The sequence below is a fragment of the Mobula hypostoma genome, chromosome X2 (genome assembly GCF_963921235.1).
Source record: "Mobula hypostoma chromosome X2, sMobHyp1.1, whole genome shotgun sequence".
Lineage (NCBI taxonomy): Eukaryota > Metazoa > Chordata > Chondrichthyes > Myliobatiformes > Myliobatidae > Mobula > Mobula hypostoma.
In genome coordinates this window covers 14,506,471-14,578,559 of record NC_086129.1, presented here as the reverse complement: position 1 = coordinate 14,578,559, position 72,089 = coordinate 14,506,471, and the positions used below count along the sequence as shown (strand labels likewise).

General features: G+C 44.2%; 1 protein-coding gene across 1 annotated transcript; it reads left to right on the top strand.

Annotated features, from left to right (window-relative positions):
• The first annotated feature begins 35,130 nt into the window (after window positions 1-35,130).
• On the top strand, window positions 35,131-57,125 carry pld6 (phospholipase D family, member 6). The gene is made up of 2 exons (XM_063038411.1): window positions 35,131-35,553; window positions 56,715-57,125. The coding sequence occupies exons 1-2, from the start codon at window positions 35,151-35,153 to the stop codon at window positions 56,942-56,944; spliced, it is 633 nt and encodes a 210-aa protein (XP_062894481.1). The 5' UTR covers window positions 35,131-35,150; the 3' UTR covers window positions 56,945-57,125.
• The last annotated feature ends 14,964 nt before the right edge of the window (window positions 57,126-72,089 follow it).

Here is a 72,089-nt window from a genome sequence, read left to right as displayed (position 1 = left end):
AGCCTCGCCTCGCGTCAAGTCTCTTGGCTCGTACCTTGTCTCAAGTCTGCTGGCTCCAGCCTCGCCTCAAGACTCCTGGCTCCAGCCTCGCCGCACCTCACGACTCCTGGCTCCAGCCTCGCCTCTCCTCTCCTCACGTATCCTGGCTCCAGCCGCGCCTCGCCTCGCCTCACCTCACATCTCCTGGCTCCAGCCTCGCCGCGCCTCGCCTCAAGTCTCCTGGTTCCAACCTCGCCTGGGACCACCTGGAAATCTCTGTGCAGGTGGTCCCAGTTCTGGGGCTGGAGGTTGTATTGTAAGTCTTGCGGAAGAGGATGTGCTGGTCTCCTTGGTGAGCGTTGAGCTCGTGAAGCTGGTCTTTCAACAACTGCCTGTTGCTGTCTTGGAGTTTCTGATCTGTAGGATTCCGTGGTGGTGACACAACCTTCACCTCCAGAATTATCCTCTGAAACTTGAGTATTTTCGCCTGAATTCTCCTGGCTCCAGCCTCGCCGCGCCTCGCCTCAAGTCTACTGGCTACAGGCTCGCCACACCTCGCTTCAAGTCTCCTGGCTCCAGCCTCGCCTCAAGTTTCTTGGCTCTAGCCTCGCCTCATGTCAAGTCTCTTGGCTCGTACCTTGCCTCAAGTCTCCTGGTTCCAGCCTTGCAGTGCCTCGCCTCACGTCTCCTGGCTCCAGCCTTGCCGTGCCTCGCCTCAAGTCTCCTGGCTCCAGACTCGCCTCGCCTCAAGTCTCCTGGCTTCAGCCTCGCCGTGCCTCCACTCAACTCTCCTGGCTTCAGCCTCACCTCAAGTTTCTTGGCTCTAGCCTCGCCTCGTGTCAAGTCTCTTGGCTCGTACCTTGCCTCAAGTCTGCTGGCTCCAGCCTCGCCTCGCCTCGCCTCAAGTCCCCTGGCTCCAGCATTGCCTCACCTCAAGTCTCCTGGCTCCAGCCTCGCCTCGCCTCGCCTCAAGTCCCCTGGCTCCAGCATCGCCTTGCCTCAAGTCTTCTGGCTCCAGCCTTGACGCGCCTCGCCTCAAGTCTCCTGGCACTAGCCTCGCCTCAAGTCTCCTGGTTCCAGCCTCGCAGCGCCTCGCCTCGCCTCGCCTCAAGTCCCCTGGCTCCAGCATCGCCTTGCCTCAAGTCTTCTGGCTCCAGCCTTGACGCGCCTCGCCTCAAGTCTCCTGGTTCCAGCCTCGCAGCGCCTCGCCTCAAGTCTCCTGGTTCCAGCCTCGCAGCGCCTCGCCTCAAGTCTCCTGGCACTAGCCTCGCCTCGCCTCGCGTCACGTCTCCTGGCTCCAGCCTCGCCTTGCCTCGCCTCGCCTCGCCTCAAGTCTCCTGCCTGCAGCCTCGCATCGCCTCAAGTCTCCTGGCTCCAGCCTCGCGTCAAGTCTCTTGGCTCGTACCTTGCCTCAAGTCTGCTGGCTCCAGCCTCGCCTCGCCTCGCTTCAAGTCCCCTGGCTCCAGCCTCGCCGCGCCTCGCCTCAAGTCTCCTGGCTCCAGCCTTGACGCGCCTCGCCTCAAGTCTCCTGGCTCCAGCCTTGACGCGCCTTGCCTCAAGACTCCTGGCTCCAGCCTCGCCGCACCTCATGACTCCTGGCTCCAGCCTCGCCTCTCCTCTCCTCACGTCTCCTGGCTCCAGCCGTGCCTCGCCTCGCCTCACCTCACATCTCCTGGCTCCAGCCTCGCCGCGCCTCGCCTCAAGTCTCCTGGTTCCAACCTCGCCTGGGACCACCTGGAAATCTCTGTGCAGGTGGTCCCAGTTCTGGGGCTGGAGGTTGTATTGTAAGTCTTGTGGAAGAGGATGTGCTGGTCTCCTTAGTGAGTGTCGAGCTCGTGAAGCTGGTCTTTCAACAACTGCCTGTTGCTGTCTTGGAGTTTCTGGTGTGTAGGATTCCGTGGTGGTGACACAACCTTCACCTCCAGAATTATCCTCTGAAACTTGAGTATTTTCGCCTGAATTCTCCTGGCTCCAGCCTCGCCGCGCCTCGCCTCAAGTCTACTGGCTACAGGCTCGCCACACCTCACCTCAAGTCTCCTGGCTCTAGCCTCGCCTGAAGTTTCCTGGCTCCAGACTTGCCGCACCTCTCCTCACGTCTCCTGGCTCCAGCCTTGCCGCGCCTCGCCTGAAGCCTCCTGGCTCCAGCCTCGCAGTGCCTCGCCTCAAGTCTCCTGGCTCCAGCCTCGCCGCACCTCGCCTCAAGTCTCCTGGCACTAGCCTCGCCTCGCCTTGCCTCAAGACTCCTGGCTACAGGCTCGCCGCACCTCGCCTCAAGTCTCCTGGCTTCAGCCTCGCCTTGCCTCGCCTCAAGTTTCCTGGCTCCAGCCTTGCCTCTCCTCGCCTGAAACCACCTGGCTCCAGCCTCGCCGTGCCTCGCCTCAAGTCTCCTGGCTCTAGCCTCGCCTGGCCTTGCCTGAAGACTCCTGGCTGCAGCCTCGCCTCGCTTAGAGTCACCTGGCTCCAGCCTTGCCTAGAGTCAGCTGGCTCCAGCCTTGCCTAGAGTCTCCTGGCTCCAGCCTCGCCGCGCCTCAAGTCTCCTGGCTGCAGCCTCGCCGCGCCTCGCCTCAAGTGTCCTGGCTCCAGCTTCGCCTCAAGTCTCCTGGCTTCAGCCTCGCCTTGCCTCGCCTCAAGTTTCCTGGCTCCAGCCTTGCCTCTCCTCGCCTGAAACCACCTGGCTCCAGCCTCGCCGTGCCTCGCCTCAAGTCTCCTGGCTCTAGCCTCGCCTGGCCTTGCCTGAAGACTCCTGGCTGCAGCCTCGCCTCGCTTAGAGTCACCTGGCTCCAGCCTTGCCTAGAGTCAGCTGGCTCCAGCCTTGCCTAGAGTCTCCTGGCTCCAGCCTCGCCGCGCCTCAAGTCTCCTGGCTGCAGCCTCGCCGCGCCTCGCCTCAAGTATCCTGGCTCCAGCTTCGCCTCAAGTCTCCTGGCTCCAGCCTCGCCGCGCCTCCCCTCAAGTCTCCTGGCTCCAGCCTCGCCTCAAGTCTGCTGGCTCCAGCCTCGCCTCGCCTCAAGTCTCCTGGCTCCAGCCTCGCCTCAAGTCTGCTGGCTCCAGCCTCGCCTCGCCTCAAGTCTCCTGGCTCCAGCCTCACCACGCCTCGCCTCAAGTCTACTGGTTCCAGCCTGGCCTCAAGACTCCTGGCTCCAGCCTTGCCGCGCCTCACGTCTCCTGGCTCCAGCCTCGCCTCTCCTCTCCTGACGTCTCCTGTCTCCAGCCTCGCCTTGCCGCGCCTCTCCTCACGTCTCCTGGCTCCAGCCTTGCCGCGCCTCGCCTGAAGCCTCCTGGCTCCAGCCTCGCAGCGCCTCGCCTCAAGTCTCCTGGCTACAGGCTCGCCTCAAGTCTCCTGGCTCCAGACTTGCTGCGCCTCTCCTCACGTCTTCTGGCTCCAGACTGCCTCAATGGACAAAATGGATAAGAAGCTTCAGAAGATGGAAAGAGCAATGGGGCATATGAATGATAGAGTGGAAAAAACAGAAAATGATTTGCTTGTCTGGAATTCGGAAAGAAACCGACTCTTGGAGAAAGTGGACATGTTGGAAAATTTTAGTGGACGTAATAATATTAAAATTGTTGGTCTTAAAGAAGGTATGGAGGGAGATAAACCAATAGAATTTTTTCAAAGATAGATCCCGGATGTTTTGCAAATGGAAGAGGAGGTTCGATCAATTGAAATTGAGCGGGCACATAGAGCTTTAAGACCAAAACCAAAAGATGACTAATATCCACAATCGATTTTAATAAAATTCTTAAGATTTCAAGACAAGGAAAGGATTCTACAGGCAGCTGCTTGAGCTGCCAAAGATAGAAAAGGGCCATTGATAATTGAAGGGAACAAAGTTTTTTTCTATCCTGATGTAAGTTACGAACTTTTGAAGAGAAGGAAGAAATTTAATCCAGTGAAAAAAAAACCCTATGGGATCATGGTTATCAATTTACACTGCGTTATCCTGCAACCTTGAAGATTTTTTGTCTGGTGGAGAAAAAAGATTTTTTGATGATTACCAGAAAGCAGAGCAGTTTGTGCGAGATTCTCTGAAAATTCACCAGATACAAGAACAAACCCAGGAGAGCGAGATAGATTGAAGATGAAGATTGGGTTAAAGAATGGACTTGATGGATTTTTGAAGCTGGATGAATGTATAAATATATTATTAATTATACGAGGGGGGTAAGAAAGGTTAAAACTGGAGGAATATTAGTTGGGAATTTTGAAATACTAATTTTGTCTATATATATATATATATAATGTTTTTTTGTTGTGGGGGAGCTGGAAGAAGCACTGATCGATTTAGCTTTTTTACAGGAAACGCATCTAATGGAAACGGAACATCAGAAACTAAAGAGAGATTGGGTGGGTAGTGTTGTTGCGGCTTCATTTAATTGAAAAGCGAGGGGAATAGCAATTTTGATCAATAAAACGTTACCAATTAGAATACAAAATGTAATAACTGATTCTGCGGGGAGATATGTGATTATACATTGTCAACTTTTTTTCTGAACTATGGACTTATATGAATATTTATGCACCAAATGAAAATGATGCAAAATTCATACAAGAAGCTTTTCTGAATTTGGCAGATGCGCATGAAAAAATATTAATTGGAGGAGACTTTAATTTTTGCTTAGACCCAGTCTTAGATAGATCAACCAAGGCTGTTATAAAATCGAAGGTAGTAAATTTAACTTTATCATTGATGAAGGATTTAAATCTGATTGATATATGGAGAAGAATCAATCCTAAAGAAAGAGACTATTCGTTCTACTCCCATAGACATAAAACTTTCTCAAGGATAGATTTGTTTCTATTATCAATGCATATTCAACACAGAGTGAAAAATATGGAATATAAAGCAAGAATATTATCAGATCATTCTCCTTTATTAATGACAATAACAATGGCTGATAAGGAAGAAGTGGCTTATAGATGGAGATTTAATTCAACATTATTAAAACGTCAAGATTTTTGTGATTTTATGAAAAAGCAGATTCAATTTTTTTTTGATACAAATTTTCATTCAGTGGATGATAAATTTATATTATGGGATGCGATGAAAGCATATCTTAGGGGCCAGATAATAAGTTATACGTCTAAAATTAAGAAAGAATATATGGCAGAACTAGATCAATTGGAAAAAGAGATTACAAAAATAGAAAAAGAATCTCAAAGATATATGTCAGAAGAAAAACGAAAACAACTTGTCAATAAGAAGTTACAATATAATACCCTTCAGACATATAGAATGGAAAAAGCAATTATAAGAACTAAACAAAGGTATTATGAGTTAGGTGAGAGAGCACATAAAATTCTTGCCTGGCAGTTGAAAACAGAACAAGCTTCTAGAACAATAAATGCAATTAGAACAAGGGCAAATAAAATATCTTATAAACCTCTTGAAATAAACGAAACCTTGAAAAATTTTTACTCTGAATTATATCAATCAGAATCCCAAAATGATGTTAATGAGATAGAAAGGTTTTTAGCACAAATTTCTCTTCCAAAATTGAATTTGGAAGAACAGAAGGGATTAGATATGCCTTTTACATTAAAAGAAGTTGAAGAAGCTTTAGGATCACTCCAAAGTAATAAATCTCCAGGAGAAGATGGTTTCTGACCTGAATTTTATAAAAAATTTAAAGATTTATTATTTCCTCTTTTTATGGAACTAATATGTCAAGCAGAAAAAATACATAAACTTCCAGAATCTTTTTCAACAGCGATTGTAATAGTATTGCCAAAAAAAGACAGAGATCCTATGAAACCAGCATCATACTATTGAAAAAAATTCAAGAAGATCTTGACAAATGGATGATATTACCAATAACATTAGTAGGTAGAGTCAATGTTGTAAAAATGAATATATTTCCTAGATTACAGTTGTGACGAGAATACACATAAAATTAAGATGTTTGATGGCCTGGGTTAGCATCAGTAACATCAGCAAGTGGTCTGCCACCTGCCCTCAGGGGAAGGAGAGATAAGGAACAATGGAGCAGCGTCTGGAGATGTGTAATGAAGGGACGGGGGAGAGAGAGCTGTCTGGAGCGGCTCCCCCCCCCCTTTGAACCTTGAACTGTTTGAAGTGGTGGACAGGCGATGCCCCAGCAGGGGGATAAAAAGGGACAGGTTCGCTAAGGCACACACACGCCACCCGAGGTAATGAGACCCTGGAAGCGGTACGCTTCTCACGAGTCGGTGGGAAGTACCAGACAACGGCCAGGGTGGAAAGGTACGATCAGCGGGAACCCGGTGTGTGTCCGCCCTTGCCTGGGTGCCGGGTTCACTGCAGAGGATCGACCGCATCTGGAGGAGGGGTCACAGTCGGTGACCTCAGGTGACATCACCAAGGACCTGCCCAAAATCGCCGGTCTGTGAGTGAAGCCGTGTCTGAATGATCAGTTGTTCCTGTTCTCTCTCTCTCTCTCTTCCCCCACGTTGTCCATCGCCATGGCAACGATTACTGCGAACTGAACTACTAAACTGGACTGAACTTTGAGTCACTTTGAAATTTGGTCATTTACCCCCTAGACAATGATAGAGCTTGATTGATGCTGTTATCTTAATTCTGTGCACATGTGTGTTTGTAATCGCTGAACTGTTGCATTTATTATCCTTTTGATTACTGTGTTGCTTGTTTCTTTAATAAAACTTTCTTAGTTCTAGTACTCCAGACTCCAACCGAGTGATCCATTTCTGCTGGTTTGGCAACCCAGTTACGGGGTACGTAACATAAGTGGGGTTCTCGTCCGGGATTTTGAACGCTAAATTTGGGACGGAGTAAATTGATTGGGTTAAAATTCCCGAAAGAAAGAAAAGACAAACAGCAGAAATGGAGGCTGAGGAATTTATAAAGGCGCCGACCTTGGAGGCATTAGAGGATGCCAGGAAATCGGAATTGGTAGCTGTGGCCAAACGGTTGAATCTTGCTAAGGTGAAGTCGACAATGAGGAGAGAGGAGATACACAGAGCTATTGTAGAGCACTATGTATCTAAAGGTGTGTTTCCCCAAGGTGAGCTGGGGGTGGTGTCTTTTGAAAAACCTGCTGGAGACGCGGTACAGGTACAGCTTGAAAAACTGAGACTCGAGCACGAGTTCCGGGTACGGCAGTTAGAACACGAAGAGAAGCAGTTAGAAAGGCAGGAGAGAGAGAAAGAGGTGGAAAGGCAAGAGAGAGAAAGACAGTTGGAGAGAGAAGAGAAAGAGAGGCAATGGGAGCGAGAAGAGAGAGGGAAACAGAGGGAAAGGGAATTTGAGCTGGAAAAGTTAAGGATAAGGGCCGAGCAGGGGCTCGTGCCGAACCAAGGTGGAGGGTTCCGGGCGACCCAGGAGGTTAGGCTGGTTCCCCCATTTGACGATACCGACGTGGATCGGTACTTTCTCCACTTCGAAAAAGTGGCTATAAGTCAGGACTGGCCGAGGGATAAGTGGGTTGTTTTACTTCAGAGTGTACTGAAAGGGAAGGCCCAAGAAGCTTACTCCGCTCTGTCCGCGGAAGATGCCCAGAGGTATGAGGTGGTGAAAGAGGCCATCCTCAGGATTTATGAGTTGGTTCCGGAGGCATACCGGCAGAGGTTCCGGAATGCGAGGAAGCGGTGGGACCGCACGTATTTGGAGTTTGCCCGTGAGATGCAGACATATTGTGAGCGTTGGTGCGCCTCAAAGGGGGTAGAGGGGGATTATGACAGACTGCTACAACTGATCCTGATTGAGCAGTTTAAAGGTTGTGTCCCTGAGGGTATGAGACCCTACCTCGATGAGAAAGAGGCAGCCACGTTAGCCGCAACTGCTAAGTTAGCGGATGAGTATGCGTTGACGCAAAAAATGAAGTTTGCCCCGAGTAAAGGCTACCAGAAGGGTAGTCAGGACGGCGGGGAGAGTCCGCCGGAGAAGTCAGAAAGTAAGCCGGGGACTAGTGAAAAGGATAAGGTAGACCGGGAGCAGCCTGGTAGGAAGTCTCCTGGGGTCGTCTGTTATAATTGTGGGAAAGTCGGACACTTTGCGTCCAGGTGCTTTGCCCCAAGGAAGGAGACGGGGAAAGGAAAAGCGGAAATTTTGAATGGCTGTATTGAGCTGTTAAGCGAACCGCTAGGGAAGGACAGGTCTGAAAAAGTCCAGGAAGGGCGCGAGAGGTTTATCTCGGCCGGACTGGTGTCAGTGAAGGAGAGGTTAAAACCAGTTCCAGTGCGGATCTGGAGAGACACGGGAGCGTGTCAGTCACTAATACTGAAGAGTGTATTAGAGTTTAGCTCAGAGACCCAGACTGGGGAGGTAGAGGTCAAAGGTGTTGGGGAAGGGACAGAGTCAGTCCCTTTGCACCAGATACATTTACAGAGCAACCTGGTCTCTGGACTAGTCACGATCGGGGTGAGGTCCGAATTACCGATGAAAGACGTGGAAGTCTTGCTCGGTAATGACATCGCCGGAGGAATCGTGTTCCCAGTCGTGAGATTGACAGGTCAGCCTGCCAGCATTGAGGCCCCGCCCATGGACTCACAGGTTCATCACGGGACCGCGATAGTGAATTTGGCTGAAACGTTTCTTCCAACCTTGTATGAGACGGGGTGTAGTGAGACAAGAGGTAGTGAGGGAGCTGGGACGGACATAGCAGTAGCCAGGAAAGAATTTGTGCAGACGCAGGAGCGAGACGAGGGGATGATGGTTGTGGCAGAGACAGCTCTTTCTGACACAGCTTTAACAAGGGAACTAGTAGACTATTGTGTGGAGAAGGAAGTGCTAAGGAAAAAAGGGAAATCAAGTACAGTATCCGCAGATGAGGAGTGGGGGGTGGTGCAAAAGAGTTATGGGGATGAGGTTTTTAACAGGGCCCACGAGGTACCCCCCGGTGGACATTTTGCGGTGCTGGAGGAAACAGTTGGTGGAATCATGAAAGAGATTTACCGGCTGCCCAGGGGGAAGAATGTTATTGATCATGACCGACGCGAACTGAGACGGTCACCGGCTTTTGATATGCTAACAAACCTAGTCGGTGTTAGCGTGGAAATCAATGAAGCTAGGGGCCCCCTGATAAGAAGAAAAAAACATTTTGAAAAGATTGGTATGGGATCGATCAAATGGGAGAAGGCTATTGTTTTGGCCAGGTCTACTGATAAGGTCTCTCCCTTAATCCCCGAACAAAGCGAATCTTTAGAAGAAGTAATTAAACGATTCGCACCCGTGTGTTTGATTGTCCCGAGGAAATGCAAAGAACTGGGACGTTGGGTGATGTCTGTTACAATAGGGCAGCCTAGTAAAGAACACCGATATATAATGAGTAATTCAGTGACTAAAGGGCTGATGAACACAGAGGTGTGCATTGACAATTTAATACGGCTGTCTGAAGCCAGCTTGATAGTGAACCTTGAAAAAAATGAATTCGGCCACACGAGGGTCACTTACCTGGGAATTGTGGTGACACAGGGGCAGCTGGCAGCGATGCAAGCTACAGTGCAGGCTATCGCTGACCTCCCAACCCCGACAGACAAGAGGGCCCTCAGAAGGCTCTTGGAGAGGGTGGGGTACTGCAGGAAGTTTTGCAATAACTCTGCGGTCAATACCCGTCCCCCTCCTACTAAGCCCTTGCGAGAGAAAACTGAGTCGGAATGGGACGACCCTTGTTATTGTGGTCCGGGACAAAGCCAAATGAGAGGTTACATTGATCGCAATTCATCAGTGTTTTTGGCCACTATGAAGTTTGCTGAGTTGGAGCCTGGTCTAAGGGATTATTAATAACACGTGTAAGAGGAACAGAAAATGCGATGACTGTCAATGTGTTGACAATTTCAAATTCTTTGTATTAGCCAAATAACTGATAAAGATGTATATTTGTGTGTGTATCAAATAATGTAGTCATGTTTGTAATTTTTACCTCCCGGTAAAAATCCTTAAAAGGGGGGAAGTGTGACGAGAATACACATAAAATTAAGATGTTTGCTGGTCTGGGTTAGCATCAGTGGCATCAGCAAGTGGTCTGCCACCTGCCCTCAGGGGAAGGAGAGATAAGGAACAATGGAGCAGCGTCTGGAGATGTGTAATGAAGGGACGGGGGAGAGAGAGCTGTCTGGAGCGGCTCCCCCCCCCCCTTTGAACCTTGAACTGTTTGAAGTGGTGGACAGGCGATGCCCCAGCAGGGGGATAAAAAGGGACAGGTTCGCTAACACACACACACGCCACCCGAGGTAACGAGACCCTGGAAGCGGTGCGCTTCTCACGAGTCGGTGGGGAGTACCAGACAACGGCCAGGGTGGAAAGGTACGATCAGCGGGAACCCGGTGTGTGTCCGCCCTTGCCTGGGTGCCGGGTTCACTGCAGAGGATCGACCGCATCTGGAGGAGGGGTCACAGTCGGTGACCTCAGGTGACATCACCAAGGACCTGCCCAAAATCGCCGGTCTGTGAGTGAAGCCGTGTCTGAATGATCAGTTGTTCCTGTTCTCTCTCTCTCTCTCTTCCCCCACGTTGTCCATCGCCATGGCAACGATTACTGCGAACTGAACTACTAAACTGGACTGAACTTTGAGTCACTTTGAAATTTGGTCATTTACCCCCTAGACAACGATAGAGCTTGATTGATGCTGTTATCTTAATTCTGTGCACATGTGTGTTTGTAATCGCTGAACTGTTGCATTTATTATCCTTTCGATTACTGTGTTGCTTGTTTCTTTAATAAAACTTTCTTAGTTCTAGTACTCCAGACTCCAACTGAGTGATCCATTTCTGCTGGTTTGGCAACCCAGTTACGGGGTACGTAACACAGTATTTGTTTCAAACATTACCAATACAATTGCCACAGAAATTTTTTTCAAGAGTTAAATAAATGTGTGAGAAAATTTCTTTGGAAAGGTAAAATGTCAAGAATATCATTGGAAAAATTGACATGTAAATTTGGGTTAGGAGTGTTACAACTTCCAAACTTTAAAAACTATTATAAAGCAAGTCAACTTAGATTTATTGCATCTTTCTTCGATGATCAAAAACCAGCATGGATTAAAATAGAACTAGACAAGATAGGAGAAAATAGACCTGAAGATTTTATATATAAATGGGAATCTAAATCGATACAGGAAAAGAAAGAATCTCCTATATTAACACATTTGATTGATCTATGGAATAAGATAAATGTTGATAATGAAACACAGAAATCTCTATTAGAAAGGAGACCTTTGTTCCAAAACAGACTTATTCCTTTTACAATGGACAATCAACTTTTATATAATTGGTACCAAAAAGGGATTAAATTTATAGGAGATTGTTTTGAACGAGGTATATTGATGGCATTTGAACAATTAAAGGATAAATATAAAATATCTAATAATACTTTCTTTTGTTACTTTCAGTTAAGGGCTTACTTAAAAGGTAAGCTGGGTCAAACAATGTTTTTGCCAAAACCTAATGAAATTGAAATTTTAATTCAAAAAGGGAAAATTAAAAAATTTATTTCTTGTATGTATAATTTGATTCAAGAACAGACAATTAAACAAGGAACCCATAAGTCAAAGCAAAAATGGGAAACAGATCTGAATATTATTATTGATGAAACAAATTGGTCAAGACTTTGTCTTGACAGTATGACAAATACAATAAATGTTCGACTTAGTACAATATAATTTTTTACACCAATTATATATTACACTGCAAAAAATAAATAGATTAAATTCAAATCTATCTGATAAATGTTTTCGGTGTAATCAAGAAATTGGTACTTTTTTACATTCTACTTGGTCTTGTTTTAAAATTCAACCCTTTTGGATAAATTTAAGAATCTTATTGGAACAAATTACTGCAACTCAACTTCCACATAACCCTGTATTATTTTTATTAGGTGACATTGAAGGGATAAAACCAAAACTTAAATTGAATAAATATCAGAAAGAATTTATAAAAATTGCATTGGCAGTAGCTAAGAAGACTATAGCAGTTACTTGGAAATCGGATTCGTATTTAAGTATGGATCGTTGGAATAATGAAATGGCTAGTTCTATTCCACTCGAAAAAATTACTTATAATTTAAGAGATAAATATGTAACATTTTTGAATATTTGGCGCCCTTATTTACAAAAGATAGGATGTCATATTTAAGTGCTCTGAGAAAGACTTTGGTCACTTGGGGAAAGTAACGAATAATTATACCAAATTTATTTTGAATCCCATGGAGCATGTGGAAACCTTCCAATACCCAGGCGATTCTTTTTTTTCTTCTTCTTTCTTTTAGGTAGGACTATATATGGGGGGGGGGGGAGAGAGGGTTAAGGGGAGGGGGGAGGGTAGATTCTATTTTTTCATGTATTCTTTTTGAAAATTCAATAAAAATTATGTTACAAAAAAAAGTCTCCTGGCTCCAGCCTTGCCGCGCCTCGATTCATGTGTCCTGGCTCCAGCCTCGCTGCACCTCGCTTCATGTCTCCTGGCTCTAGCCTCGCCTCAAGTCTCCTGGTTCCAGCCTCGCCTGGGACCACCTGGAAATTTCTGTGCAGGTGGTCCCAGTTCTGGGGCTGGCGGTTGTATTGTAAGTCTTGACGGAAGAGGATGTGCTGGTCTCCTTGGTGAGCGTCAAGCTCGTGAAACTGGTCTTTCAACAACTGCCTGTTGCTGTCTTGGAGTTTCTGGTGTGTAGGATTCCGTGGTGGTGACACAACTTTTACCTCCAGAATTATCCTCTGAAACTTGAGTACTTTCTTTTGTAGCTTGTTCATCTCTACTAGGATCTGTCCCATCAGCAGCCTCAACATTGCCATCATCATAATTATCTTCTCCCTCAGGACTACCCTCATTACTATCTACACCATCACCATCCTCAATACCAGTATCATCATCATCGTCCTCTTCATTGTCTGGATCTTCATCACTCTCAATAATAATGTATTCACTTGGTGTTTGAGAACTTTGTGAGTACTGAGTACTTAGCTGATGTTCTAACGGTTGAGGGTCTAAATCCAAAGGGTGAGATGCCTCTTCATTATCTTCCATTAGTTGACAGGTGGGTATTCTTCAATAACCACCTGGGTGATAGAGTCCTGTGAAAGCTTTTATAGATATGTAAAAAGGAAAAGACTGATAAAGACAAATGTAGGTCCCCTGCAAACAGAAACAGGTGAATTGATTATGGGGAGCAAGGACATGGCAGACCAATTGAATAATTACTTTGGTTCTGTCTTCACTAAGGAGGACATAAATAATCTTCCAGAAATAGTAAGGGACAGAGGGTCCAGTGAGATGGAGGAACTGAGCGAAATACATGTTAGTAGGGAAGTGGTGTTAGGTAAATTGAAGGGATTGAAGGCAGATAAATCCCCAGGGCCAGATGGTCTGCATCCCAGAGTGCTTAAGGAAGTGGCCCAAGAAATAGTGGATGCATTAGTGATAATTTTTCAAAACTCGTTAGATTCTGGACTAGTTCCTGAGGATTGGAGGGTGGCTAATGTAACCCCACTTTTTAAAAAAGGAGGGAGAGAGAAACCGGGGAATTATAGGCCAGTTAGCCTAACGTCGGTGGTGGGGAAACTGCTGGAGTCAGTTATCAAGGATGTGATAACAGCACATTTGGAAAGCGGTGAAATGATCGGACAAAGTCAGCATGGATTTGTGAAAGGAAAATCATGTCTGACGAATCTCATAGAATTTTTTGAGGATGTAACTAGTAGAGTGGATAGGGGAGAACCAGTGGATGTGGTATATTTGGATTTTCAAAAGGCTTTTGACAAGGTCCCACATAGGAGATTAGTGTGCAAACTTAAAGCACACGGTATTGGGGGTAAGGTGTTGGTGTGGGTGGAGAATTGGTTAGCAGACAGGAAGCAAAGAGTGGGAATAAACGGGACCTTTTCAGAATGGCAGGCGGTGACTAGTGGGGTACCGCAAGGCTCAGTGCTGGGACCCCAGTTGTTTACAATATATATTAATGACTTGGATGAGGGAATTAAATGCAGCATCTCCAAGTTTGCGGATGACACGAAGCTGGGTGGCAGTGTTAGCAGTGAGGAGGATGCTAAGAGGATGCAGGGTGACTTGGATAGGTTGGGTGAGTGGGCAAACTCATGGCAGATGCAATTTAATGTGGATAAATGTGAAGTTATCCACTTTGGTGGCAAAAATAGGAAAACAGATTATTATCTGAATGGTGGCCGATTAGGAAAAGGGGAGGTGCAACGAGACCTGGGTGTCATTATACACCAGTCATTGAAAGTGGGCATGCAGGTACAGCAGGCGGTGAAAAAGGCAAACGGTATGCTGGCATTTATAGCGAGAGGATTCGAGTACAGGAGCAGGGAGGTACTACTGCAGTTGTACAAGGCCTTGGTGAGACCACACCTGGAGTATTGTGTGCAGTTTTGGTCCCCTAATCTGAGGAAAGACATCTTTGCCATAGAGGGAGTACAAAGAAGGTTCACCAGATTGATTCCTGGGATGGCAGGTCTTTCATATGAAGAAAGACTGGATGAACTGGGCTTGTACTCGTTGGAATTTAGAAGATTGAGGGGGGGATCTGATTGAAACGTATAAGATCCTAAAGGGATTGGACAGGCTAGATGCAGGAAGATTGTTCCCGATGTTGGGGAGGTCTAGAACGAGGGGTCACAGTTTGAGGATAGAGGGGAAGCCTTTTAGGACCGAGGTTAGGAAAAACTTCTTCACACAGAGAGTGGTGAATCTGTGGAATTCTCTGCCACAGCAAACTGTTGAGGCCAGTTCATTAGCTATGTTTAAAAGGAAGTTAGATATGGCCCTTGTGGCTACAGGGGTCAGGGGGTATGGAGGGAAGGCTGGGTTCTGAGTTGGATGATCAGCCATGATCATAATAAATGGCGGTGCAGGCTCGAAGGGCCGAATGGCCTACTCCTGCACCTATTTTCTATGTTTCTATGTTTCTATGAATCCGGGTTCTCAGACTGGATCTGCATTTCGTCGTCTGCGTCTGTGTTTTCTTCCATCTCCTGTACATGCTTTGCTGATCGCTGGGTGAGTTTCAATTTCATTGACTGATGTTCTGAAGACTCATCCTGACCATGAGCTGTATTATCAGCACTGGTCTCTTCGTCATCTTCACGTTGACGTTTAGGCATAGGAGTGGAACCTGAAACTGTTCAAATACAGCAGTGGAAGAGGATGGTCGTTCCATTGGGGAGTTCTGCACAACATCAGAAGGTATGAGACGTGAATTAGCTAAGATAGACTGGCAAATGACACTTAAAGGGTTGGCGGTGGATATGCAATGGCAAGCAGTTAAAGATCGCATGGATGAACTACAACAATCGTTCATCCCAGTTTGGCAAAAGAATAAATCAAGGAAGGTAGTGCACCCGTGGCTGACAAGGGAAATTAGGGATAGTATCAATTCCAAAGAAGAAGCATACAAATTAGCCAGAAAAAGTGGCTCACCTGAGGACTGGGAGAAATTCAGAGTTCAGCAGAGGAGGACAAAGGGCTTAATTAGGAAGAGGAAAAAAGATTATGAGAGAAAACTGGCAGGGAACATAAAAACTGACTGTAAAAGCTTTTATAGATATGTGAAAAGAAAAAGATTGGTTAAGACAAATGTAGGTCCCCTACAGACAGAAACAGGTGAATTGATTTTGGGGAGCAAGGACATCGCAGACAAATTGAATAATTACTTTGGTTCTGTCTTCACTAAGGAGGACATAAATAATCTTCCGGAAATAGTAGGGGACAGAGGGTCCAGTGAGATGGAGGAACTGAGGGAAATACATGTTAGTAGGGAAGTGGTGTTGGGTAAATTGAAGGGATTAAAGGCAGATAAATCCCCAGGGCCAGATGGTTTGCATCCCAGAGTGCTTAAGGAAGTAGCCCAAGAAATAGTAGATGCATTAGTGATAATTTTTCAAAACTCGTTAGTTTTTTCATGAGACAGGACAGAACATAGACATAGAGCCGGGACTTATCCTATGACAAGCCGGGACTCAACTTCATCTCCACACCAAGGTGGGACAGGTCTCTCCATCAGGTAACGGCTGAATGGCCGGATTTACCCAACAGAGGCAAACACAAGACAGGTCCCCCCTACAGGGCAACAGCAAAACAGCCTGGCTTACCCCACAAAGGCAAGGACAAGAAGAGACAAACACCAAAGAACAACAGACAGTTCCATCTCTGCTCCGGGGTAGCTCCAAGTCTCAGTTCAGCCAGCAACCTCAGCTGGCTACGGAAACAGCCAGATCCCGACCTAGCTCAGAGTGGCTGGCAGCCACTCAGCTGGCCCAGGAAACAGCCAAATACATACCACAAAGACTACTCCTACAAGTGGGAACCAGGCTCCATGAAGCAGTGGTCCTCCAACCAGGCCTAGAGATCACAAATGGTTTCATCCGCAGGTTGCTCCAAGGGGGACTGACAAGACAAACCAGCATCCCACACTCAATCCCAAGGCTACTTATATTGCAAGCCCAAAGATGGGAATCGGGTGCTACTGATTAACTCAAACAAGGGACAGCTGGAAGACCCGGAGTCCTGAGTCCACGGACCGGACCTTGAACCGGAATGTGGACTTCACAGACTGGACCATGACACCTTCAATAAACACTTCATCACCACCTCCAGATTCAACTGTGCTGGACAGATTGCTCGTGGATGTTGCAACCATAGGAACAGACTGGGAGGCATGCTCAGTTATATCTGTTTGTGGTCCCTCACTGAAAACAGTCACTGGTGCATGAACTTGCAGCGGTGTGGTCAGTACACTGCGGCCTCCAGATTCATCTTCGTGAACAGCAGCAAGATAAATTGGAGTTTCATACATTCCTAAACTCCCTTGTGAGGCCAATTGCCCAAGATCAGACTGACTTGAACCAGTTTGATTCCTATCTTCGGGTGGTCCAAACCTAAATTGAGGAACTCCTGCAACCTGGGGAGAATGAATGGCTTCTGCAAACCCATCTGATCGATGGGGCACAACAAGTGTCGGTGTACTGGGCACCATTCTGTCATCTTCATCAACAAAATGTTGCTGCACACCTCCAATGCCTGGAGTAAGCTGAGTTCCCCCTCGACCTGATGAAGGTCGCCTCGCTGGTGGAAATCTCTGTGCAGGTGGTCCCCGTTCTGGGGCTGGAGGTTGTATTGTAAGTCTTGGCGGAAGAGGATGTGGTGGTCTCCTCGGTGAGTGTTGAGCTCGTGAAGCTGGTCTTTCAACAACTGCCTGTTGCTGTCTTGGAGTTTCTGGTGTGTAGGATTCCGTAGTGGTGACACAGCCTTCACCTCCAGAATTATATTGAGTATTGTGAACAGTTTTGGGCCATCCAAGAAAAGATGTGCTGGCATTGGAGAGGGTCCGGAGGAGGATCACAAGAATGATTCCAGGATTGAAAGGGTTAACATATGAAGAGTGTTTGATGGCTCTGGGACTGTACTCATTGGAGTTTAGAAGAATGGCGGGGGCGGGGTTCTCATTGAAACCTCTCGAATATTGAAGGGTCTAGATATAGTGGATGTGGAGAGGATGTTGAGGGACATCCACTTAGAACAGAGATGAGAAGGAATTAGCCAGAGGGTTGTGTATTTGTGGAATTTGTTGCTGTGGAGGCCAAGTCACTGGGTATATTTAACATGGAGATTGATAGGTTCTTGGTTGGTCAGGGCATTAAAGGACACAGGGAGAAGGCAGGAGAATGGGGTGAGAGAGATAATAAATCAGCCATGATGAAATGGCGAAGCAGACTCAATGGGCCAAATGGCCTAATTCTACTTCTATATCTTCTGGTCTTTATAGAATATGAGCGAATACTGCGCTGTCAGAGATGATGAACTCTATAGTACAAAGAACTACCCCCCCACACACACTCCACAACTCCCCGCAAGTTTAGTGTAAAGGGTTTGAGAGGAAAGCAGATGATTTCCTAAGCAACACCGTAGTGAAGTTAGTGGATCTACTGCCTCCCACTTCCAGTGACCCAGGTTCAATTCTTACCACCAGTACTGTCTGTGTGGAGTTTGCACATCCTCCCTGTGACTGTGAAGGTTTCCCCCCTCATCCCAAGGATATGAAGGCAGGTAGATTAATTAGCCACTGAAAATTGCCCCTTGTGTGAAAGTGAGTGGTTGAATCTAATGGGAGTAGATGGGAATGTTGGGTAAATGAAATGGCATTCATGTGGGATTGGTATAAATGGCAGATGTTTGACATTATGTGGACTTGATGGGCTGAACAGTTTATTTCTGTGCCATATGACTGAGATTTCTTCTTTGAATTTTACCAAATTAAACCAATTGCGCAGTTATCTAACTACAGTTTGCTGCACGGTGAAAAAAGTAATTTGCTGAGATGAACTTCAAGGATACGGAGTCTTGATGCTGTACGGTGCGGGTGCAGATCCCACTGTGTGCCTGCCAGAAGCGAACAGTGTGATCGTAACCAGCGGTGGCCAAGATGACAGGGTCGCTGCCCACAGTGCCTGGACTTGTGTTCATGGTGTCACCCCGTGTAGATAACTCACACCTGTAATAAGAAATGAAATTAGCATGAGAAGGCTGCTGCTGTCACAGTCTTTAAAGAAACAATAAAGATTTGTCACATGCTCATCAAAACATACAGTGAAATGCATTGTTTGCGTCAATGGCCAACACAATCCGAGAATTGTGCTGGGGGCTGCCCACAGGTATCACCATGCTTCTGGCACCAATATAGCATGCCCACAACTCACTAATATTAATCATATGTATTTGGAATGTAAAACACTTGTGCTAATTGCTACGCGCTAACATTGCCAGCTTTAGCCAGTGTGGTAGCACAATGCGAAATACTGGACCACAAATTATGTCCCCATCACTGAAAATAATTAAACTGAACTTACTACCAAATGGATAAGTACAGCTGCTGAATGCTGGGAAAATGCCAATGTGATCATTTAACCATCACAACCGACCAGCCTTTCACTCTGCAGACAGCTCGGTCTCTCTCTCCCCCAATCTCTCCTGTTTCTCTGCCTCCCTCAACTTCCTCCACTGCCACTCACCTCTCCCCCTCCCACCAGCACCCACACACTTTATTTCCATCCCCTATGCTGAACCCTCTCCCACTCCTTTACCCATTTGTTTTTCTCTTCCCTGCTCTATTCATCCCAACTGCCCCTCTCCACTCTCTTTCCAACATCCTCCCTCCCTGGCCCCAATTGCCAACTTACCATTTTCCTTCCTCAAATCTCACTCCCCCCCCCCCGCCCAGCACCTCCAAACCTCCCTAACCCCAACACCCGTCTCCGAATCCCTTCCTGCCTCTCCTTCCCACGCCAATCTTGACTCACTGACTCCCCTTTCCCTCACACGTCCTTATCACCCGCTCCCTTCAACCCCTCCCTCCCCCACCATGCCATCACCCGTCACTACTCACTGCCCCTCCCCACCTCACACCCACATCTCCCCCTCAACACACTCTTCCTTACTCATATGTGTAATATACAAGATATAGGAGCAGAATTAGCCCATCATTTCTGCTCCACCATTTGATCCTGGCTGATTTTATTATCCCTCAACCCCATTCTCCCACCTTCTCCCCATAATCTTTTACTAATCTGATGTAGTGAGAGAGAGACTGCTGCAAAGTGGGACCCATTTGGAAAGAACAAGTCTTATCAGGAGTGAGTTTTATTTGAGCCAACAAAAAGGGAGGTGTAAGCGGAGGCCAGTGCTAGAGAAGGAGGCTTTGGCAAGAATCAGCTTGGGCAAGCACAGGTGGAGGTTCTAAGTATGTTCTAGCAAGTTTTCTTTTCTCTTTCTTTGTCTGTTAGTGCATGGCTATGAGAATGGGTCCAGAGTTAGTGATATATTCTTTGTTTTATGTGAGATGTGGAAACTCTGGGAGACCTCCAGTCTCCCTGATAACTACATCCACATGAAGTGAATTGAGCTGCATCTCCTGAAATACTATATTAAGGAATTGAAACTACAGCTCGCTGACCTTTGGGAAAATGACATGGTAGACAGGAACTACAACCCCAAGTTGCAGGAGGCAGGGATCAGGAGAGAGGAAGGGAATAGGTAGCCTGTGCAGAGTACCACTGTGACCATTCCGATTCCCCTCAATAATAAGATGACGACTTTAGATACTGTTTGGGGACAGTGAGAGGGGGTGCAACCTATCAGGGAGAAGCTGCAGCAAGTAAATCTCTGGCACAGAGAATGGCTCTGTGGCTCAGAAAGGAAGGTGGAGAAAAGGAGTTCAGTTGTGATAGGGGATTCCATAGTTAAATGGGCAGACAGGAGATTCAGTGGACGAGAAAGAGACATCCAAACGGTATTTTGCCTCCCAGATCCAAGGTCTGGGATGTCTCTGTTCAGGTCCAGAGAATTCTAAAGAGGGAGGGTGAATAGCCGTTAGTCCTGGTACATATTGGTACCAACCACATATGTTAGAAAAGGGAGGAAGTCCTGAAAAAAGAATATAGGGAGTTAGGCAGAAAGCTGAAAAGCAAGACATTCAGGTGATAAACTCTAGATTGCTGCCTATGCCACGCACTACAGAGGATGATTTGGCAGATGAATATGTGGCTGAGAAATTGATGCAGAGTTTCAGATTTCTGGATCATTGGGATCTCTTCTAGGAAAGGTATCATCTGTACAAAAACTATGGGTTACACCTGAAATCTGAAAGGGACCAATATCCTCATAGGCAGGTTTGCTGGAGCTGTGGGGGAGGGTTTAAACTAATGTGGCAGGGGGATGGGAACCACAATGAGAAGGATGAGGATGGGGCAGTTGGTATAGTAGATGCAGTGCATAGTGAAACTGTGAGGAAGGACAGGCAGATGATAGGGATGAGTTGAAGTGTAATATGGGGACTAAAATCAAAAAGGTGATGAATACAGGACTAAAGAGGTTGTATTTGAATGCATGCAGTTGCCAAAGAGGATGGAGTGGCTCTGTTGATAAAAACATGAATCTAATCCTTACACAGAAGTGACATAGGATCAGATGATATAAAATCCTTGTGGGTAGAGTTAAGAAACTGCAAGGGTAAAAAGACACTGACGGGTGTTATATACAGGGATCCGAACATTAGCCAAGATTGGGATACAAATTACAATGGGAGATAGAAAAAACATATAATAATGGCAATGTTACAATAATCATAGAGGCTTTTTCAGGTAGATTGGGAAGATCAGGTTGGTGTTGGATCAGAAGATAGGGAATTTGTAGAATGCCCATGAGATGGCTTTTTAGAGCAGTTTCTGGTTGAGCCTGGCAGTGATCATAACATGAGAATCCATCCTGCAATTTAAGAGGGAGAAGCTAAAATCAAATGTATCAGTATTACGGTGGAGTAAAGGGAATTAGAGGCACGAGGGGAGCTGGCCAAAGTTGATTGAAAGGGGACACTAACAGGGATGATGGCAGAACTGCAATGGCTGGAGTTTTTGGGGGAAATTTAGAAGGTGCAGGATAAATACGTCCTAGAGATGAATAAGTATTCTAAAGGGAGGATGCGGCAAATGTGACTGACGAGGGAAGTCAAAGACAGCATAAAAGCAAAAGAGAGGGCATATAGTAAATAGTCATAGTCATACTTTATTAATCCCGGGGGAAATTGGTTTTCATTACAGTTGCTCCATAGATAATAAATAGTAATAGAACCATAAATAGTTAAATAGTAATATGTAAATTATGCCAGTAAATTATGAAATAAGTCCAGGACCAGCCTATTGGCTCAGGGTGTCTGACCCTCCAAGGGAGGAGTTGTAAAGTTTGATGGCCACAGGCAGGAATGACTTCCTATGACGCTTTGTGTTGCATCTCGGTGGAATGAGTCTCTGGCTGAATGTACTCCTGTGCCCACCCAGTACATTATGTAGTGGATGGGAGACATTGTCCAAGATGGCATGCAACTTGGACAGCATCCTCTTTTCAGACACTACCGTCAGAGAGTCCAGTTCCATCCCCACAACATCACTGGCCTTACGAATGAGTTTGTTGATTCTGTTGGTGTCTGTTACCCTCAGCCTGCTACCCCAGCACACAACAGCAAACATGATAGCACTGGCCACCGCAGACTCGTAGAACATCCTCAGCATCGTACGGCAGATGTTAAAGGACCTCAGTCTCCTCAGGAAATAGAGACGGCTCTGACCCTTCTTGTAGACAGCCTCAGTGTTCTTTGACCAGTCCAGTTTATTGTCAATTCGTATCCCCAGATATCTGTAATCCTCCACCATGTCCACACTGACCCCCTGGATGGAAACAGGGGTCACCGGTACCTTAGCTCTCCTCAGGTCTACCACCAGCTCCTTAGTCTTTTTCACAGTAAGCTGCAGATAATTCTGCTCACACCATGTGACAAAGTTTCCAATCGTAGCCCTGTACTCAGCTCATCTCCTTTGCTAATGTATCCAACTATGGCAGAGGGGTTTGGCAAGCTTTTAAAAACCAACATAAGGCAACTTTAAAAAAAAGCCACAAGGAGAGAAAAGATGAAATATGATGGTAAGCTAGTCAATAATATAAACAAGTATACCAAAATTCTGTTCAGAAGTAATGAATATGAGAGAGGGGAAAGTGGCCATCTATAATTTTGCTGATGGTACATTTGTTATTGGCAGAATCTCAAGAAATGAGAGGGTGTACAGGAGCGAGATATACCACCTCGTTGAGTGGTTTGCAGCTACAACCTTGCACTCAATGCCAGTACGACCAAAGAGTTGATTGCTAACTTCATAAAAAGTAGTACGAGGGAACACGACCCAATCTTCACAGAGGGATCAGAAGTGGAGAGAGTGAGCAGTTTCAAGTTCATGAGTGTCATGATCTCTGAGGATCTAACCTGGTCCCAACATATTGATACAGTTATAAAGAAGGCAAGACAGTGGATATATTTCATTACAAGTTTGGGGAGTTTTGGTTTGTCACCTAAAACACTTTGAAAACTTCTACAAATGTTTCAAGAAGAGCATTCTGACAGGCTGCAACACTGTCTGATAAGGACGGAGAAGGGAGTGTGTGTACTGCACAAGATCAAAAGAAGCTACAGAAAGGTATAAAATTAGTCAGCTTCATCACAGGTACTAGCCTCCGTAGTATCCAAAATACCTTCAAGGAGCAGTGCCTCAAAAAGGTGGTGTCTATTATTAAGGGCCCGCATGACCCAGGTCATGCCTCTTCTCAGTGTACGAGACCATCAGCACCCTGAAGATAGTACACCCGGAGGCTGCTTTCATCGCCACCGGGGAATTTATTTCAGCATCGCTGACAAAAGTCTCTCTGAAGTTTTGTCAACACATCCAGGTGAGCACATAGGGAGACGGCATACATGACCACTGCTACTCTGCCTTCCCCAATGCTTACTCTGTCCACCACTTGGAAAATCTGATCATTCCTCCATCCTGCTTCTACCCAGCTACAGGCAGAAGCTGAAACAAAAGGCGGCCATAGTTAAAACCGTCCACTGTTGGTCTGACCAATCAGTCCTCTATGATACAAAACTGCTTTGATGACATCAACTGGAATGACTTTGGTGATGAGAATCTCTCCGAGTTCACAGAAGGGGTCACAAGCTTCATCCGGAAGTGCACCAAGGACGTTGTCCCCCAAAAACTGGTCAGGGTCTATCCAAACCAGAAATCCTGGATCAACAATTCCGTGCACGCTGCACTCACCGCACGAGACTGAGCTTTCGCCACCAGTAACCACCAGGAACTCGAGAAATGCAGCTACAATCTACGCAAAGTAATCAAGGCAGCAAAACAACAATACAGGGACAAGATCCATGAAACAACTCTCCACCAACACACACAGCTTATGGCAAGGTCTGCACATCATTGCAGACTTCAAAGCTGAACGCTGCCTCTCTCCCAGATGAGCTAAACCTTTTTTATGATTGGATTGATGTCGACAACACTGGGCCCCCGAGGAGAGCTGCAGCTTGGTCATCACTGAGGCTGAAGCATGCAGGTGTTTCCAACAGGACCGGACAGACGGCATTCCAGGGCGGGTACTCAGAGTGCGCGGCACCACTGGCTGGTGTGCTTGCAGACATGTTTAATCTCTCCCTCTCCCAGTGTAGAGTGCCCTCCTCCTTCAAAGCATCCATCATTGTCCCTGTACCTGAAAAGACCAAGGTAACATGTCTGAACGACTGGCGTCCTGTCACACTCACCTCAATAATAAGCAAAAACTTTGAGAGGCTGGTCAAGGATTACATCTGCAGCTTGCTACCACCCACATTGGACTCCCTACAATTCACCTACCAACACAACCGATTGACAGATGACACAATAGCCACTGCTCTACATACCAGACTTACACACCTGGAGAGGAGGGATGTTTATGTGAGAATGCTGTTCTTGGACTGCAGCTCAACATTCAACACCGTAATTTCCTTCAGGCTTGACGAAGCTCAGAGACCTCGGCCTTCACCGTGCCTTGTGCAGCTGGATCCTGGGCTTCCTGTCAGATTTCCAGCAGACGGTAAGAGTGGGCTCCCTCATCTCTGCCCCTCAACACAGGAGCCCTCCAAGGCTGTGTCCTAAACCCCCTCCTTTACTCTCTGTACATCCATGACTGTGTTGCCATCCAGACCTCCAACCAGCTAATTAAATTTGCAGATGATACTACATTGATTGGCCTTACCTCAAATAACAACGAGGCAGCCTCCAGAGAAGAAGTCATCACCCTGACACAGTGGTGTCAAGAAAACAACCTCTCCCTCAATGTCGCAAAAACTAAGGAGCTGGTTGTGGACTACAGGAGGAATGGAGACAGGCTAACCCCTATTGACATCAATGGATCTGGGGTTGAGAGGGTGAACAGCTTTAAGTTCCTCGGTATACACATCACCGAGGACCTCACATGGCCTGTACATACCGGCTGTGTGGTGAGAAAAGCACAACAGCGCCTCTTTCACCCCAGACATTGAAGAAGTTTGCGACAAATGCCCAAATCCTAAGGACTTTCTACAGGGGCACAATTGAGAGCATCCTGACTGGCTGCATCACTGCTTGGTATGGGAACTGTACCTCCCTCAGTCGCAGGACTCTGCAGAGAGTGATGCGGACAGCCCAGCACATCTGTGAATGTGAACTTCCCATTATTCAGGATATTCACAGCGACAGGTGTGTAAGAAGGTTCCAGAGGATCATTAGGGATCCAAGTCACCCCAACCACAAACTGTTCCAGCTGCTACCATCCAGGAAACAGTACCGCAGCATTAAAGCCAGGAACAACAGCTTCTTCCACCAGACCGTCAGACTGATTAATTCCCACTAATACAATTGTATTTCTAAGCTATATTGACTGCTCTGTTGTACATCTTACTGTATGTATTATTTATTACAAATTACAATTCGCACATTCAGACGGAGATGTAACGTAAAGATTTTTACTCCTCATGTATGTGAAGGATGCAAGAAATAAAGTCAATTCAAATTCATTTCAAGAGAACTAGAAGAGCAAGGTTGTGATGCTGAGGTTTTATAAAGCATTGGTTAGACCGCACTTAAGAGTTTTGGGCCTTTTATCTAAGAAAATATGTGCTATTGGTTCCAGGGATGAAAAGGTTAATGCATGACGAGCATTTAACAACTCTGGGCCTGTACTCACTGGAGTTTAGAAGAATAAGATCATGAGACATAGGAGGAGAATTAGGCCATTTGGCCCATTGAGTCTGCTCCACCATTTCATCATGGCTGATCCAATTTCAACCCCAATCTCCTGCCTTCTCCCCATATCCCTTCATGTCCTGACCAATCAAGAATCTATCAACCTATGCCTTAAATATACATAAAGACTTGGCCTCCACAGATGCCTGTGGCAAAGAATTCCAGATTCACCACTCTGTGGCTAAATAATTTCCTCATCTCTGTTCCAAATGGACACCCCTCTATTCTGATGCTGTGTGTAAGGGGGAATCTGATTAGAACCTATTGAATATTGGAAGGCCTGGATTTAGTAGAAATGGAGAGGATGTTTTCGATAATGGGCGAGTCTAGGACCAGAGTGCACAGTCACAGAATAGAGGGATATCCATTTAGAACAGAAAGGGGAGGCATTTCTTTAACCAGAGGGTAGTGAATCTGTGGAATTCATTGCCACAGATGACTATGAAGGCCAAGTCACTGCATACAATTTAAAGCGAAGGTTGATACCTGTGGTTCTTGATTAGTCAGGGTGTCAAAGGTTATAGGGTGAAGGCAGGAGAATGGGATTGAGAGCCATGATGGAATGATGGACCAGACTCGATTGGCTGAATGGCCTAATTCTGCTCCTGTGTATTACATGTAATCAATAACCCATTAACCTCAGCTTTAAATATACGAATGACAAGGCATCCACAGTCTGTGACAATGAATTCCACAGAATCACCACACACCTGGCGAAAGAAATTCACCTTCATCTCTATTCGAAAGACAGGTCTTTCTAATTGTCTCCACAATAGGAAACATCCTCTCCTTGTCCACACACTCTTAGCCTTTCAGTAAGCAACGTGTTTCAATGAGAACACCCCTCATTTTTTGAAACTGCAGAAGGTACAGGACCAGAGCATCAAACGTTCCATAATTAACTGTTTCATTACAGTATCATTCTCGTGAACCTCCTTAGACTCTCCAATGCTAGCAGATCCCTTTTCATGTAAGAGGGCTAAAATTGCTCACAAACCTCCAAGTGTGGCCTGACCACTCCTCTTTCCCCTCTACCCTATTAAATCCTACATCCCCCATTTCATTCCCCCTCCTTCCACACTCTCTTCCCTTCACCCTACCTCACTTGCCTTTCCCCTCATTTCCCCACTCCCTCCCCACCCACTCCCCATTACTCCTATTCCCAACCCTTCCCCCAACTTCCTTCCCTCCCGCCTCCCCAACTTGCTTCACCATTCTCTCACGACTCCCCTTCCCTCAGTGTCCTTGGCAATTCTCACAACCATTCTCATTCCCCCTCCACTCTCCTTCACCAACCCCAAGTCTCTCCCCTATTCCCCGGTATGAATTTCCCACCATTCACCCACCAGTGAATCCTGGTCCGTGCTACTAAACCATCCAGCCTGCCACCATGACTGGGAACTATCGGCTGGGCCGGGTCGGGCTGAGCGATGAGCTCCGTTCTCCTCTGCAGTTTCAAGATGCACAGCTATCTTCTCGAGTGCTGTAGGGAGGACACAGAAGACACGGAGAGAAAGCGGGGGAGGGGGAGAAGGGGGGGGGGGAGAAGGGGGGGGAGAAGGAGGGGGGAGAAGGAGGGGGGAGAAGGAGGGGGGGAGAAGGAGGGGGGAGAAGGAGGGGGGGGAAGGAGGGGGGGAGGAAGGGGGGGGGGAAGGGGGGGAGAAGGAGGGGGAGAAGGAGGGGGGGAGAAGGAGGGGGGAGAAGGAGGGGGAGAAGGAGGGGGGGGGAAGGAGGGGGGGGAAGGAGGGGGGAGAGGAGGGGGGGAGAAGGAGGGGGGAGAAGGAGGGGGGATAAGGGGGGGAGAGAGGAGGGGGAGGGTGAGAGGAGAGGGAGGGTGAGAGGAGAGGGAGGGTGAGAGGAGAGGGAGGGTGAGAGGAGAGGGAGGGTGAGAGGAGAGGGAGGGTGAGAGGAGAGGGTGAGGGAGGATGAGAGAGGGGAGGGACTGGGAGGTGGAGAGAGGGGAGGAGGGAGGGCTGGATAATTTTCATTAAGCTCCTCTGGACGCTCTTCAATGCCAACTCATCATTTCTCAGATAAAGGGCCTAAAACTGCTTACAATACTCTAAGTGTGGTCTGATCAATGCCTTATAAAGCCTCAGCATAACATCCTTGTTTTTAAAAAAAAAAGGACCTAGTGCTTTCCCGGCATATATGACGAATAAACAAATCTCAGGTGTCCAGCTGGGTACAGATATCAATTATAACAGACATTTTGATGACATACTCTGCCATCTTCATCAGGGATGAGGCCGGCCACGTCTAGCCTAGTGGTATTTAAACTCCTGTAGTCCGTCCCTTCTGATTGGGTAGACCTCATCCACTCACGTTTCCGCTCTCCCACCTTGTTTACAATCGAATTTAACAAAGACGAAGGTCTCACTCTAAGCAAGAAGTGGAATTCGATTGTAAACAAGGTAGGCGAGCAGAAACCTCATTGGATGAGGTCTACCCAATCAGGAGGGATGGACTACAGGGGTTAAATACCATCGGATAAGCCATGACCTGGCATCATCTCTGATGAAGATGGCAGAATTTGTCATCGAAATGTTGTTTATAATCAGCACCTGTAACTGGTCGGAAGCCCAAGAAGAGTTTATCCTTGTTTTTATAGTCTAGTCCTCTTGAAATGACCATTGCATTTACCTTCTTTACCACCAGCTCAACCTGCAAGACAACCTTTAGGGAATCCTGTATAATGATTCCAAAGTCCCTTTGCACCTCTGATTTTTGAATTTTCTCCCCTTTTAGAAAATAGTCTATGCCCTTATTATGCTTTTGACCAAAGTGCATGACCATACACTTCCCTGCACTATAATCCACCTGCCACTTCTTTGCCCATTTTCCTCATCTGTCTTAGTCTCTCTGCAGACTCCCTGCTTCCTCAACACTACCTACCCCTCCACCTATCTTTGTTTTGGCCACAAAGCCATCAGTTCCATCATCCAAATCATTGACATATAATTTGAAAAGAAGTAGTCCCAAGATCAACCCCAGTGGTTTCAAGTTCCTGGGTCTCTGAAAACCTATCCTGGGCCCAACATTTTGATGCAATAACAAAGAAGGCACCCAAGTTTCCTCAAACTCCTAATGAGGTATAGTCGCTGTTGTGCCTATATCTCATTAGGAGTTTGAGGAAACTTGGTATTATCACCAAAGGCACTCGCAAATTTCTACAGATGTACTCTGGAGGGCACTCGAACTCATTGCATCACTGACAGGTATAGAGCGGCCACCGCACAGAATCAGAAAAAGCTGCAGACAGTTGTGAACTCAGCAAGCTCCATCACGTCTACCCAAAAGACACCTTCAAAAGACAATGCCTCAAAAAGGCAGCATCCATCATTAAGGACCCCAACACCCAAGACGTAAACAACAGGAGTTCTGCAGATGCTGGAAATTCAAGCAACACGCATAAAAGTTGCTGGTGAACTCAGCAGGCCGGGCAGCATCTCTAGGAAGAGGTACAGTCGACGTTTCAGGCCGAGACCCTTCGTCAGGACTAACTGAAGGAAGAGCTAGCAAGAGATTTGAAAGTTGGAGGGGGAGGGGGAGATCCGAAATGATAGGAGAAGACAGGAGGGGGAGGGATGGAGCCAAGAGCTGGACAGGTGATTGGCAAAAGGGATATGAGAGGATCATGGGACAGGAGGCCCAGGGAGAAAGAAAAGGGGGAGAGGGGGAAAACCCAGAGGATGGGCAAGGGGTATAGTCAGAGGGAGAAAAAGGAGAGAGAGAGAAAGAATGTGTGTACAAAAATAAATAAGGGATAGGGTACGAAGGGGAAGAGGGGCATTAACAGAAGTTAGAGAAGTCAATGTTCATGCCATCAGGTTGGAGGCTACCCAGACAGAATATAAGGTGTTGTTCCTCCAACCTGAGTGTAGCTTCTCATTGCTCTTATCAAGTAAGAGATACAGGAGCCTGAAGGCACACACTCAGTGTTTCAGGATCAGCTTCTTCCCCTCTGCCATCAGATTTCTGAACAGACAATGATCACTATCTTAGTGTTTTCTGCTCTCTTTTTGCACTACTTATTTAATCTTATATATACATCTTATTGTAATTTATGGTTTTATTACTATGTATCACAATGCACTGCTGCTTCAAAACAACAAATTTTACAACATATGCTGATGATATTATCCCAATTCTGATTCTGAAGTACCACAAAACCTCACCCTTAATAATGGACTCCAACATATTCTGAGCAACAGAGGTCAGGCTAACTGGCTTAAAATTTCCTTTCTTTTGTGTCCCTCCCTTCTTTAAGAGTGGAGTGATATTTGCAACTTTCTAGTCCTCCAGAACTGTTAGTAATTACACCCCCACAGTCTCTTCGGTTGTCTCTTTTTGCCACCTGGTTCAGGTAAGTTACCTACCTTCAGACCTTTCAGCTTCTCAAGCACTTTCTCCCCAGTGATAGCAACTACACTCACCAATGTCCCTGACAATCTTGAAACCATTACCTCCCCCCCCCAAGTAACTTCAGCACTTTGATGCTCCATATTCTAGTATTCCAGACAATTTAGTCTTGTGTCTCCAAATTTAAGAGATGTTGATGTGGAATCGTAGTCATGAGGACCACCCATCTAGGCTAGGAATTTTTTGGGATGGACTCAACAAATCAATCTGCTTAATCAAGTTCCACAAAATTGTGAAAGGTCTGAACAGGGTGAACTCGAAACACATTTCCCTTTAGAAGATGCAGCAACTTCCACCTATCACCTCTCAGCTTAATATAATTTCCACTCTCCCCTCTCACATTTACTCCTCACCCAGATCTCACTTACCCATTCCTTCCACTTCTTTATAATGGCTATCTTCCCTCTATCTTTCAATCTTAATGAACAATCTCAAGTCGAAATGGGGTAACTGTCTATTTCCCTGCATAGATGCTGCCTGACCCACTGAGTTCCTCCAACGTTTTGTGTTGCTCCAGGTTCCACCACCTGCAGCCTCTTTGTCTCCCCTCCAGCAATAACTGAGGACTGGAATTAAATTCACTGTTGGGCACAGTGGGTAACTGAGGGAAGCTTTTGGCCAAATAGCCGAATCCTGCTCCTATTTATTATGGTCTTTTCAGAAAGCCGGAATAAGGAGAACCAATAATTTACTGTTCAATCAATGCATAATCCATTTTCCACAAGAACTGTGTCAGAGACAAATTTGTTCATTTGTTCCGTCAGAGGGCATGTTGTACGTCAACACGTTTAAACATATGGATGACATCACTGAACAACTTCTTCTGACTTAATGGTGGTTGGCAGTCGAACTTAAAGGTGCATCAGCGTCACCAACTGGACTGGAGTGTGGTGTAGAGAATTGGGAAATAAAACCCCTACTAGTTCTTTATCAAATGAAAACTAAATTACCCCCAAAACCCTATAGATTGTAAATAATGAAAGACAATATTGTGAATTAAATTAAAGTCACTTCCCTAACTTAGTTTTGAACTGAAGACTATCAACCCCCAAAGACAGGAGTGATTTCTTTCAACCTGATGTGCTTCACAATGTAATAGAATGTGTTCAACTGTTTCATGATGGTGACAACACCTACACACCCCAGGATGATGTTTTCCAAGAAACAAGGAATAATTAAGCATACTATACCCAATTCTAAGTTGAGTCAATATAATTCTTTCCCTTCTTGTTTTACCCGCTTCTCCCATCAATCCAACCGTTTGAAGAGCTTCCAGCAGTAAATCTGACCCATTGCTAGAACGACCCGTGTTAAGACGAATCAAAACCAAAAAATATCTGAACAAATTACAACTTTACAAGGACAAATTCCCTCCACCTACTGTAAGCCCACAATGATGGCAACCAATTCAGCTGAATATTCTGATAAATGGTTAGTAAATCATTACTTTATCATTACCTGTAATTCAGACACAAAAACAGCCACACCAGCATTCCCAGTTAAATTATCTTTTGATCCATCAGTAAAAATGGTGAACATATCACAATAATTTTCTGTAACATATTGATGAACCAACACTCTCAGGCATATCTGGATCCTTGGACTTCATTAAATCAATGTAACCTAAAATGAACTAAAGTCACTGGGGGAAAAAGCCAGAAGGGGTTATTGAGAAAGCTACAGTGGGGCATATTGCGTAATCCAGCAAACCCATGTTCTTAGCGTGAGAACAATAGACAATAGGTGCAGGAGTAGGCCATTCGGCCCTTCGAGCCAGCACCGCCATTCACTGTGATCATGGCTGATCATCCACAATCAGTATCCAGTTCCTGCCTTATCCCCATAACCTTTCATTTCACTATCTTTAAGAGCTCTCTCCATCTCTTTTTTGAAAGCGTCCAGAGACTTGGCCTCCACAGCCTTCTGGGGCAGAGCATTCCATATATCCACCACTCTCTGGGTGAAAAAGTTTTTCCTCAACTCCGTTCTAAATGGCCTACCCCTAATTCTTAAACTGTGTCCTCTGGTTCTGCACTCACCCATCAGTGGGAACATGCTTTCTGCTTGCAGCGTGTCCAATCCCTTAATAATCTTATATGTTTCAATAAGATCCCCTCTCAGCCTTCTAAATTCCAGAGTATACAAGCCCAGTCGCTCCAATCTTTCAACATATGACAGTCCCGCCATCCTGGGAATTAACCTTGTGAACCTACGCTGCACTCCCTCAATAGCAAGAATGTCCTTCCTCAAATTTGGAGACCAAAACTGCACACAGTACTCCAGGTGTGGTCTCACCAGGGCCCTGTACAGCTGCAGAAGGACCTCTTTGCTCTTATACTCAATTCCCTTTGTTATGAAGGCCAGCATGCCATTAGCTTTCTTCACTGCCTGCTGTACTTGCATGCTTGTTTTCAGTGACTGATGTACAAGAACACCTAGATCTCGTTGTGCTTCCCCTTTTCCTAACTTGACTCCATTTAGATAATAATCTGCCTTCCCGTTCTTACCACCAAAGTGGATAACCTCATAATTATCCACATTAAACTGCATCTGCCCACTCACCCAGCCTGTCCAAGTCACCCTGCATTCTCATAACATCCTCCTCACATTTCACACTGCCACCCAGCTTTGTGTCATCAGCAAATTTGCTAATGTTACTTTTAATTCCCTCATCTAAATCATTAATATACATTGTAAACAGCTGCGGTCCCAGCACTGAACCCTGCGGTACCCCACTGGTCACCGCCTGCCATTCCGAAAGGGACCCGTTAATCACTACTCTTTGTTTTCTGTCAGCCAGCCAATTTTCAATCCATGTCAGTACACTTCCCCCGATACCATGTGCCCTAATTTTGTCCACTAATCTCCTGTGTGAGACTTTATCAAAGGCTTTCTGAAAGTCCAGGTACACAACATCCACTAGCTCTCCCTTGTCCATTTTCATAGTTACATCCTCAAAAAATTCCAGATTTCCCCTTTGTAAATCCATGCTGACTCGGACCGATCCTGTTACTGCTATCCAGATGTGTCGTAATTTCATCTTTTATAATTGACTCCAGCATCTTTCCCACCACCGACGTCAGGCTAACTGGTCTATAATTCCCTGTTTTCTCTCTTCCTCCCTTCTTGAAGAGAGGGACAACATTAGCCACCCTCCAATCCACAGGAACTGATCCTGAATCTATAGAACATTGGAAAATGATTACCAATGCATCCACGATTTCTAAAGCCACCTCCTTAAGTACCCTGGGATGCAGACCATCGGGTCCCAGGGACTTATCAGCCTTCAGACTCAACAGCCTATCCAATACCATTTCCTGCCTAATATAAATTTCCTTCAATTCATCCATTACCCTAGGTCCTTTGGCCACTATTATATCTGGGAGATTGTTTGTGTCTTCCCCAGTGAAGACAGATACAAAGTACCTGTTCAATTCATCTGCCATTTCCTTGTTCCCCATAATAAATTCACCCGCTTCCGTCTTCAAGGGCCCAATTTTGGTCTTAACTATTTTTTTCCTTTTCACATACCTAAAGAAGCTTTTACTATCCTCCTTTATATTCTTGGCTAGTTTACCTTCGTACCTCATTTTTTCTCTGCGTATTGCCTTTTTAGTTACCTTCTGTTGCTCTTTAAAAGTTTCCCAATCCTCCGGCTTCCCACTCGTCTTTGCTATGTTATACTTCTTCTCTTTTATTTTTATACTGTCCATTACTTCCCTTGTCAGCCACGGCTTCCCCTTACTCCCCTTAGGATCTTTCTTCCTCTTTGGAATGAAATGATCCTGCACCTTCCGCATTATTCCCAGAAACACTTGCCATTGCTGTTCCACTGTCATCCCTGCTAGGGTATTGTTCCATTGAACTTTGGCCAGCTCCTCCCTCATAGCACCATAGAACCTAGCCACCCAAAATTAAAAACACTCTCCATGTGATTTTCCCAAAAGTCTTCCAACACACTTTTGACAGGGTAATCATTTCTCTGCACCCTCAAATTAATCCATTATGTTAACACCAGCTTCAACTGCACTGCTCCAAAGAGCGATATATGAAGCCATTCTTACCCTCGGCTATTAGGCTCTATGAGTCAATCTATAGCAGGGCAAGTGATGACCCTCCCTCCTGTTAGAATGTTTGTGGTAAATTATTTTGTATTCTTCCTACTTCTCTTCTAATATTTATATCTGTGCACTTGTAATGCAACTGTGACACTGTCATTTTATTTGGGATCAATAAAGTATTTACCTATCTCGCTAACCTCTGCTACTGTAAGGGTATTTGTCCCATTTCAACCAGTAAAGCTGAAACAGGAAACAACCTTACTGCATCACAACACAAACTTAAAGCCTGTGCTTGTATCACATCCAAACATTTGAAATGTGAAGATGAAGCCGACCCATAAGCCACACAGCCTGAATCAAGAACAGATCAAATTAAACAAATATAAATGGTCAACAAAGATTTTAGTGTAGCACCTGAAAAAAAAACCCACATAGATGCCCAAGGATATTTAATGCTCCTTTTCATTTATCAGTTGTTTTACTGTTATGGCGCTTCCCTATCAGCTAATTATCCAGCCACATGCTGAGAAATCTTAGCACTACATTTCTTCAAGAGTTTGACCATATACTGTACTTTCAAATCAATTGCAGGTCTATTGCTCTTCTTCGTAACACATAACTTGTGTTTTAGCTCCTGAAAGCTTAAAACCCATCTACTTGCCCTCTCTTCGACCTTATTATTAACTGCCTTGTGGGGTCCCGTTCTCTATCTCATAGAACCCCGAATATAGCTTATTTACCCTGACCTGTATAGAACATCTAAATAAAAAAAAACAGTAAAAATTATAGCCTTCCTCTCGCTCCTAATTTCTCTAATTTAAGTAAAAAACCTCCTCTCCATAACACATGATATGCTTTTTCAATATCAAAAATGCTGCTATTACAGCTTTAGTTATCCATATTTTCCTAATATCATCTTCCAAACATAAAACTGAATCCAAAGTCATTCCACACTTCCGAAATCTGCTCTGATTAAACACTGTATCGCCTCTATTTTCTAAAATATAATTCAACCGCCGTATTAGCACCAGTTCCATCAGGTTACACAAAGCTCGCAGCCCCACGTGCGGCACGTGCTGCGCTCGGTTGGGAGAAGCCATTGCGAGGATGTGCTGGAGCGTGTTGACATGGCGGAGCCTGGCGGTGTTTACCGGCGCTCTGTTGACAGCCGAAGGATTCTATTGCCTGCTCCGTTACGTGAGGAAGTGTCGTGAGCAAAAGCCCAAGGTGCTGTTTTTCCCGGCACCGCTCACCTGCGTGCGGCCGCTGCTGTGGAGCCCCAGACGCTGTGATTGCAGGCTGCCGCACGGGGAAAGCGCGCTGAGTAGCCTGGCCCGCCTGCTGCTGGGCGCAGGCCGCTCGCTCGACGTCTGTGTGTTCAGCATCTCCAGCTTCGACCTGGGCAGCGTGGTACTCGCCGTGTACAGCCGCGGGGTGCGGGTCCGTGTTGTCACCGACTCCGACTACATGGCAATGGCTGGCTCCCAGGTGGGCAAATTCCGGAAGGCAGGTGAGTGATAATGGCCGTGCTCAACACCCGAAATGGCCAGTCAGCGTCACTGTCTCCATATGCAACTCCCCAGCCCATATCCTGCAACACCCCACTCTCTGCACTCCAACCTCGACGTGGTTTGCCTGCTCCACCTGCACGCAGCGAATGCTTGGCCTAACCTTAATCTGCTTCGCTGGCAGCTAAACCACGTTGCGAGGTATTCAATGTATTAAAACAAACAGACGGCACGAAAATGGAAGTACAAAAGACTGCAGATGGAACTGAGCTAATGGTCTGGCATATCTGAAGCCCCGTGATACAGGCTCTTCACTTGAAATGTCGACAATTCCTTCCACCCCACTGAGCGCGCCAACACCGCCCTGTTCTCACCCGCTCTGTTCTTCCAGCAGTTTGCTGTTCTTTGCTTTAATGCTAATACAATGTGATTGAACAGTACAGGAGTTTTAAAAAAACTGGTAGATCCTTCTAGCAAATTAGAATTCAATTGAGTGGTGCCAAGAATCAGCAGAAGATAGAAAACATTTGCAGAATTATTCATGGGTCTCATTACGTATTTGAAATGTGCTTGGTATAAATAAGCACGTTAATGGTATGTTTATTGGGGAGACTTTAAAGGTTTGGGGTTTGTTGGCTGGAAGCTATGCTACAGCAACACACACAAAAAATGCTGGTGAACGCAGCAGGCCAGGCAGCATCTCTAGGAAGAGGTACAGTCGAATGTTTCAGGCCGAGACCCTTCGTCAGGACTAACTGAGAGAAGAGCTAGTAAGAGATTTGAAAGGGGGAGGGGGAGGGGGAGATCCAAAATGATAGGAGAAGACAGGAGGGGGACCAAGAGCCGGACAGGTGATTGGCAAAAGGGATATGAGAGGGTCGTGGGACAGGAGGCCTAGGGAGCTATGTGAGAGGGTGTGTTGATGGCTAGCATTTAAAGAAATACAGAATTCACAGCAAGTAAGTTCCTTAGGTACAGAGACATAACTGGAAAAGTGGTGCAGCCGTGGATTACAAGAGAAATTGCAGTTGGTACCAAATATTAAGGAAAAGACATGCACAGTTGCCATAAAAATGCAAGTATGATTTATTTAGCGATACAGGGTGGATGGAGTAGGCCCTTCCAGACATGCTGCCACAGCAACCACACAACCCTAACTCCAACCTAATCACAGGACAATTTTTACAGTGGCCAGTTAACCTAGCCTGGGAGGAAACCGGGGAAAGCCCACACATGCCATGAGGAGGACGTACTGACTCCTTGCCAGAATAGAACTCCAAATTCTGTATGGCCCCAAGTTGTCAAAGTGCCCCGCTAACCGTGCCAGGAAAAGTGTGCAATTTGGTAAAAGGTGTCAAGGGTATTGAGAAGGAAAACTAAGACAAAATGAGAGTAAACTATTGAGAAGCATAAAAGCTGAATTTCTATACTTAAGAAGAGAAATAGCTAGCAGGAGCAACTGGGGTCTACTAAAATTTAGAGCCACTAAAATAATCAGGATAAAAGATCCCAATCCATTTCCGCTTGCCATTTCTGGTAACTTTGTTTGCCTTTTCCTTTGATTTAACTATTTTCTTCTCTTGTATGTTTGTGCTTTTTTGTGCCTTAAAGGAATTTTTTACAAGTAATGTGTTATTTCTGTAAAAGTCCTAATTTACTATAACCACCTGGCCTTCATAGTTTTGCAGTATTCTTGGTTAGATTTAAAATCCTATATTCACCGACTCTTTAGAGCACTGCTGTGCCAGACGGCTCATGGGAACTGCATGAGAGAGGTCTAGGATACCTTTCTCGGGGGTGAAGGGAGTTCAGAGAGGTGTGACTAGAAGTGTCCCACTCAGGTTGAAGAGACCATCCCTGCAATTCCAGCTTGACTCACTGTAGGAGGCACACTCACTTCCTTCTGAATATCCACATTCAGCTTCCTGTTCTACAACCCACAACTTCACCTATGTTATCCCTTCCTACTTTTCACCTTTCTCATGTTCCTTTTGCTGACCCCACCTCACTTCCTACAACTCATTGGTGACTCAACTCCTGTCCCTGCACTCTTGCCCTGTCAGTGGCCCTCTCCTCAATCCTTGTCCACTTTGAGTGTACTTTACCATCCAGACTGCCGGTCCCCTAGTCTCCCTCTCAGGAGCTCTGATTGGGTACCAAAGACTGGCTGTCTAGCTCACAGCTCTATATTTATTGTGCTCATTAACTTAAGTGTCTCCATACAAAAAAAAACTGACTGCATTTGGAAATGCTTGCCCCTTCTGAAGCATTCTTTATTAGTTGTTTAATGGTCTACAATATTAATAAAATAACTAAAACACTATGTAACTATGGGCATCAATGTGCAACCATCAATTCTGCAAATATTTTACTGATGCAAATGAGGCAATTTTCATTCCATAAGGACCAGTACGTTCTTCATCCTTTTTTGCCAAGAAACCCTTTGGCATGTGAAGTAGCAAAGGTCCATACTTAAGTGGAGGTAAATTAATGTGCAAAATCATTTAACTTATTTGATATTTAAAAATATTTGGCAATTTAAACATAACTGCACAGTGCATCATACCTTTCTTGGGAGCCTACAGAGAGGCTGTGAAGAGAATTTGAAATCATAAGTGATATAATTTAACTTGAAATCAGGGCTATATATCAGATTATAGGAAAATCACTGAAGTATGAGTTGACTCTGCTAGATAGGGAAATTGCATTAAAAGTTACGACAGTAAATTATCAGTAGCTAATTTATAAATTGTTAATGCCCGTTTTCGGAACAGTCAGATGAAACAATTGATCTAGCTGTCGCTGTCAAGACAGCTATCAAAAATTTTAGACTGGAGGAATTACTGTATTTTCTCCTACATCTCAAATGAAATATGTAGATTGGTAAGTTATTGTCCCTACTTTATAAATGTGCAGTATAATTTGTAGGGGGGAAAGGTAGGAGAATGGGGAGGGAAGAGGAAAATAAAAATGGGTTGGAATAGAATTGTGTTGAAATGGGTGCTTGAGGATTACCAGTAGCTGAAGACCCTGTTTCAATGCTGTGTTTCTCTGACCTTATGATGAGGCCAGAACCATCAATGTCACACAGTAGCAAGACTAATTTGGTAAATTGGGACCAATGTATCTATAAAGAAACGGAAAACAGAGTGTGAGCAATGAAATAAGGCAAAAAAAACTTCAGTTGATGTATAAGAAGGAAATATTACCAAAAGTTAAAATGTTGGCAAAGACTAATATACTTTGAGGAATAAGAAAGTGAAATTGAACAAATTTCCTCCATCTTCATGGAAAAGGATAGATAAAACCTAGGAACATTGGGGTACCATGGCAGTGCAGTGGTTAGCATGACGATATTACAGCTCAGGGCTTCAGAGTTTGGAGTTAAATCTGTAATGGATTTTTATCTTCTCCCTGTGGAACATGAGGGTTTTGCCCGGGGGCCCCAGTTTTCTCCCACATTCCAAAGACTTACTGGTTAATAGGTTAATTAGTCATTGTAAATTGTCCTATGACTAGGCTAGGACAATTTCCTACGACTAGGCTTATACTCACTGGAATTTAGAAGATTGAGGGAGGATCTGATTGAAACGTATAAAATCCTAAAGGGATTGGACAGGCTAGATGCAGGAAGATTGTTCCCGATGTTTGGGAAGTCCAGAACGAGGGGTCACAGTTTGAGGATAAAGGGGAAGCCTTTTAGGACCGAGATTAGGAAAAACTTCTTCACACAGAGAGTGGTGAATCTGTGGAATTCTCTGCCACAGGAAACAGTTGAGGCCAGTTCATTGGCTATATTTAAGAGGGAGTTAGATATGGCCCTTGTGGCTAAAGGGATCAGGGGGTATGGAGAGAAGGCTGGTACAGGGTTCTGAGTTGGATGATCAGCCATGATCATACTGAATGGTGGTGCAGGCTCGAAGGGTGGAATGGCCGACTCCTGCACCTATTTTCTATGTCTCTATGACAAGGCCACAGTTAAATAGGTGGGTTACTCGGTGGTGCGGTTTGTTGGGCTGGAAGGGCCTGTTCCATGCTTATCGCCAAATAAATAAATCAGAGTTGGACTACAGTTTGGGGTACATGTACTGCTGTCTCTCTACAGACCCTAATGGCATTCTGTCTCAACTTCCAGCCTCCCATTTGGCCTGTTCAGTCTGCTTTGGCATTCCATCATGACTGATTCATTTTCCTCTCAACCCAATCTCTTGCCTGCTCCGTGTATCCCTTTGTGCCCTGCTCTAAACTTTGGATTCCACCACCACTGGGAGCATCTGATCATCTTGTCCACTCCAGTGTGTTCTGAGGCGTGTATTTGCTATGCCAGATAAGGAAGCAATGTAGTTGGACCTACTAGTCTGTAACTAGTGTCATAATCACTGTATAATTTCCAACCATTCTCCATCCATAATCACTTTTGTAGAGTGCTGAGTTCAAATCTTTAATAAATTGTACAGTATGTGATAATTCAAATTTGTTTCTGTAACTTTTCTGTTGGTTCACTTCATTTGCTTTCTGTACTTCTAATTCTTTGGTTTCTTTTACTACTTTTATCCCTTCCCAGGCTCGCTTTTTTGCAATTTTGTCTGCGAGTGCATTTCCATAACTTTCCATTGTATTCCTTTTGGAGTGGCTTTAACATTTTAAATCAGCCACCTCTGATGGCAATTGTATAACATACATTAGTTCTTTACTAGCTCGTCATGCTTGATTGGGTTTCTGCAGCCATAAGAAATCCCCTTTACTTCTATAAGTTTCCAAAGTTGTGAACAACTCCAAAAGTATATTGCAAATCCATGTAGATGTTAGCTGATCTTCCTTCTGCCATCTTACAGGATTCAGTCAGGGCTATCAATTCTGCCTGTTGTGCAGCAATACCAGGAGTCGTGCTTTCTGATGAAACCATAGCCCATTCAACCTTTCAGACTCCTCCTTAATCATTGAGGAGCTATGTGTGTTGAATCAGCCGTGGGTCTAATAGAGGCATTTTTCTGTAATGATTTGCATCACTGTGGCATGTTATTGTCCTTGTACAGTAATATCATCATAGTCCTCCATGCCCAATGACAATAGTGTAGCTGGACTCACTGGACCTGTTCATTGGATGATGATATTAGGTGCCTCAAGAATGGTAGATTATTTGACCATTTATCAATCTTTTCCATTTCAGGTGGTTGATGAAAAACCATCTGTCTCCTTTCATGGAGCTCATCTCCAGATCTGCGTGTCTTCACTTCTTTAGTCTTTATTTGGAGTTTGTCACATGGCTGCCAACATCCTATTGTTCCATCATTGCCATCCTCAGATGAACCACTAGGGGTCACTGTAGTTTGACATGTGCCTTGCGTAATTCCTGAGGTCAGATGGTGGTGCTGTTATCCTGAGGGAGGACTGCCACTGGTGGGACCATCCACTTGAGAGCCCTGCTGGGTTTTCTTGTATTAGTTCAGTTTGTCCTTGAGTGTCTGCATTTAAGTCTGATTACACTGGTTCTGTTGTTTGCTCGCTAGCTAATGTAGACATTTACTCTTTATAACTTGTACTGTCTTATCCTGTTTTTGTAGTTTATTCCAGTTTTCCTTTTCCTTTATCACTTGTTCTGTAAACATTTCAACCCACATATTTGATCTTCAGACTTAGCTTGAACTCATTCCAATGCACTTGATTTTCTAACTCAGCACATTCAGTTTCTTTAACTGTGATACGATTGCTAATGTTTTTTCCTTTCCTTCAGACATTCTCTAGATCTTACCCCATGCCCTTTTAATGTTGTCTAGCAGCCAAATTTCATTAGATTCAACACTGAAAACATTGCTCTAATTTCTTTATTAGTTTGGTCAAATAGAAATACTTTATTCAGGTAAGTACCCAAACCCTCAGCCATCTGTTCACACGTAAAGGGGTTCAGTGCCCTCTTTTTCTGTAGTGGATTTCACTACTTTAGTCATAGCCTTAATTTTATTGTGCAGAACATTTAATTTTGCTTGCTTTTACCTTCAACTTGTACAATTTGATGATACTAATTTTACTGCTACTCCACCGACTTGTACTTTTTTAATATTATGGATACTTCAACTTGTACCAATTTTTGTCATGCAGAACACTTAATTTGTTCTGGTTTTTATCACTAGATTGCAACCAAATTTCATTTTATGCACATTTAACTTTACCAAAAGAGAGCAAAGTATAGTTTTTCTTCCCTCTTAACCCTTTAGATGGCGAATTGCAGCTAGAACTAGACAATTTCTATGCTGAATAGAAAAGTAAGGAGGAAGGTTTTATCTCCTGTTAAGTATATACAGTAAAGCTTTTCCCTTCATCTGGGATCCTAATGTCCTTAAATCTGTGCAACCATTCCTGCCAACTACGTCAAGGTGTTGGATCCTGATGCTTTTGAAATACAAAGCTTTTTCAGAATTCAAGAACTAGGCATAAAGCTTTTGCTTATGATTGTTTTATCTGCTATTAAAAGAGTAAAGAAGAACAAGGTGAAGTGTCGAGCGAACAAGAAAAGACCAGACTAAAAAGTAGTCGTCTTCTCATACTTAGATAAAATTGCATTGATTATAATTAACCTATAAAGTAGCCGGATTTATGCAGCGTGATGACTGTTGCTAAAAACTAACAAGTTTCTAGAAAAATATAGTAGCAACTGTACCATAATTACTGGAAAATTCACTGCACAATTACATGCATACAGGTTATTTTCGTCATACTACTATAGGAAAGATTCCATTAAGCTAGAAAGTATGCAGCAGCAATTTACAAGGATGTTGCTGTGACTTGGACTGAGTTACAGAGAGAGGCTGAGCATATTGGGGCTGTTTTCATTGGAGAGCTGGAAAACGAGGGGTGATCTCAGAGATATAAAAAAACCGGTAGATATAAATAGGATCAATGTGTAGCCTTTTCTAGGGTTGCAGAATCAAGGTTCAATGTGAGGAGGAAGAGAGGAACTTGAGGGGTAACATTTTCACTCAGAGGTTGATCAGTATATGATAACATTAGCTATATTCCGGTATTCTGGCGCCTCGCCTGTGGCTAAAGATGTTTTAAATACCTCTGCAATGGCCCCAACATTTTTTGCTCTAGCCTCCCACGAGGTCTGAAAAGGACACCTTGTCAGGCCTTTGGGACTTACCCACCCTAATTTACTTCAAGAAAGCAAGCAGTACATTCTCTGTAATCTGTATATGGTCCATGACTTTAGTGCTGTTATGACTTGGTTCAATAGACTCTGTGTCCATCTGCTGAATGGATACGGATGCAAAAATTCTCCGTAAGATCTCCTCCATCTCTCTCAGCTCCATGCATAGGTGACCACGCTGATCTTCAAGTGGACTAATTTTATCTCTTGCTATCTTTTTGCCCTTAATATATTTCTAGAATCCCTTAGGATTCTCTTTCACCTTTTCTGCCAGAGTAACCTCATGCATTTTTTTTAGCCCTTCTGATTTCTCTCAAGTGTTCTCTTGCATTTCATACACTCCTCAAGCACCTCATTTGTTCCTTGCTGCCTTTTTCTGCTGTGCAGTCCCCCTTCTTAACCAGGGCTTCAATATTTCTCAAAGATTTTTCCCTAACTTGTTATAAGACCACAAGTTATAGGAGCAGAATTTGGCCATTTGGCCCATCAAGTTTGCTCTGCCATTTCGTTGTGGCTGATTAATTTTCCTCCTCTTTGGGCTGACTGGAAGTGCACTGAAAGCGGTAAGCGTAAAGGAGTTGGGGCTTGCTGTTATGGATAACAACGGATGGTGCAATCCGGGTCATATTACAATTGAGGAACCTGTTTGTAGCCCGGATATTGAACTTTTTGCTGTTGGACTCCAGCCATATTCAATACAACACTGGGCGTCAGGGGAGGTCGTTCCTGCCTGTGGCCATCAAACTTTGCAGCTCCTCCAGTGGAGGGTCAGACACCCTGAGCCAATAGACTGGTCCTGGACTTATTTCCATCTGGCATAGTTTGCATATTGTTGTTTGTTTGATTGTTTGTGGTTTTTGTATTGCTATATTTATGCTCTATTCTTGGTGCAGCTGTAACGAAACCCAATTTCCCTCGGGATCAATAAAGTATGTCTATCCATCTATCTTCCCCAATTTCCTGCCTTCTCCCCATATCCCTTCATGCCCTGACTAATCGAGAATCTATCAATCTCTGTTTTAAATATGCCCAATGACTTGGCCTCCACGGCTGCCTGTGGCAGTGAATTATACAGATTCACCATCTCTGGCTAAAGAAATTCCTCCTCATCTCTGTTCTAAATGGACGTCCCTCTATTCTGAGATTGTGTCCTCTGGTCTTATACTTCCCCACCATAGGAAGCATCCTCTCCACACCCACTGTCAAAGCCTTTCAGTACCTTTCAACATTCAATGAGATTTCCCCGACGCTTCTGAATTCCAGTGAGTACAAGTCCAGAGCCAACAAACATCCCTCAGTTCTGGAGTCATTTTTGTGAACCTTCTGTCTCCTCTCCAATGTCAACACATCCTTTATTATTCAGGGGCTCAAAATTGATCATAATATTCCAAGTTAGGGCTCACTGCTGCCTTATAAAGCCTCAACAGTACATCCTTGCTGTTATATTCTAGTCCTCTGGAGATGAATGCTAACGTTGCATTTGCCTTCCTTACCACAGACTCAACCTGCAAATTAACCTTTAGGGAATCCTGCATGAGGGCTCGCTCGTCCCCTTGCACCTCAGATTTTTTTGAATTTTCGCCCCATTTAGAAAATAGTCTAGGCTTTTACTTCTACCAAAGTGCATGACCAAACCCAACACTATTCCATCTGCCACTTCTTTGCCCATTCTCCTAACCTGTCTAAGCCCTTCTGTAGCACTTCTGCTTCAGCACTACCTGCCCCTCCATATATCTTCGTATCGTCCGCAAACTTGGCCCAAAAGCCATCAATCTTGTCATCTAAGTTATTGCCATATAACGTGAAAAGAAGCACTCCCAATACAGACCTCTGTTTGAACACCACTAGTCACAGGCAGCCAACCAGAAAAGGCTCCCTTTATTCCACTGTTTGCCTCCTACCAATTAGCCAATGCTCTATGCATGATAGTATCTTTTCTGTAATACTGTGGGCTTGTAACTTGTTAAGCAGCCTCATGTATGCCACTTTGTCAAAGGTTCTCTAAAAATCCAAGTACACAACATCCAATGATTCTCCTTCGTCTATCCTGCTTATTTCTTCAAAGAATTCTAACATTTGTCAGGCAAGATTTTTTTCTTAAGAAAACTATGTTGTCTATGGCCGATTTTTATCATGTGCCTCCAAGTACCCCAAAACCAGATCCTTAACAATTGACTCCAACATCTTCTCAACCACTGAGGTCAGACTTACTGGCCTATAATTTCTTTTCTTCTGCCTTTCTCCCTTCTTAAAAAGTGGAGTGACATTTGCAATGTTTCAGTCCTCCTGAACCATGCCCAAATCCATTGGCTCTTGAAAGGTCATTCTAGTACCTTCACAATCTCTTCAGCTGCCTCTTTCAGAACCCTTGGATGTACACCATCTGGTCCAAGTGACTTAACTACCTTCAGACCTTTCAGTTTCCCAAGCACGCACTCTAGCAATGGCAACTTCACTTATTTCTGTCCCCTGACACACTTGAACCTCCAGCATACTACAGTGAAGACTGTTGCAAAATAATTATTCAGTTTGTCTACCATTTCCTTGTTCCCCATTAATAGCTCTCCAGCATCATTTTCCATTGATCTGATATCTATTCTCGCCTCTCTTATTAGCCTTGTGTCTTATTAAAACAGGAATATAGGAACTCTGTGCACTCATTTCACTTTTGAGGGCCTCCCAATTACCAAGTATCCCTTTGCCAGAAAACAACCCATCACAATGCACATACAGTGGCATGCAAAAGTTTGGGCACCCCTGGTCAAAATTTCTGTGAATAGTTAAGTGAGTAGAAGATGAACTGATCTCCAAAAGTCAAAGTTAAAGATGAAACATTCCTTTCAACATTTTAAGCAAGATTAGTGTTTTGTACAATTTTAGAGTGAAAAAAAGGAAAGGTGTACCATGCAAAAGTTTGGGCATCCCAAGAGATTTGAGCTCTCAGATAACTTTTACCAAGGTCTCAGACCTTAATTAGCTTGTTAGGGCTATGGCTTGTTCACAATCATCGTTAGGAAAGGCCAGGTGATGCAAATTTCAAAGCTTTATAAATACCCTGACTCCTCAAACCTTGTCCCAACAATCAGCAGCCATGGACTCCTCTAAGCAGCTGCCTAGCACTCTGAAAATATAAATAAATGATGCCCACAAAGCAAGAGAAGGCTATAAGAAGATAACAAAGCATTTTCAGGTAGCTGTTTCCTCAGTTCGTAATGTAATTAAGAAATGGCAGTTAACAGGAACGGTGGAGGTCAAGTTGAGGTCTGGAAGAACTAGAAAACTTTACGAGAGAGCTGCTTGTAGGATTGCTAGAAAGGCAAATCAAAAACCCCGTTTGACTGCAAAAGACCTTCAGGAAGATTTAGCAGACTCTGGAGTGGTGGTGCACTGTTCTACTGTGCAGCGACACCTGTACAAATATGACCTTCGTGGAAGAGTCATAAGAGGAAAACTTTTCCTGCGTCCTCACCACAAAATTCAGCATCAGAAGTTTGCAAAGGAACAACTAAACAAGCCTGATGCATTTTGGAAACAAGTCCTGTGGACTGATGAAGTTAAAATAGAACTTTTTGGCCACAATGAGCAAAGGTATGTTTGGAGAAAAAAAGTGCAGAATTTCCTGAAATGAACACCTCTCCAACTGTTAAACACGGGGGTGGATCAATCATGCTTTGGGCTTGTGTTGCAGCCAGTGGCACGGGGAGCAATTCACTGGTAGAGGGAAGAATGAATTCAATTAAATACCAGCAAATTCTGGAAGCAAACATCACACTGTCTGTTTTTTTAAAAAAAAAAAGTTGAAGGTGAAGAGAGGATGGCTTCTACAACAGGATAATGATCCTAAACACACCTCAAAGTCCACAATGGACTACCTCAAGAGGTGCAAGCTGAAGGTTTTGCCATGGCCCTCACAGTCCCCCGACCTAAACATCATCGAAAATCTGTGGATAGACCTCAAAAGAGCAGTGTGTGCAAGATGGCCCAAGAATCTTACAGAACTAGAAGCCTTTTGCAAGGAAGAATAGGCGAAAATCCCCCAAGCAAAAATTGAAAGACTCTTAGCTGGCTACAGAAAGTGTTTATAAGCTGTGATACTTGCCAAAGGGGGTGTTACTAAGTACTGACTATGCAGGATGCCCAAACTTTTGCTTCAGGCCCTTTTCCTTTTTTGTTATTTTGAAATAAAAAAGTAATCTTAAAATAGTAAAGTAATGCATCATCTTTAACTTTATGCCTTTTGGAAATCAGGTCATCTTTTACTCACTTAGCTATTCACAGTAACAGACTACGTCCACACTAGACCAGATAATTTTGAAAACGCCGGTTTCGCATAAAAACGATAGGTGTCCACACCAGGCATTTTTGAAAATACCTCCATCCACATTAAAATGGGTATTTGGGTGAATTTCCTCCTACTGGGCATGTGCAGGACACACAGAAAACAAGCGAAATTTGCTGTTACCTCAAGCAACACACATCAAAGTTGCTGGTGAACGCAGCAGGCCAGGCGGCATCTCTAGGAGGAGGTACAGTCGACGTTTTGGGCCGAGACCCTTTGTAAGTTAGTCCTGACGAAGGGTCTCGCCCGAAACATCGACTGTACCTCTTCCTAGAGATGCTGCCTGGCCTGCTGTGTTCACCAGCAACTTTTATGTGTGTTGCTTGAACTTTCAGTATCTGCAGAATTCCTTGTGTTTGCTGTTACCTCATTTGTTTGCCTTTCCTTTTGCCATGTTTTTGTGTATTATTTTGCTGTATTTAACGTGCAATAAAATGAGTTACTGGGCAAAAGTGACAATTGCATCTATTGAATGTTTGCACAGCAGTACATTAATAAAGCAACTTATTAAATGTATTAAACATGTCTACATCAGTGTTATCTTGTATTTCCATGCAATGTTACATTAGGCTGTTACACATCTATTGTCAGATATTGTTGTGGTGTTGGAGGTTGCGTTCAAGAAAACAATGAAATATCGCGCTGCTGCCACCATTTGTTCCGGCACGCCATGACAGCGGTTTTTAAAATAGCCGGTTACACCGTACACACTACGGGGATATTAGGCGTTTTCAGGTTTATTCACTCTGGAGAGTGTTTCTGAAAAGCTCCATTTTCGGGGGAGGAAAACACCATTTCAGTGTGGACGAAGGGTCAAAACGAAGAGAAAAAGCTTTGGTTACGGATTTACGCGGCCTAGTGTGGACGTAGCCTCAGTAGATGAGCTGTCCAGTTTCAGCACTGCCGTGACACTTTCCCTGGCCAGTGATGCCAACCCTTCCTGCTGAATACTTCCCCTTTTATCACGTCTAAAATAAGAGACTCAGATCATTGAGCTACCAGTCTTGCAAACAAGTCTCACTAATGACTACAGTGTCGTAATTCCACCTGCTGATCGTAGAACAGTACGGCACAGCAACAGGCCCTTTGGCTCACAATGTTGTGCTGAACTAAATATATTAAGTAATAAAATGGCCAGTTGCAACAATCCTTTCGGCCTACACAATGTCCATATCCTTTCATTTTCCTCACATTCATGTCCCTATTTAAAATCTCTTAAGTCCCTAACAAATCTGTTCTGCCACCATTCCAGGCACCCACCACTTTTTTAAAAAAAAACTTTCCCCCTCACATCTCCTTTAAAATTAATCCATCTCACCTTATATGCATGCCTTCTCGTTTTAGACATTTCAAGGCTGGAAGAGGGATTTTGTTTACTCTGTCTATGCCTCTCATGATCTTAAAAACCTCAAGCAGATCTCCCTTCAGCCTCTCCTCTCATTATAACACATGCCCTCTAATCCAGGCAGCATCCTGGTAAAATTCTGCACCCTCTCCAAAGCCTTGACGTCATTCCAATAATGGGACAGCTAGAACTGTGTGCAATACTCCAGATGCAACTTAACTAGAGTTTTATAAAGCTGGAACATAGGTTCCTGTCTTCTGAACTCAGTGCCTTGAACAATAAAGGCAAGCATTTCATCTGCCACCTTAACCACTCTTTCAACCTGTGTAGCCATCTCTGGGAGCTATGAAGTTGGACCCAAAGATCCCACTGCTTGTCAACAGTGTTAAAGCGTTTTTCCCTTAACATTTGGCCTCCCAAGGTGCAACACTTCTCTACCCATATCAGTAATTAATCCATATCTTTGCCAGTCATCTACACCAGCCACAGTACTACCAATCTTCATATCTGCAAATTTGATAACCCACCCACTCCATCTACATTTTCATCTGAGTCATTTATATACAGCGAAGGTTTTAAATCGAAGTTTCATGAAAATAGTTAAAAAGGTATTTTTTAAAACAAATTATTTAAATGAAATACAGAAAAATAATTTGAACACAAGTGATACTACTACAGTGCTACAAAACTCTGTATTATCAATGGAATTCATCCTGCTGTGTTCTTTTGATTGACTGTAAGTAAAATCAGCTGAGACACCTAGGGTAGATAATGGAACATTGCTTTCTTTGATATGTTTCTATGAACCTGATGTTGTTGCATGTTTGTAGCCAAGGGAACTGTTTGGTGTGGCACAATTAAAATAGAGACCTGTTTCATCAGGATTGTAGATGTCATCTGCACAAAATCTTTGAAGCAAATTGGGGAATCTAGTGATTTTTTCCATGTTTTCGCACTTACAGCTATCTTTCTGTCCATTTGCTTTTTTGAATTTAATGTGTCAACATATGCATTGAGACAACCAACCATCTGTTGCTTTAAAATCTTCATCACCAGTTTCTTAGCTCGCTCCTCTGACTTGTGTTTGTTTTAAACATTGGCCCACTGACACATCCACCTCATCCAGTTACAATGGGAAACCATTGATTGAGGTCTTCTTAAACATCTCAATCCTTGCCTTCACACTTTTGTTTTTAAGATGTTTCCTGTTGTCCCTCACCCATAATGTTCATTGTTCTCGCAGTTTATCTTGCGGATATATCAAGCCTGTGGTTGTAGATCTTAGCACTCTAGTTACCTCTGCCAGCTGATGATGAATGGTGTTAGGTGGATGGCTTTTAATTTGATCCAGTAGGGTAATTTTTTCAGCTAGTGCCAAATCTTTTCACAGCATCTTGGCAAGGGTCAAAATAAAAAATAACAGAATTATCAAAAGTCACTGCTCTTTGAATTGGACCAAACAGATGACATGACACAAATACAAGCAGCTGAATCTATTTAAAAACTGTCCACTCTTAAGCACAGTATTGTTACCTAATGGCCACACAACTGCATGTGACTGAGACTAGTTAAAAACTGTTTGGCACCAGTCTCCTGTTGCAATTAAGTGGCAAGATGTCCCAGGTAAACAAAGGGAATCCCAGCTACTTCCTCAATTAGTTTTTCTTTCTTAAGAGTTGTCCCAAATATGCAGCTGCCCCAACTGACCTGTGTACCTGTGTGGGTGTGTGTGTATGAATATATGTACAGGGTATGGTTCTCCAAATGTGTGTAAATCCTTGCTCTAAGAATCTTCAATAGCTTGCCCACCAGTAAGACTCACTGGTCTATATCACCAGGGTTATCCCTGTTGCCTTTCTTGAACAAAGCACTAACATTTGCCACCTACCATTCTTCTGAATCTACTACTATGGCCAATTCCAAAGATAATCTCCAAAGGCCCAGCAATTTCACTTCCCATAGTAATCTGGCCCAGGGACTGACTTATCCTAATGTTTTTCAAAATTTCCTTAACATCCTCTTTATTAACATTGATAAGTTTCAGCAAATCAGCTTGTTCTATGTTCAATGTAGGTGAACAGTGAATTTATTATAGACCTCTCCAACCTCTTACAAGCATATGTTTTCCTCTTTCATTCCCGATCGGTCCTATTTTAATTAGTCATTCTCTTGTTCTTAAGCTCCTTGACTTCTCTGTAACTCTTTAGAGCACCGCATGATCCTTAATTCCTAACCTACAGATTCCTTGAAAGTGGCATCCCAGGTAGATAGGGTCATAAAGAAAGCTTCTGCAGCATTGGCCTTGATAAATCAGCCTACAGAATACAGGAGTCGGGCTGTTGCGTTGAAGTTGTGTAAGATGTTGGTGAGGTCAACTGTAGAGTATTATGTGCAGCTCTGGTCATCTACCTACAGGAATGATATCGATAAGATTGACAGAGTACAGACAAGATTTACAAAGATGTTGCTGGGACTTGACAAACCTGAGTTATAGGAAAAGGTTGTATTGGTCAGGACTTTATTCCTTGAAGTATTGGAGATGTCACGTACCCCGTGATGGGAATAAAGAAACCAGCAGAAATAGAAACCACTTTGGGGTCTAGTATTGCTAATAACTAATAATATTTATTAATAACTACGCAATGCAGTAAACTAAGTGAAGATAAATCAAACAGGTTAGCAAGAATTTTATATATATATATATATATTATATATGTGTGTGTGTGTATGTAAGTAAATCAGTAAGTGTGGAAAAATATGTATGAAATCCAAGCTTCTTTAAGTCTAGGGGTAGAAAGATACAGTCTTGCGGTGTTGAGTAAAGTTCAGTTCAGTTCGTGGTATGTAGTTGAATAGCGATGGGGGGGGGGAGAGAGAGAGAGAGTTGGGTCTTCAGGTGAGCTGTTGCAGTCAATTTTCTCGTCATCCTCCGAAATCCTTCACAAGTCACCGACTGTGACTTAACAACAAAGGGGACCGTACTTCGGTGTGGTTGAGCTGTCTACCCAGGCCAGGGTCGGACACATGGACAACTCCTCACTGGTGTTGCCTTTGAACTTTCACTGGCAGAGCACTTGGATCAATCTGCTTGATCGATCCTTCAAAACCCACTTTCTCTGCGGGCACAACAATGCGCATTCAGTGTCCCGATCATGTGTCTGAGGTCTGTATCATCTGACCTCCCATTTATTTCCCTGTGCTGAGCATCATTTGTCATTCAGAGAGTCCCTCCCGCCATTGTCTGTGAAGAAATGCACAAGCAGGCAACAAGTCCTTGGAAGTAACATCAATAATGTCCTGTCGGTCACCAATAATGTCCTGTTGGTCACCATGAGCTGCTCAGTTTTTATCTCCAAAGTAAAACTCCAAAGTTACCTCCCGTGACAGTCCAACCATCAATCTTCGTCTCTCTCTGTCTTTTCCAAACAAGCCATCAAGGATAAATGACTCTCTCTGTCTCTCTTCAAACAGTTAATAGGGGTACTCCTGGATCCCCTCACAGAGATTTGATAGTTGTATAAAAATTGAGAGGTGCAGCTAGGATAAATCCATGCAAGCTTTTTTCACTGAGGTTGGGTGAGACTAGAGCTAGATGTCTTGGGCTGAGGGTGAAAGATGAAGTTTTTAAGGGTAATCTGAGGGGGAAACCACTCGGAAGATGGTGTGAGTAAGAACGAGCTACCAGTAGAAGTGATGGAAGTGGGTTTGGTTGCAACTTTTAATGGGGATTTGGATAAGTATATGAATGGGAGTGGTATGGCAGGCTATGGTCAAAAGTTTATGATGAGATTATCTTTTATATAATGCTAAAAACAAATATCAACGGAGAATCAATCTACAACAGGCTCAAAATATATATTGAGGATAAAATATTCTGATTAGAAATGCGATTTCTTGTGAAACAGATAGAGCAGCACATATGACTGGTTTAGTGGCATTTATGAATGAAGAAATTCCAAGTCTGTTTGCAATCCATTGTCTCACAACCAGAACCTCAGCTAGTGACTTTTTTCAAGCATGACTGTTGTAATATCTGCCATCAACAAAATTGAAGGTCATCCATTAAATAGCAGAAGATTTCACCAATAATGCCAAGATAGTGATGAAGAATTTATACACTTGATACTTCATATTAAAGTGTGTTGGCTGTCTAAATCCTGCTGCTCAAAATGTTTCTTTAATCTTTTTGACACTGTGGTTGAATTTTTGCTCAAAGTTGACAAGGGCATGGGAAATATGATTGAACTTCTATGTAGAGATGTGGCATACCTAGCTGATCTGTATGATAAAATGAACATTCTAAATATGAACTGCAGGGTGAGAATTTCAATTTAATCCAGGCAGAAAGTGCAGTGTCCACTTTTATTGGAAAATAGGAAATGTGTAAGAAAAACATTGGGAGAAGAATGTTCTCACAGTTTCTCTGCATGGAAAGCATGGCACTCTCTTTCACAGACAGTGATTTGCAAGAGTACTGCTTATATCTGTCGTCACTGAAGAAGGATTTTCAGAATCGGTTCAAGGATTTGAATGATCTTGAAATCCTGGACTGGGTAATTAACCCATTCCTTTGCAAGGTGGAAGAACAGGAAGAGAACTTGCAGGAAGAAATTATTGAAGTTCAGAATGAAGAGGAAGCAAAAATGGTTTTCAAAAATGTCGGCTTTTGTGGTATGCGGCTACACAGTCATATAACGTTTCCTGGGCTTTGGAGAAGAGCCAACCTGCTCTTCATTACATTTCCATCCCCCTACCTTGTTGAAGGAGGCTTCAGTACAGTAAGCTACGTACTCCCAAACAGAAACCGCTTGGACATTATTACACATGGGGACTTGAGGCTTTTGCTGTCACAACTTGAACCAGATATTTCAACTCTTGCTAAAAACCATTAAGCTCAAGGATCACATTGATATTTTTACATTATGGGGGTGCCGGAAAGTGTATTGCCCCTAAGAGAGGTGTTCGCAAGTATGAAGGTGCTTGGGGGGGGGGGGTTATTAGGCTAAAAAGTTTGGGAAACACTGCTCTATTCTGAGGCTGTATTCTCTGGTCCTAGAATCCCCCACTATAAGAAACATCCTCTCCACATTCTGTCTTAGTGTTTCAATATTCAATAGGTTTCAATGAGATTTCTCCCTCATACTTCTAAACTCCAGCGAAAATGCCCAGAGCCATCAAACACTCCTTATCTATTAAATCTTTCATTCCTAGGATCATCTTTCTGTACCACCTTACAGTGTCAGCAAATCTTCATAGTGTCCGCAAACTTGGCCAAAAAGCTATCAATTCTTTCATCCAAATCATTGACATATAACGTGAAAAAAAGCAGTCCCAGCTCTGACCCCTGTGGAACATCGCTAGTCACTGGCAGCCAACCAGGAAAGGCCACCTTTATTCCCATCTCTGCCTCCTGCCAGTCAGCCAATCATCTATCCATGCTAGTATCTTTCCTGTAATACCATGGGCTCTTATCTTGTTAGTAGCCTTATATGCAGCACTTTGTCAAACAAAGGCCTTCTAAAACCCCAACATGCCATGTCCACTGATTGTCCTTTGTCTATCTTCCCTGTAATTTCCTCAAAGATTTGTCAGGCAAGATTTCCCCTGATATGCTGATATTGGCCTATTTTATCATGTGTACCCTGAAACCTCATCCTTAATAATAGATCAACAACAACGTACACAGAATCAAGAGAAAATCTGCAGATGCTGGAAATCCAAACAACTCACATAGAAATGCTGGGGGAACTCAGGCCAGGCAGCATCTGTGGAAAAGAGTATAGTCGACATTTTGGGCCGAGACTCTTTGGCAGGTCCTGACGAAGAGTATGGCTTGAAACGTCTACTGTTTACTCTTTTCCATAGATGCTGCCTGGCCTGCTGAGTTCCTCCAACAATTTGTGTGTTGCTGGGTTTTCCAACATCTGCAGATTTTTAAACGCAAACGCCTGGGTGGTGAGGATCTTTGATAATTACTTTTCTACGGCAACATTTCATGTAGATGTGTTCAGCAGTTGAGAGGCTTTTACCCGTGATGTACTGGGCCAAATCCAAGTCCTGACGAAGGGTCTCGTCCTGAAACGTCGACTGCGCCTCTTCCTATAGATGCTGCTTGGCCTGCTGCGTTCACCAGCAACTTTGATGTATGTTGTCTGCAGATTTTTGTTGTGTTTGTGAATAGACTCCAACATCTTTGCAACTATTGAAGTCAGGCTAATTAGCCTATGATTTTCTTTCTTTTGTCTGCCTTCCTTCTTAAAGAGTGGAGTGACATTTGCAATTTTCCAGTCCTCTGGAACCATTCCAGAATCTAGTGATTTTTGAAAGGTCATTGCTAATGCCTTCACAATCTCTTCAGCTACTTCTTTCAGAACCCTGAGGCGCTGTCCTTCTAGTCCAGGTGACTTATCAACCTTCAGACCTTTCAGCTTCCCAAGCACCTTCTCCTTAGTAATAGCAATGGCACTCACTTCTGCCCCTTGACACTCATGTTTCTGGCATTCTAGTATCTTTCACAATGAAGACTGATGTAAAATACTCTTCTAAGTTTGTCTGCCATTTATTTGTCCCCCATTACTACCTTTCCAGCATCATTTTCCAGAGGTCCGATATCCACTCTCACCTCTTTTACTCCTTGTAGATCTGAAAACAAATTTTTGATATCTGCTTTAATATTATTGGCTAGCTTACCTTCATATTCATCTTTTCTCTTATGGTTTTATTTAGTTGCCTTCTGTTGGTTTTTAAAAAGCTTCCCAATCCTCTACCTTCACACTAATGTTTTTGCTATTTTACATACCCTCTCTTTTCCTTTTATGTTGCCTTTGACTTCCATTGTCAGCCCACGGTTGTGTCATTCTACCATTTGGAATAATTCTTCATTTTTGGGAGTAATCCTTACTGTACCTTCTGAATTTCCCTCAGAAACTCCAGCTATTGCTGTTGTGCCGGCATTCCTGATGGTGTCCCCATCCAATCAACTTTAGCCAGCTCCTCTCTCATGCCTGTTATTCCCTTTATCTAAATTCACTGCAATAACAATAAATGCAATTGTAGTTTCTCCTCCTCAAACTGCTAGTGAATTGTATCATACCATGATCACTGACTCCTTAAGGGTTCCTTTATCTTCAGCTCCCTAATCAAGTTTGTCACACAATCCGGAACTGCTGTTCCCTTAGTGGGCTCAACCATAAGCTGCTTTGAAAAGCAATCTCATAGGCACGTGGCCAAGTGGTTAAGGTATTGGACTAGCTACCTGAAGGTCGTGAGTTCGACCCCCAGCCGAGGGAATATGTTGTGTCCTTGAGCAAGGCACTTAATCACACATTGCTCTGCGACAACACTGGTGCCAAACTGTATGGGTCCTAATGCCCTTCCCTTGGATTACATTGGTGTCGTGGAGAGGGGAGACTTGCAGCATGGGCAACTGCTGGTCTTCCATAAAACCTTTCCCAGGCCTGTGCCCTGGAGAGTGAAGACTTTCCAGGCGCAGATCCATGGTCTCGCAAGACTAACGGATGTATATATATATATATATATATATATATATATATATATAAATAATATGTGTGTGTGTGTGTGTGTATATATATGTGTGTGTGTGTGTATATATATATATATATATATATATATATATATATATAAAAATATAGGCATTCTACAAATTCCCTCTGTTGGGATCCAGCATCAGCCTGATTTTCCCAATTTACCTACATATTGAAATCCCTCATGACTCACTACATTACCCTTATTACATGCCTTTTCTATCTCAAGTTGTAATTTGTAGCCCACATTCTGGCTATTGTTTGCAGGCCTGTATATAACCCCCACAGAGTATTTTGACCCTTGCAGTTTCTTAACTACCCATAAGGATTCTACCTCTTCTGATCCTATGTTACCTCCTCCTAAGGATTTTATTTTATTTTTTTTTACCAATAGTCACCCAACCCCTCTGCCTACCCTTTCCGTAAAATGTGTATCCTAACTGCGATCTTTTTTCAGCCATGACTCAGTGATGACTTCATTGATATACCGGTCTATCTCTTACTGTGCCACAAGATCATCTACCTTAATCTGTATGTTGCGTGCATTAAACTATAACACTATAAGTCCTGTGTTCATCATCATTTTTGATTTTGGCCCCTTGATACATTTTAACTCATCCCACTGACTTCAATTTTGCACTATCATATGCCTGTCCTTCCTCACAGTCCTTCCACACACTGCATCTAGTTAAATATCAATTGCTCCATAGATTAACTATGATTTTAATGAGTGACAAACTAGGTACAAGAGGAAAATGGTCTAATTCTACTATGTTTTGCCTTGACAGGTATAGAAGTCCGACATGACCAGGATACAAGCTACATGCACCACAAATTCGCACTGATTGATGGATCTATTCTTGTAACTGGATCTTTGAACTGGAGTACCCAGGGTATATTTAGAAATAAAGAGAATGTAATCATAATTAAGGACATTGATGTTGTGAAAGCATTTGTGGAAGAATTTGAACGACTTTGGAATGAATATGATCCGACAAAGTACAGCTTTTCTCCATAAAAGTAACTAGAAACTACTAATTTAATCCTTTATGGATTCTATTGTAGTCCATTGACAAAAATTGTTGTCAGATAACACAGATTTCGGTAGATAAGTATCTTGTTTTTCCTTGATTGTTTTTATTTTTATAAAATATTTGTGATTAAAAAAAAACAAGTGACTATAATCCATGTTGTGTGAATAAAATCATCAGAAAGAGTTACTGGTAGATAGAAAGCAGCTTCTTTCAACAAAACAAGGTACAGCAGGCATCATATGGAGATGCTCTCGGTGAAAAGGTCTGCTGGCCCAATGTGGGGCTGGATATTTATTTGCTAAACACAAAGGACAATCCATATTTACAAAGTATAGACAATGCTTTCTTTTGAAGCTAGATACAAACCTCACACCTACTGATTCACATCCATCCCACAGATGCCAGCAGGTCTGTGGACTGGGATTCACAACTTCTAGGAATGCATTGTTCCAAATTAAATCAACAATACATTTTCAAGTAGCCAAAGCCATTTGCTAAATGTAAATTACCTAAACCCAAAAATCACTCTTAAGATGCATATTTGGAAATGTGTTTCTTATTGATGTTTTAATTTTATGATAAAATGCTCCAGTTTAAAATTGGGAAGGAGAAAAAAAGTACAAATAGTGAAATTTGGCTCTGAGTTAACACATTTTAATAATGTTTAGCAGAGGGAATTGAATATTGGAAAGAACACTGATACAGGTAAGAAAGAAATTAAATTTTGGTTCATGTCACAGGGCTTTAAGGAGTGTTGAATCAGTAACTCAGAAATGCAGAGGAATTACTTCTGGAGTTTGGAGCCACAACAGCTGAAGGCACATTTGCCATTTGTGACTGAAGTGAGGATTGTATGAAAGACTAGAGTTGTAGGACAGAAATGTGAGAGGGAGGGAAGGATGAGCAAGGCCACGAAAGGAAATTAGATTGATACTCAGAACTCAGTTAATTCTGTTGGCCCTCCTAAAACAATTGCAAAGTGTATTTTGGGCTATTAATGGTAAGACTCTTGGTAGTGTGGAAGATCAGAGGGATCTTGCAGTCCGAGTCCATAGGACACTCAAAGCTGCTGCGCAGGTTGACTCTGTGGTTAAGAAGGCATACGGTGCATTGGTCTTCATCAATCGTGGGATTGAGTTTAAGAGGCGAGAGGTAATGTTAAAAATATAGAAAACCTACAGCACAATACAGGCCATTCAGCCCACAAAGCTGTGCCAAACATGTCCTTACCTTAGAAATTACCTAGGATTTCCTATAGCCCTCTATTTTTCTGAGCTCCATGTACTTGGCCAGGAGTCTCTTAAAAGACCCTATCGTATCTGCCTCCACCACTGTTGCCGGCAGCCCATTCCACGCACTCAGCACTCTGTGTGTTAAAAAAAAAACTTACCCCTGACATCTCTGTACCTATTTCCAAGCACCTTAATGCCCCTCATGCTAGCCATTTCAGCCCTGGGAAAAAGCCTCTTGACTATCCGCACAATCAGTGCCTCTCATCATCTTATACACTTCCATCAGGTCACCTCTCATCTTCCATCGCTCCAAGGGAAAAAGGCCGAGTTCACTCAATCTATTCTCATAAGACACGCTCCACAATCCAGGCAACATCCTTGTAAATCTCCTCTGCACCCTTTCTATGGTTTTCACATCCTGTAGTGAGGCAACCAGAATTGAGCACAGTACTCCAAGTGGGGTCTGACCAGGGTCCTATATAGCTGCAACTTTACCTCTCAGCTCCTAAACTCAGTCCTACGATTGATGAAGGCCAATGCACCGTATGCCTTCGTAACCACAGAGTCAACCTGCGCAGCAGCTTTGAGTGTCCTATGGACTCAGACCCCGAGATCCCTCTGATCCTCCACACTGCAAGAAGTCTTAATATTAATACAATATTCTGCCATCATATTTGACCTACCAAAATGAACCACCTCACACTTACCTGGGTTGAACTTCATCTGCCACTTCTCATTCCAGTTTTGCATCCTATCAATGTCCTGTTGTAACCTCTGACAGCCCTCCACACTATCCACAACACCCCCAACCCTTATGTCATCAGCAAATTTTCATCCAGGTCATTTATAAAAATCACAAAGAGTAAGAGTCCCAGAACAGATCCCTGAGGCACTCCACTGGTCACTGACCTCCATGCAGAATATGACCCATCTACAACCACTTTTTGCCTCCTGTGCGCAAGCCAGTTCTGGATCCACAAAGCAGTGTCCCCTTGGATCCCATGCCTCGTTACTTTCTCAATAAGCCTTGCATGGGGTACCTTGTCAATAGCCTTGGTGAAATCCATATACACTACAACTCTGGCTCTACCTTCTTCAATGTGAGTCACATCCTCAAAAAATTCAATCGGGATGTAAGGCACGACCTGCCTTTGACAAATGCTGACTATTCCTAATCATATTATGCCTCTCCAAATGTTCACAAATCCTCCTTCTCGGGGTCTTCTCCATCAACTTACCAACCACTGAAGTAAGACTCACTGGCCTATAATATCCTGGGCTATCTCTACTCCTTTTCTTGAATAATGGAAACAACATCTGCAACCCTCCAATCCTCCAGACATCCTCAAAAAATTCAATCGGGATGTAAGGCACGACCTGCCTTTGACAAATGCTGACTATTCCTAATCATATTATGCCTCTCCAAATGTTCACAAATCCTCCTTCTTGGGGTCTTCTCCTTCAACTTACCAACCACTGAAGTAAGACTCACTGGCCTATAATATCCTGGGCTATCTCTACTCCTTTTCTTGAATAATGGAACAACATCTGCAACCCTCCAATCCTCCAGAAACTCTCCCATCCCCATTGATGATGTGAAGATCATTGCCAGAGGCTCAGCAATCTCCTTCCTCGCCTGCCGCAGTAGCCTGGGGTACATCTCATCTGGTCCCGGTGACTTATCCAACTTGATGCTTTCCAAAAGCTCTAGCTCATCCTTAATATCTACGTGCTCAAGCTTTTCAGTCCGCTGTAAGTCATCCCTACAATCGCCAAGATCCTTTTCTGTAGTGAATACTGAAGTAAAATGCTCATTAAGTACCTCTGCTATCTTCTCCAGTTCCATACACACTTTCCCACCATCACACTTGATTGGTCCTATTCTCTCACGTCTTATCCTCTTGCTCTTCACATACTTGTCGAATGCCTTCGGGTTTTCCTTGATCCTGTCCACCAAGGCCTTCTCATGACCCCTTCTGGCTCTCCTAATTTCTTTCTTAAGCTCCTTCCTACTAGCCTTATAATCTTCTAGATCTCTATCATTACCTAGTTTTTTTAACCTTTCATAAGCTCTTTGTTTCTTCTTGACTAGATTTACAACAGCTTTTGTACACCACAGTTCTTGTACCCTGCCATCCTTTCCTTGTCTCATTGGAACGTACCTATGCAGAACTCCACGCAAATATCCCCTGAACATTTGCCACATTTCTTCCGTACACTTCCCTGAGAACATCTGTTTCCAATTTATGCTTCCAAGTCCTGATAGCTTCATATTTCCCCTTAATCCAATTAAATGCTTTCGTAACTTGTCTGTTCCTGTCCCTCTCCAATGCTATGGTAAAGGAGATAGAATTGTGATCACTATCTCCAAAATGCTCTCCCGCTGAAAGATCTGACACCTGACCAGGTTCATTTCCCAATACCAGATCAAGTACAGCCTCTAATCTTGTAGGCTTATCTACATATTGTGTCAGGAAACCTTCCTGAACACACTAAACTAACACCACTCCATCTAAACCCCTTGCTCTGGGGACTGCCAATTGATATTTGGGAAATTAAAATTTCCCACCACAAGAACCCTGTTATTATTACACTTTTCCAGAATCTATCTTCCTATCTGCTCCTTGATGTCCCTGTTACTATTGGGTGGTCTATAAAATACACCCAGTAGAATTATTGACCCTTTCCTGTTCCTAACTTCCACCCACAGAGACTCCGTAGACAATCCCTCCATGTCTTCCTCCTTTTCTGCAGCTATATAGGACCTTGGTCAGACGTCACTTGGAGTACTGTGCTCAGTTCTGGTCGCCTCACTACGGGAGGGATGTGGAAACCATAGAAAGGGTGCAGAGGTGATTTACAAGGATATTGCCTGGATTAGGGAGCATGCCTTGAGTGAACACGGCTTTTCTCCTTGGAGTGATGGAGGATGTGAGGTGACCTGATAGAGATGTAAAAGATGGTGAGAGGCATTGATCGTGTGGATGGTCAGAGGCTTTTTCCCCAAGGCTGAAATGGCTAGTACAAGAGGGCACAGTTTTAAGGTGCTTGGAAGTAGATACGGAGGAGATGTCAGGTGTAAGTTTGTTTTTAACACACAGAGAGTGGTGAGTGCGTGGAATAGGCGGCTGGCGACGGTGGTGGAGGCAGATACAATAGGGTCTTCTAAGAGATTCCTGGATGGGTACATGGAGCTTTGAAAAATAGAGGGCGAGAGGTAACCCTAGGTAATTTCTAAGGTAAGGACATGTTTGGCACAGCTTTGTGGGCCAAAGGACCTGTAGTGTGCTGTAGGTTTCTATTCCCTTCATTGGTGTACTGCCAAAATTCGTCTAACATCCAATATAAAATGTGCATTATTTTTTAATCTCCAGTGACATACACTGCATTAATTGCCATATTGGTTGAAAGGCTGTTGAAATATGATCACTAGAATAGAAATGTGTACTGACAAAGTCTTGAAACAAAATAGACCTCAGTGACCCTAATATTAGATTGTTTATAAAGGATATACAGTGGATTCCATTTAACTGGGACGCATCGGGACCCATACATTTTGGCGCAATTAAACACCTGTCACTAGTTAGTTGAAATTTAATTGAAATCGTTGAAAAGGTATATAATAAAAGCAAGCTACCATTTAACAGAGTAACAAATTATGTATTTAAATGAAATAAAGAATGAATTAGAATGCTGCTAAAATACTATAGTACTATAAAACTATATTAGTTCCAAGTAATCATCGACAGAGGAATTCATTCAGTGTATGCTGCTGTGTAAGACAATTTTTTCAGCTAGTGTCAAATCTTTTCATGGTATCTTGGTAAGGTTCTGAAAAGTTTAAAGTCAAAATAAACAATCAAAATGATAGAAAATCGCTACTTTTTGTATTGGCATATGACAGCCGAAATGGATAACATAAACATAAATCCAATCAATTGATGCTAGTTCAAAATTTTTCATTATTAAGCATGGTGTAGTTTCTAATAGACAGCTGACTCTGTTGCCATGAAAGACAAGCCAAGATGGTGTGTTGCCTCCTAGGTGTTAGGTTCCAGCATGTATCAGAGCAACTGCAAATGATTTTTAAGAGAGAGGGTGAACAACCCGAGGTTGTGGTATACATTAGTACCAGTGACATGAGTTTTAAAAAAATGGGGGAGGTATGGGAAGGGGGTCTAATGTAGTGAGTATAACAAGTTAGGGTTGAAGCTGAAGAGTCGCACCTCCAAGGTAGTAATCTCTGGATTACTCCCAGTATGTGCTGCTCAGGGCAGGAATAGGTTGATGCAGATGAGTGAGTAGTTGAGGGAGTGGTGCCGTGGGCTGTGTTCAGATTTCTGCATCATTGGGATCTCTTCTGGGGAATGTATGATCTGTACCAAAAGGATGAGTTGCCTCTGAACCAAGGGGACCAATATCCTTGCATGCAGGTTTGCTAGAGCTGTTAAGTGGGGTTTAAACTAATTTGGCAAGGGGATATGAACTGGAGAGGTAGGGCTGAGTACAGGCAATTAGTAAACAGGTAGATGCATTGTGTAGTGAGACTGAGGAAGGACGAGCTGAGAAGAGGGCAAAATTGGTGTGAGTTGGATGAGTTCAAGTGTAATGGGGAAGATCAAAGGGTGCTGAATACAGGACTGAAGGTGCTATATTTGAATGCACATAGTACATGGAGAAAGGTAGATGATGCAGTGCAGTTAGAGATTCACAACATGCTGGAGGAACTCAGCAGGTCGGGCAGCATCCGTGGAAAAGATCGGTCGACATTTCGGGCCGGAACCCTTCGTCAGGACTGTGAAGGGTTCCAGCCCGAAACGTCACTGATCTTTTCCATGGATGCTGCCTGACCTGCTGAGTTCCTCCAGCGTGTTGTGAGTGTTGCTTTGACCCCAGCATCTGCAGATTATTTTGTGCTTGCAGTTAGTGATTGTTAGGGATGACATTGTGGGCATACTGAGTTGTGGTTCAAAGAAGATCATAGTTGGAAGCCTAACGTCCAAAGATACACATTGTATGAAAAGGTCAGGCAGGTGGGCAGAGGGTGAGGAATGGCTCTGTCGATAAAGAATGAAATCAATTCTTTAGAAGGAGATAACACAGGATTGGAAAATGTAGAATCCTTGTGGGTAGAGTTAAGAAGTTGCAAGGGTAGTGTCACGTACCCCGTGATGGGTTAAAGAACCAGCAGAAATGGAAAACACCTTGGAGTCTGGTATTGCTGTTAACTAATGCTATTTATTAGTAACTATGTAATACAGTAATATAAATTCAGATATATCAAACAGGTTAGCAATGATTATATATGTGGAAATATAAAAACCAAGCTTCTTCAAGCCGAGGGGTAAATGGATACAGTCTTACGGTGATGGGTAACATTCAGTTCAGTTCGTGGTATTGAGTTGAGTAGTGATGGAGAGAGGGAGAGCTGTTGTGGTTGTCCGAGTAAGCCCATGCCGTCAATTCTTCCTGTTGTCCTCCAAAATCCTTTAGAAGTCACCGAATGTGACCACAACAAGGGGACCATTTTCTGTGGTGGAGTTATCAACCCAGTCACACCTTTTCCACACTGCGAGAGCCACTGATCGATCCTCCAAAAACCCACCTTTCTGTGGGCACAACAAAGCTCATCCAGTGTCCAAAATCATGCATCTCTAACCACCAGCTGACCTTGTATTTATCTCAGCATGCTGAACACCAGCTGTCCATCAAGTAGCTCCTCCCTTCTCTCTCTGTAGGAACTCAGAAGCTGCAGTGTCCTTGCAGAAATTCCAAACAAACTGTGAGCAGTCTTTGCCTCTCTCTCTCTCTCTTAATAACAAGGTGTGTGTGCTGTACAGCTCTCTCTCTCTCTCTCTCTCTTTTTAAAAGCACAATTCATAAGGATAATTCAGGATCCCGTCACAGTAGAAAAACCCTGATGGAAGTTATATACATGTAGCCCCCCGGCCACCCTCAGGGTCGCTCGTCTCGCTGTCGTCTAGGGAAATAGCCCTCAGCCCCGCCAAACTGGGTAATTAGTTTGTGTGGATGCTGTGTGATGTACCCCACCCCACCCAAATAACAGACAATACATCAGATACAATTAAATGATTTACAGTTTATAGATATTACTGGAACTGTATAATTAATAGGGAATAAAATATAAAAGGAAAATAAAAGGCGCCACACTTATCCAAGTTCAATCTCTTCGTGCACAAACAGTTGGAGTTCAGGACCCTTCTTCACCCTGCGACCCCTCAGACCACCTTGACCGGCCGCCTGGGACCAACAACGGTGGTCGACCAGACGCTCCACATGAGTCCGTCTCCGTCTCCTCTCCTTGCCGAATGCCCTCCTTGGGGTCCGGCCCCGTTAGCGGACTCACGGGACTTGGTCCATCCTCTGTCTCTCTCTCTCGCCTTCTCCCCCCAAAACCCCACGCATACAATCTCTTACAGACACCCCACAGGCACAACAACTAACCCAATTGGTTCATTTGTCCTCTTATCAGTAGATAATCCAAAACAAACTGCCAGCGCAAGAACTTTCTCTGCATTTAACATAACAAAGAAGCATTCCCAAGTATAACATAACAAAGAAGCCATTTTAATCAGCTTACACAGTAACATAAAAGACGAAACCCCCTTACATACAGGCCCCCAAACAGTTGACAGCTTATGGGATATAAATTACAACAGACTAAAGATAGATATGTATCTATGGGCAACACACACAAAATGCTGGAAGAATACAGGCCAGGCAGCATCTATAGAAAAGAATACTGTTGACGTTTCAGGCCGAGATCCTTCATCAGGATACTTTACTTTTTTCCTTTGATGCTGTCTGGCCTGCTGAGTTTCTCCAGCATTTCATGTGTGTTGCTTGGATTTCCAGCATCTGCAGATTTTATCTTGTTTATGTATCTATGGGCAATGTTACGATCGTCATAGGGGGTTTCAGTATGCAGGTGGACTGAGAAAATCAGGTTGTTGTAGGATCCCAAGAGAGGAAATTTGTAGAACGCCTACATGATGACTTTTTAGAGCAGATTGTGGTTGAGCCCACTAGGGGAAAGGCAATTCTAGTTTGGGTTTTGTGTATGTAATGAACCAGATTTGATTATGGAGTTTAAGTTAAAGGAACCCTTAGGAGGTAGTGATCATAATATGATAGAATTTACCTTGCAGTTTGAGGGGGAGTAAATGAAACTAGAGGCATGAGAGAGGAGCTGGCCAAAGTTGACTGAATGGGAACACTAGGGATGTTTCTAGTGTTGAAGTGGCTGAAGTTTCTGGGGGCAATTCAGATGATGCAGGGTAATTAGAAACCAAAGATGAAAAAGTATTCTAAATGGAGAATGAGGTAACTGTAACTGACAAGGGAAGTCAAAGACAGCATAAAAAGAAAAGAGAGGGTATATAATCTAGCAAAAATTAGTGTAAAGTTAGAGGATTGGAAAGTTTTTGTATAAGGCACTGGTGAAACCTCACTTGGAGTACTGTGGGCAGGTTTGGTCTCCTTATTTAAGAAAGGATGTGCTGACGTTGGAGCGGGTACAGAGAAGATTCACTAGAATGAGAGGGTTAACATATGAGGAACGTTTGTCCGCTCTTGGACTATACTCCTTGGAGTTTAGAAGAATGAGGGGAGCCCTCATAGAAACATTTCGAATGCTGAAAGGCATGGACAGAGTGGATGTGGCAAAGTTGTTTCCCATGATGGGGGAGTCTAGTACGAGAGGGCATGACTTAAGGATTGAAGGGCGCCCATTCAGAACAGAAATGCGAAGAAATTTTTTTAGCCAGAGGGTGGTGAATCTATGGAATTTGTTACCACGGGCAGCAGTGGATGTCAAGTCATTGGGTGTATTTAAGGCAGAGATTGATAGGTATCTGAGTAGCCAGGGCATCAAAGGTTATGGTGAGAAGGCAGGGGAGTGGGACTAAATGGGAGAATGGATCAGCTCATGATAAAAATGGCGGAGCAGATTCGATGGGCCGAATGGCCAACTTCAGCTCCTTTGTCTTATGGTCTAAATCAATTACGTATATTGAATAGATTTTAAAATATGTGCAAAAACAGAAATACTGTATATTAAAAAAAGTGAGGTAGTGTCCAATGCTTCAATATCTATTTAGGAATCGGATGGCAGAGGGGAAGAAGCTGTTCCTGAATCGCTGAGTGTGTGCCTTCAGGCTTCTGTATCTCCTACCTGATGGTAACAGTGAGAAAAGGGCATGCCCTGGGTGCTGGGGGTCCTTAATAATGGATGCTGCCTTTCTGAGACACTGCTCCCTAAAGATGTCCTGGGTACGTTGTAGGATAGTGCCCAAGATGGAGCTGACTAGATTTACAACCTTCTGCAGCTTCTTTCGGTCCTGTACAGTAGCCCCTCCATACCAGACAGTGATGCAGCCTGTCAGAATGCTCTCCACGGTACAGTTATAGAGGGTTTTGAGTGTATTTGTTGACATGCCAAATCTCCTCAACCTCTGAATAAAGTATAGCTGCTGTTTTGCCTTCTTTATGACTACATCGATATGTTGGGACCAGGTTAGTTCCTCAGAGATCTTGACTCTGAGGAACTTGAAGCTGCTCACTCTCTCCAGTTCTGATCCCTCTATGAGGATTGGTATTTGCTCCTTCGTCTTACCCTTCCTGAAGTCCACAATCAGCTCTTTTGCCTTACTGACGTTGAGTGCCAGGTTGTTGCTGCGACACCATTCCACTAGTTGGCATACCTCACTCTTGTCACCGCCTGAGGTTCCACCAACAATGGTTGTATTGTCAGCAAATTTATAGATGGCATTTGAGCTGTGCCCAGCCAACACAGTCATGTGTATACAGAGAGTAGAGCCGTGGGCTAAGTACGTACCCCTGAGGTGCGCCAGTGTTGACCGTCAGTGAGGAGATTATTATCCCCAGAACACACAGACTGTGGTCTTCCAGTTAGGAAGCTGAGGATCCAATTGCAGAGGGAGGTACAGAGGCCCAGGTTCTGCACTTCTCATTGAGGATTGTTGGAATGATGGTATTAAATGCTGAGCTATAGTCAATGAACAGCATCCTGACATACAGTAGGTGTTTGTGTTTTCTCAGTGGTCTAAAGCCCTGTGGGGAACCATTGAGATTGCGTCTGCCATTGACCAATTGTGGAGATAGGCAAATTGCAACGGGTCCAGGTCCTTGCTGAGACAGGAGTTCAGTCTAGTCATAACCAACCTCTCAAAGCATTTCTTCACTGTTGATGTGAGTGTTCCTGGGTGATAGTCATTAAGGCAGCTCACATTATTCTTCTTAGGCACTGGGATAATTGTTGCCTTTTTCAAGCAAGTGGGACTTCTGCCTGAAGCAATGAGAGGTTGAAAATGTCCTGAATACTCCCGCTAGTTGGTTGGCACAGGTTTTCAGAGCCTTACCAGGTACTCCATCGGGACCTTTGGCCTTGCGAGGGTTCACTCTCTTTAAAGACAGTCTAACATCAGCCTCTGAGATAGAGATCACAGGGTCATCAGGTGCAGCAGGGATCTTCACAGCTGTAGTTGTGTTCTCCCTTTCAAAGTGTGCATAGAAGGCATTGAGTTCATCTGGCAGTGAAGCATCACTGCCATTAGTGCGATTGGGTTTCACTTTGTAGGAAGTAATGTCTTGCAGACCTTGCCAGAGTTGTTGTGCATCTGATGTCACCTCCAACCTCATTCGAAATCGTCTCTTTACCCTTGAAATAGCCCTCTACAAATCATAGATTCGAAGAAGGAGTCTGAGAGTCTGAGTGGGAGTGCCGAGAAAGAGATTTTTGAAATTTTCGTTATTTTTTTTTCTCCAACGGCTTTCTGAGAGGCGGGACTGCGCAGGCGTGTGACGTCGGGCAGTGCAGCGCGGCAGATTTAAAAGGGCAGACATCCTGCTTCGGATTTGATTCGAAGAAGGAGTCTGAGAGTCTGAGTGGGAGTGCCGAGAAAGAGATTTTTGAAATTTTCGTTATTTTTTTTTCTCCAACGGCTTTCTGAGAGGCGGGACTGCGCAGGCGTGTGACGTCGGGCAGTGCAGCGCGGCAGATTTAAAAGGGCAGACATCCTGCTTCGGATTTGATTCGAAGAAGGAGTCTGAGAGTCTGAGTGGGAGTGCCGAGAAAGAGATTTTTGAAATTTTCGTTATTTTTTTTTCTCCAACGGCTTTCTGAGAGGCGGGACTGCGCAGGCGTGTGACGTCGGGCAGTGCAGCGCGGCAGATTTAAAAGGAACAAAGCCTCATAGAGCGGGCAGCGTAGTTTGCGGGCGGCGGAGTGAGCCGGGAGCAGAGTGAAGACTTAAGGGCTTCGGCTCAACGGGCTTAGGCGGAAGCGGGTGAGGCGAGGAAGGTTTGACATTCATTTTCTGTTGCTATTTGAGGAGAGGGGCATTATGACTGTGAGGGCAGTTTGCTGTTCTCGGTGTCGGATGTGGGAGGCCCTGGAGTCTCCAAGCCTCCCGGACGTCTACATCTGCGCCAAGTGCATCGAGATGCAGCTCCTAAGGGACCGCGTTACGGAACTGGAGCTGCAGCTCGATGACCTTCGTCTGGTCAGGGAGAGCGAGGAGGTGATAGAGAGGAGTGGAAGGCAGGTGGTCACGCCGGGGCCACGGGAGGCAGACAAGTGGGTCACGGTTAGGAGAGGGAAGGGGAAAAGGCAGGTGATGAGGAGTACCCCGGCGGCTGTGCCCCTTAACAACAGGTACTCCTGTTTGAGTACTGTTGGGGGGGACAGCTTACCCGGGGGAAGCGACAGTGGCCCTGCCTCCGGCACAGAGTCTGGCCCTGTAGCTCAGAAGGGTAGGGCAAGGAAGAGGAGGGCAGTTGTGATAGGGGACTCGATAGTAAGGGGGTCAGATAGGCGATTCTGTGGACGCAGTCCAGAGACTCGGATGGTAGTTTGCCTCCCTGGTGCCAGGGTCCGGGATATTTCTAATCGTGTCCAAGATATCCTGAAGTGGGAGGGTGAAGAGCCAGAGGTCCTGGTACATATAGGTACCAATGACATAGGTAGGAAAAGGGATGAGGTCCTGAAAGAAGAATATAGGGAGCTAGGAAGGGAGTTGAGAAAAAGGACCGCAAAGGTAGTAATCTCGGGATTACTGCCTGTGCCACGCGACAGTGAGAGTAGGAATGCGATGAGGTGGAGGATAAATGCGTGGCTGAGGGATTGGAGCAGGGGGCAGGGATTCAAGTTTTTGGATCATTGGGACCTCTTTTGGCGTAGGTGTGACCTGTACAAAAAGGACGGGTTACACTTAAATCCTAGGGGGACCAATATCCTGGCAGGGAGATTAGCGGGGGCTACTGAGGTGACTTTAAACTAGAATGGTTGGGGGGTGGGAATCAAATTAAAGCGGCTAGGTGTGAGGAGGTTAGTTCACAACAGAGGGATGGGAACCAGTGCAGAGAGACAGAGGAGTGTAAAGTGAGCGTAGAAGCAAAAAGTACAAAGGGGAAAAGTAAAAGTGGCAGGCCGACAAATCCAGGGCAAGCATTAAAAAGGGCTAAGAGAGTTGTAAAAGAGCGCCTGAAGGCTTTATGTGTCAATGCAAGGAGCATTCGTAATAAGGTGGATGAATTGAAAGTGCAGATTGTTATTAATGATTATGATATAGTTGGGATCACAGAGACATGGCTCCAGGGTGACCAGGGATGGGAGCTCAACGTTCAGGGATATTCAATATTCAGGAGGGATAGACACGAAGGAAGGGGAGGTGGGGTGGCGTTGCTGGTTAATAAAGAGATTAACGCAATAGAAAGGAAGGACATAAGCCGGGAAGATGTGGAATCGATATGGGTAGAGCTGCGTAACACTAAGGGGCAGAAGACGCTGCTGGGAGTTGTGTACAGGCCACCTAACAGTAGTAGTGAGGTCGGAGATGGTATTAAACAGGAAATTAGAAATGTGTGCAATAAAGGAACAGCAGTTATAATGGGTGACTTCAATCTACATGTAGACTGGGTGAACCAAATTGGTAAAGGTGCTGAGGAAGAGGATTTCTTGGAATGTATGCGGGATGGTTTTTTGAACCAACATGTCGAGGAACCGACTAGAGAGCAGGCTATTCTGGACTGGGTTTTGAGCAATGAGGAAGGGTTAATTAGCGATCTTGTCGTGAGAGGCCCCTTGGGTAAGAGTGACCATAATATGGTGGAATTCTTCATTAACATGGAGAGTGACGTAGTTAATTCAGAAACAAAGGTTCTGAACTTAAAGAGGGGTAACTTTGAAGGTATGAGACATGAATTAGCTAAGATAGACTGGCAAATGACACTTCAAGGATTGACGGTGGATATGCAATGGCAGGCATTTAAAGGTTGCATGGATGAACTACAACAATTGTTCATCCCAGTTTGGCAAAAGAATAAATCAAGGAAGGTAGTGCACCCGTGGCTGACAAGAGAAATTAGGGATAGTATCAATTCCAAAGAAGTAGCATACAAATTAGCCAGAGAAAGTGGCTCACCTGAGGACTGGGAGAAATTCAGAGTTCAGCAGAGGAGGACAAAGGGCTTAATTAGGAAGGGGAAAAAAGATTATGAGAGAAAACTGGCAGAGAACATAAAAACGGACTGTAAAAGCTTTTATAGATATGTAAAAAGGAAAAGACTGATAAAGACAAATGTAGGTCCCCTGCAAACAGAAACAGGTGAATTGATTATGGGGAGCAAGGACATGGCAGACCAATTGAATAATTACTTTGGTTCTGTCTTCACTAAGGAGGACATAAATAATCTTCCAGAAATAGTAAGGGACAGAGGGTCCAGTGAGATGGAGGAACTGAGCGAAATACATGTTAGTAGGGAAGTGGTGTTAGGTAAATTGAAGGGATTGAAGGCAGATAAATCCCCAGGGCCAGATGGTCTGCATCCCAGAGTGCTTAAGGAAGTGGCCCAAGAAATAGTGGATGCATTAGTGATAATTTTTCAAAACTCGTTAGATTCTGGACTAGTTCCTGAGGATTGGAGGGTGGCTAATGTAACCCCACTTTTTAAAAAAGGAGGGAGAGAGAAACCGGGGAATTATAGGCCGGTTAGCCTAACGTCGGTGGTGGGGAAACTGCTGGAGTCAGTTATCAAGGATGTGATAACAGCACATTTGGAAAGCGGTGAAATGATCGGACAAAGTCAGCATGGATTTGTGAAAGGAAAATCATGTCTGACGAATCTCATAGAATTTTTTGAGGATGTAACTAGTAGAGTGGATAGGGGAGAACCAGTGGATGTGGTATATTTGGATTTTCAAAAGGCTTTTGACAAGGTCCCACACAGGAGATTAGTGTGCAAACTTAAAGCACATGGTATTGGGGGTAAGGTATTGGTGTGGGTGGAGAATTGGTTAGCAGACAGGAAGCAAAGAGTGGGAATAAACGGGACCTTTTCAGAATGGCAGGCGGTGACTAGTGGGGTACCGCAAGGCTCAGTGCTGGGACCCCAGTTGTTTACAATATATATTAATGACTTGGATGAGGGAATTAAATGCAGCATCTCCAAGTTTGCGGATGACACGAAGCTGGGTGGCAGTGTTAGCAGTGAGGAGGATGCTAAGAGGATGCAGGGTGACTTGGATAGGTTGGGTGAGTGGGCAAACTCATGGCAGATGCAATTTAATGTGGATAAATGTGAAGTTATCCACTTTGGTGGCAAAAATAGGAAAACAGATTATTATCTGAATGGTGGCCGATTAGGAAAAGGGGAGGTGCAACGAGACCTGGGTGTCATTATACACCAGTCATTGAAAGTGGGCATGCAGGTACAGCAGGCGGTGAAAAAGGCGAACGGTATGCTGGCATTTATAGCGAGAGGATTCGAGTACAGGAGCAGGGAGGTACTACTGCAGTTGTACAAGGCCTTGGTGAGACCACACCTGGAGTATTGTGTGCAGTTTTGGTCCCCTAAT

Excerpts from the sequence above, each read along its gene's own strand:
- pld6 (XM_063038411.1), top strand. The coding sequence starts at position 35,151 with ATGTGCTGGAGCGTGTTGACATGGCGGAGCCTGGCGGTGTTTACCGGC. Across the intron at positions 35,554-56,714 it reads GGGCAAATTCCGGAAGGCAG|GTATAGAAGTCCGACATGAC; the intron begins GTGAGTGATAAT and ends TTGCCTTGACAG.